At 46.1% G+C, this 71,504-nt stretch overlaps 1 protein-coding gene and 2 long non-coding RNA genes across 6 annotated transcripts in view; all 3 read left to right on the top strand.

Moving 5' to 3' along the window:
- LOC125627797 (syntaxin-binding protein 2-like) overlaps positions 1 to 6,829 on the top strand; it is an 18,411-nt gene extending 11,582 nt beyond the window's left edge. Inside the window, exons 9-15 of the mRNA XM_075123778.1 lie at positions 2,422 to 2,552; positions 2,696 to 2,742; positions 3,693 to 3,790; positions 4,299 to 4,364; positions 4,898 to 4,978; positions 5,315 to 5,453; positions 6,786 to 6,829. Of these exons, the coding sequence (XP_074979879.1) occupies positions 2,422 to 2,552; positions 2,696 to 2,742; positions 3,693 to 3,790; positions 4,299 to 4,364; positions 4,898 to 4,978; positions 5,315 to 5,453; positions 6,786 to 6,829 (606 nt within the window). The remainder of the gene's footprint in view (positions 1 to 2,421; positions 2,553 to 2,695; positions 2,743 to 3,692; positions 3,791 to 4,298; positions 4,365 to 4,897; positions 4,979 to 5,314; positions 5,454 to 6,785) is intronic.
- Positions 6,830 to 7,327: 498 nt separating this feature from the next.
- On the top strand, positions 7,328 to 22,803 carry LOC142070309 (uncharacterized). Of its 2 annotated transcripts, none has more exons than XR_012666276.1 (4): positions 7,328 to 7,690; positions 15,254 to 15,329; positions 15,914 to 15,949; positions 22,105 to 22,803. It is a non-coding gene; the product is annotated as an uncharacterized LOC142070309 (long non-coding RNA). The 2 variants fall into 2 exon arrangements; XR_012666277.1 differs by lacking the exon at positions 22,105 to 22,803 and adding an exon at positions 17,122 to 17,686.
- An 8,932-nt stretch (positions 22,804 to 31,735) lies between these two features.
- Positions 31,736 to 54,200, top strand: LOC142070378 (uncharacterized). 3 transcript variants are annotated; one of them, XR_012666340.1, is made up of 4 exons: positions 31,736 to 31,825; positions 35,951 to 36,042; positions 53,591 to 53,651; positions 53,860 to 54,200. It is a non-coding gene; the product is annotated as an uncharacterized LOC142070378 (long non-coding RNA). The 3 variants fall into 3 exon arrangements; XR_012666338.1 differs by lacking the exon at positions 31,736 to 31,825 and having other exon boundaries at positions 35,849 to 36,042; XR_012666339.1 differs by lacking the exons at positions 31,736 to 31,825; positions 35,951 to 36,042 and adding an exon at positions 41,246 to 41,533.
- The last annotated feature ends 17,304 nt before the right edge of the window (positions 54,201 to 71,504 follow it).

Raw genomic sequence — 71,504 nt, 5'->3', positions numbered from 1 at the left:
AGTAACAGGGTTCCCCTGGGGATTGCAGCGAGCAGTCCAAGGGGCGGAGGAGTCCGCAGCTCGACCCTGGCAAAGAGGTGGTGACCTCGAGAAGGGCTGGCACACTAGGGGTTCTCCCTGGAAACCGTGGGGAGCTGAGAACACACGGGCCTGTGAGTCCACAACAACTTGGGAGGAGCGGAGTGATGGCCTGTCACCGTCTCCTTAAGAAGGACATTGTAACCCTGTGCAAAAAGAGAGGGTTGAGCGTTGGAAAGTTCACCAAAGCAGAGTTAATCGTGCAGCTGGAGGAGGATGACCGCTCTAAGGAACAGATTCCTGACCCCAACTGGGGCTATAGCAGTATCTGGTAGCAGCTGGAGTGGTAGCCAGGCATTGCCAAGACTCCTGTCCCCGACCAGATGAGGGTCTTCACGATCGGGTTCCGCATCAGGGGATCGAGACGGACGGGATTGGAGCTGAGTCCGAGAGAGCAAGAGGACCCTGGGAGACAGCGAGAGCCCGAGAAAGAGCTGCAGAAGCAGCAGCAGGATGAACTGGCGGTGGGGGAGCGGAGAGGCCTAGGGGACCTCCCCGGGGTGAGTGGGGATAGATCCCGGGGGGCCAGTTCCGCAGGGAACCTCGAGACTAAATTGCTGCCCCTGGTTAAGGAGGGGGTGTGTGTGGATGCCCACCTCACTGCCTTTGAACAGGCTGGCGATTTGAACCAAGGGGACCCTGCGGAAAAGCCCCGGTGTCTAGCTCCCTTGCTGGGTCCCAAGGCCATAGACTCCGTCAGCCAGATGGTTGGGGATGTGGACAGGCTCCCACTCCTGACCCCAACCTATATGTCTGTGTGGAGTTTCCTGGGGCCAGGCCCCTCGGACCTCCAGTGGGAGTAGAAGGTGATGGTCAATGGGGAGACATTCTTGGGGTGGCCAAAGGGCATGGGCTGCATAAACCTTCCCACATGCGGCCTGCGAGTGCTATCGACCACCCCTGACCTAAGGGAGGGCGTGAAACTGGAAGGGCCTGGTGTAACTCCTACCAAGGAATGGGAGAGATGCTGGGGCATCCATGGGAACGTTGGTGGCTTCGAACTTCCCCAGGTCACCGGCTAAAGTGACCCCGCTCAGTTCGATCTCGAAGGGGGGAGAGATGTGACGAAGTGGGACTGTTCTTAATGTTTCCTCTGAATAGTGGGGGGGTGCCTCAGTTTCCCCTAGGCAGTTCTTAAGTATCTAGGGGGTGGAGTAAGGGTGTATGATCATTGCAGAGCCCTAGAGGGCATGTGTGTGCAGGAGTCTGGACACAGAGAATGGCCAACACCCTGCTTCCTGGCAACTGATGGCCTGGGCCCTTTCCCCCCTGCAAGGTGAGAGCTGAAGGGTTGGAGAACAAAGGAATCAGGTGACCACCTGGCCCGGGAAAGGAACAAAGCCCAGAGGAGGAGGGGCTGGAGGGGGTTTTCAGTTTGGGGCTGGCTGGGACATGGAGTGAAGTGCAGACGTGGTTGTCTGGCTCACTGCCCCCCAAAATGGACCCAGCTGAGGGGTCCCGTTCTCTGCACCTGCAAGCTCTGTTTTAGACCATGTTCCTGTCGTCTAATAAACCTTCTGTTTTACTGGCTGGCTGAGAGTCACGTCTGACTGCGAAGTTGGGGTGCAGGACCCTCTGGCTTCCCCAGGAGCCCCGCCTGAGCGGACTCGCTGTGGGAAGCGCACGGAGGGGCAGAGGATGCTGAATGCTCCGAGGTCAGACCCAGGAAGGTGGAAGCTGTGTGAGCTGCGTGTCCTGAAGACAGGCTGCTCACAGAAAGGCGACTACCCCAGAGTCCTGACTGGCTTCATGGGGAGCAGTTCCAGAGCATCGCCCAGGGACTCCGTGACAATGGGGGGCCACACAGGCTGGGACTGGGGAGCTAGAGCTTCATATGGGGTCCCAGCTCAGATGCAAGGTGGGGCTTAGGGATAATGTCCTGTCGTCCCCCTCTGGGACCTTGTATCAAAGAGTCTCTGGGCCTGGTGTTGGTTCATGATAGACTAGCCAGGCCCTTCTGGTGTAGTTCCCCCCGTCCCCACACAGCATATGGAGCAGGGGGCAGTCAGGGAGCTGCCTTGTAAGGGGCATGCTCCCGTTGGTGGAGAGGCACGAGCAGAGAGCATGCTTGGGGGAGGGGGGCATTGCTATTTGCATGAGGGGCAGGTAGCCCGTCCCTGCAGGGGGCGTTGCAGTGCAGCTGGTCAGGGCAGGACCCCAGGGCACGTCCCAGCTAGCTTGGGGGTGTCTCTTGGCTTCCCCCTGGGGTTGGGGGCTGGGCCACAGAGAGGGTGGGTAGTGAAGTTTCAGGCCACCAGGGCCCATTGGATTGTGCCGTGTAAGCCAGGCCAGGAACCCTCTGCCAGAGCAGGAGGTGACGGGTTTCTCTCTCCTTTGCCCCAGGGCCCCGACAAAGCCCGTTCTCAGCTGCTGATCGTGGACTGGAGCTTCGACCTGGTGTCCCCACTGCTGCACGAGCTCACCTACCAGGCCATGGCCTACGACCTGCTCAGCATCGAGAAAGACACCTACAAGTAGGGCCTGGCTGCCAGCAGGGGGCGCCCCGCACCCCTCCTCAGGCGGGCTGGGGGGGATGTGGCCCAGGCACCTGCACTGCTCCGCAGCCCCCACGCTTGGGCGAGGGGTGCCGCAGCCTGACCCCATCTCCCCCCTGCAGGTACGAGACGATGGGCATCAGCGACTCGCTGACGTCTCCAAGTGAGCGCGCTCGGCCCTGCCCCCTGACGCACCCCTCCATGCCCCGCCCATCCACTGGACATACCCCCCCGTGCCCCACCCAGGGCCAGGACCCATCCCCCCCCCGGACACACCACTCCGTGCCCCACCCAATGCCAGGACACCCCTGGACACACCCCTCTGTGCCCTGCCTAGTGCCGGGTCTTGCTACTCCCCCCCACCTTCGGCACACCTCTCCCCTCCCCACCCAATGCTGGGACCCCCTACCCCCACTTTGGCACAGCCCTCCCCTCCCCGCCCGCTGCCAGGACTCCCCCTTGGACACACCTCTCCCACCCAGTGCCAGGACAGCCCACCCCGTTGACACACCCCTCCCCCTCTTTTCCAGTGCCGGGACTTCCCCCATCCTCCCCTTCAGACACACCCCTCCCCTTTCCTTCCCACCCAGTGCTGGAACCCCACTACCCCTTGGATACACTCCTCTCCCACCCAGTGCAGGGACACCCACCCCCCGCAACACACCCCTCTCCTGCGCAGTGCCAGGGCCCCCCTCCCCCTCCCACCCAGTGCTGGAGCTTGTCCCTCAGACATACTCCTCTCTGAGTGCTGAGACCCCCTGGACCCAGCCCCTCTCCCCAAAGGACCCCTGAGCGCTCCCTTCCAGAGCCACTGTCCACATCTCCTCTTGGGGATCCCCCTGGACACTGTCTTCCCCCGATTCCAGGGTCTCCCCATGCACCTTACAGCTCCCTTGAGTGAGTCCCTCACCGACCTCCTGCTGGGCCTGCCGCTGCCCCCAGGCCCCCCCCAGCAGGGCGCCAGGAGCCCCCAGAGGTGCACTGAACTCTGCCTTGGGGTAACTTAGGAAGAGGGCCTCCCTCAGCCTGTCTGAGGCTCTTGAGGCAGAGAACCCTGGTGCCTGTGGGGCGGGGGCTCCATCCCCTGTAGCATAGGACAGGGTACCCCCTACCTCCAAGGCAGTGCCTGGCTCCGTCCTGACCCCTCTCCCTGCTGCAGGAAGGTGACGGAGCTGCTGCGCACCTTCTATGAGAGCAAGAGGCTGACCACGGACAAGGTGCGGCAGGGGTTGGGGGGAGCGATTGGGGAGTTCAGGCCGGAGGGACAGGGGGACCCATCCCACTGCCACTGATGGGGAGGGGAGGCTTCCCTGCTGCCCCAGGAGGGGTTGGCGGGGGTGGGGGGGCTGTCCCATTGCTCCCAGGGTTTGCCTGTAAAGGGCTTAGAGGTGTATGTGGAGTCCCCTGCCCCCCAGCCAGAGCTCTGGAGCTCCCCACAGTGGGGGAGGGCAGAGGCCCATGGGGCGGGGTCAGACAGCAGGATCGGGACCGTGCAGGGAGAGCTGCAGGGAGCCAACGCTGGCATCTCCCTGGCCCGCTGCTGCTTTACACCTTGAGGGGCGCTCGGGTTGCGGGGCTCCCGTCTCGTTCCAGCTGGCCTGGAAAGGGCAGGTCTAACCTAAGCCGCAGCCACGCATGGCCTGAGCGACCCGCCCTGCTGCCTCTGCCCTGCAGGGGGCTCCAAGCGCTGGGAGCAGCCGGGATATCACCACCGCCTCCCTCCAGGCCAACATCGAGGACCTGTCCCAGATCCTGAAGAAGATGCCCCAGTATCAGAAGGAGCTGAACAGGGTAACGGGGCTGGGCTTTTAGTGGGCAGGGGGCAGGCCATTCAGTGGGGCTGATGGGAGGGGCAGGGTGCTCTGTGGGGCTGGTGAGGGCCAGTAGGGACTCTCCTGGGGGGCAGGGCACTCTGTGGCACTCCGCTTTACTGCCTGATGAGAGCTGCTGACCTGTCCCGTTGGGCAGAGCCATTTTCCCCCCAGGTGCTGTGTGGCACCATGGGCAGCAGCCTGCCTGTCAGTGCCCAGAGCTGCCACGTTAGCCCCACCAAGGGCAGCCCTTGGGTAAAGCCCGTGCCTTGCTGCTGCAGCTCTCGGGAGAGGGCCTTGGTGGGCTTCCAAACCAGCCTATTGGAGCCACTCCTGGTGCCACTGAGCCATGTGCCAACAGAAAGCTCCTGGCCACTGGCACAGATACCCCGACACCTGCTGATCTCCAAGCCCCCAACCTCGTGGTGACTAACAGAGAAGCCGTGGGTGCAGGTGCTCTGGACCAGCCAGTGATACGGTAAACTCCCCCTGTGCCCCGGTCTCTCCCCGCAGTACTCCACGCATCTGAACCTGGCCGAGCACTGCATGCAGCACTTCAAAGGAAGAGTGGAGAAGCTGTGCAGCTTGGAGCAGGTGGGTCTGTGGGCAGAGCCTGGCTTGGGGCAGAGTCTGGCTCATGGACTCAGCCCGGAGAGAGGGGTCTCAGAGCCGCAGGCTCGCTGGAGCCAGGGTCAGCCCCTCCATGCAGCACCAGGGGTGCAGAAGGAGGACATGGGGCTCGGGTTACTCCCTGGGGGCCAGTTGCTCACCCCAGAGGGAGCTGACCCCAGGGAGGAGGGGGCCCTGGCACGGGGTAGGCGAGCTGTGGGTCAGGGGGCCGTCACATCTCCCATCCTGCTGCGTGGGCGGGAGGAAGCAGAGTGGCCTGACCTGGGCCTTGTGTGTGCGCCCCCTTCCCCCTGCCCCCAGGACCTGGCTATGGGGACGGACGTGGACGGGAAGAAGATCAAGGACCCCATGAAGATCATCTTGCCTGTCCTGCTGGACCCCAGCGTGCAGGCCTACGACAAGATCCGCATCATCCTGATCTACATCTTCCTGAAGAATGGTAATGCCACAGGCCTGCAGGGGGAGCACTGCGGGGCCTGCTGCTGCAGGGGGGTGCTCCTGGAGGTGGGGCCCAGACCTGTGGGGCTGGTGGGGAATAGCACTGCTCAGACTGGCAAGCCCTCCTGCTATGCAGGGCGCCCCCCGGCCAGCCGCTTCCCAGGGCCTGTGTCCAGCCCGGCTTTACAGCCCTGTCTTCCCTCTGCCCACCTCTCGGTGCCTGCAAGCCTGCCAGTGCGCCACGCCCATGCTCCGATCTGGGGTCAGATCTGGGGTCAGATCTGGTGGCCTTTGCTCCCTGCTACTGCCTTCCGAGCAGTGTCCGCCCTCCATGCTCCCCCAAGCCCGTTCTCTGCAGGGAGGGGGGATGGAGAGACACACACCTGGAGCAGTCCCCCGGCCCATTCTCTGCAGGGAGGGGGGACTTCCCTCCCTTCCTGCAGGCTGTTCAGATACCATGTTGTGTCTCTGAGCCTCCTGCAACCAGTCCCCTGCCCACCCCTTGTGTCATCCCTGCAGCAGCTCCCTGCTTCTTGCTGCATCCAGCCCCTTCCCCAAACTCACCATGGCCTGGGGAACCTCCCTGACCCTGACACTTGGCACAGTCCCTCTTCCCCCATCGGTTCCTATCCCATGCTGGCTCGGTGGGGCAGGGCCCTGCTCCGGGGCCCTTCCTGTAGCCCTGCTCAGGCACTGCCCCTGTGCCCATTGCTCAGGCCAGGGTGCCCTCATGGGGCTCCTCTGGCTGCCTGGCTGCCCAGTTTCCTGGCCAGGGGGTGCTGTGGAGTTGCCAGGCCTCCCCGTCTGCACTAAGCAGCAGTAAATGGTTTGGGGGGGCAGGGGTGGGGCACGTTGCCCTCCCTCCAGCTCAAGGCCTCACAGCCTTTAAGAGCCAGGCCTCGGCTCTGACTCTGCAACTGACTGGCCGCAGAAGGGGGAGCCCAGATCAGGGGGATGGGGGCTCCCATTGCACTGCCAGGGGGAACTAGAGAGACCCCTGACCCCAGCGCCCGAGAGAACCTGTTGAGGGAGGAGCAGCAAGAACCTAAATTCGATCATTAACTGTGTGGGGTCCAGTGGGTTAGAGCGGATGGTGCTGGGAGCCAGGACTCCTGGGTTCTATCCTCAGCTCTGGGAGGGCAGTGGGGTCTAGTGGGTTAGAGGGGGGCTGAGAGCCAGGACTCCTGGGTTTACTCCCAGCTCTGAGAGGGGTGGGAAGAGCAGGATCTCAGGATTTGATCGGGGAACTAGGACTCCTGGGGCCACGGACTCGTGTGCCTGGGCTGTGGGTGCGTCCCGGGGTGCTAGCACTGACCTGTCTCTCCCCGTGAAGGTGTGGACAAGGAGAACTACTGGTGCTTATTACAAGTGAATTAACAGATTTCTTTGTATAAACACAACTGATTTCTCTCTCTTTCAGGAACTGGAGTTAGTGCTTGCTTTCAATTCAGTTGGCTTTTGCTGCAGTTATTTAAGAGCCCTTTTTATTATTTCAAGAGGCCCTTTGATTTCCTTAATTTCTATTTCAGCAGCTGGCTTCCTTTAGTCTGTGGCTCTGGCTTTGATAGCTTGATATTATTTCTGGATGTCTTTGCCTTTCCTCTGATGAAGAAAGTCTATGGCAAGATCTCACAGTCTCTTTGGAGAAATAGGCAAAAATGCCCATGGAAGGCTGTTCAGAGGGACAAAAGCCATTTCAGTGACATGCCAGTGATTTTGTTCAGAGGCTGGTTAATGCACATGTCCTCCAGCTGCGAATCAGAAACAAAAGGGAAGATTTTGTGGAGGTATAGGTTTTTTATTGAATGATTTTTCGCTCAGTTGATTTGTAGAACCCTGATTACACATCTCTATTTTTTCAGAATCCAGGTCTTAGCAACAGCTCATCGTGGCACCATGCTATGTCAGAGCTGCTGCTGACTTGAAAGGCTTTTCAATGCATTTTATTATGTGCTTAACATGAACAGACACGTTTCCTCTCCCATCTGCAAGAAAGAGGCCGCTACTTCAAAACCTTTCTTGGCTAATACACCGGAGCAGCCCGGTGGACTAGATGTTCTGAACTAGTGTAACTCACCGAGGAGCAAGAATCATCACCACAGGGGTATAACAGTCTCACCAGGCTGCAGTATCTCCATTTATTTTTAGACTTCTGCACCACAGCTGGAGATGACTACTCCAGGAACAGTAGTTCTGCCTGTGGAAAGAGAGCTGTGTTCGCAACTTATCCTCAGAAAGGTATTAATAATGAAAAATAGAGCAATGTATAAAATAGATTATTTAAGAATAGTTTTAAAGATGGCCTGTGTAGCAATAGTTAACATGCAGTGGAGTAAAAACTATGACAAATTCCACTAATCAGATGTTAGGTATTCAGGTTGTCACACAAGCCATCTCTAAGTTACTACTTGTAAAGGTGACCTAAACAAAAGGAAAACAAAGTGTAGACACACCCTTTTTATTTCTTTCTACTGCATTGAGTAGCTCGATATACTTTATATTTATTTATTTATTTACAGGTTTTATTCTACAGACTTTTTACATTTTAAATATTAGGTTGTCACTTGCATGTGCTGGAAGACAGGCAAACTAGTGGGACATACTGAAGGACTAAAACTTGAGCAAGTATGATTGCTTTTGTAACTAAATATTTAACTCTAACATCTGAAAAACATTTGGGAGAAAAGCTTTCTCTGTGTAATAAAGAGCTGAGTAACCTATCACTTATCTAGTTCTCCAAAGAATTCTTAAATAAAAACAGGAAAGACATAACTGAGATTGGTGGGGGGGGGGGGGGAGCCACAAACAGAATTGTATTTTATGTGGGAAAGAAATTCAGGGTTTTTTTATATATCACAAAGAAGAAAAATAGGGTGCAAACATTATCGTTTTTTCCTTTGTGGTTCTCATTTAAAATTTACCTTGGTTTGAAAGGGAGTAGCCAGATTTGTATTCATACAATTTTAAAGCATGTTTCTAGGATATTATGAGACCAAATTTGAATTCTACCACAATAAGTACTCTGAAACTCAGCTTTGACTAACACAGTACCCAAATGGGGTAGTTTCAGTGTGCTAATCTGGATTAAAGTATTTCCTTTTAAATTGCAGTAAAACAATACTGAAAAACATACTTTAGCATTATTGTGATGTGAAAAAACATATACTCCCAAGTCTGCAGTCTATACATACTAGGACAGATTCTCCCCTATATTTTACCAGTTTTTTGATGGTGTAAGGCCATTGATTTCAGTAGAATTATACTAGCACAAAAGTGGTGTAACAGATTGGAAAATTAGAGCTACTGACTTCAACATTTCTGGATGGTGAGAAATGAAGATTTAGTATCCTGGAGCTGCCAAAACTCACTTGGGTATAGTGGTCAAAGAGTAAAACAACAAACATAGCAGAGAAGAGACTTTAAAATTTTGTTTCTTCCTCTGATAACATATGTGCACTGTTACTAAAATAATCTTAAATGCCATTAGAAAATTAGGCTTTCATTCACCGATGAATGTATCTGTGAACACATACTGCAAGGAACAATCTTCCAGGATTTGTAATGCAATATTAAAGAAAATGTAAAACACTTAATATATTCCCAAATGCACATGAATCTAGTTAAAGGTGGGTAATTTATTTGTTTGCTTTAAAAAAAAAAACAACCCAAACCTTCAGCCACTGATAATTTGAAAAGGAAGTTTGCCTGGGGGTTGGGGGGAAGGTGGGGCGGGATATTGTCAGAAAAGAGAGAGTCTGTTAAAGCAAATGCATATGTTTATCTCAAGAGAAATATACATATAATTACGGCTAAAGGTGGAAAATATTTTTTGTTTTCATGCATTTGGAATAACTTAAAAGAGTCCACAGCTGACTCTGACTTGTACTCTGTACTGAACCAAAATCATGATAAAAGATATTTCCCTTTTCAGTATGGCGTATTCTCTCTCTGATCAAAAATGTTTCCAGCTCTTTTTTATTTAGGTTCTTATACCATGCCCATCACCATGTTTGAGTATTTTTCAGATTTAAAAATCATACAACTTACCATCAGTAAAGTTTCCTCTTCAAACTCCCCCCTCCCCACCCCCAGGGTGAATAAGTTGTGTTAGATTTTTGTGAGTGTCCCAGAAATGCTAATAGATTTGGAGTTTCTGTGTGGGGAGGCAAGGTCAAAGACAGTGGGATTTGCATTTGGACCTGAGGGTGGTGAGGTTGGTGATTATTTTTAGTTGCTACAGGAGTGAATTCCAAAACCTCCGTCAGCTATACACAGGAGCTTCACCCTTGAAGGTAGATAGAATTTGTATGTGCACAAAAGGCAAATGAGAAAAATAATTATTCACAATACAGAGATATCTAGAAAATAAATCATGTCAAAAGAGCAAGCTACTGAGATGCTCAAGTGAAACAAGACACAATGGATCAAATGTCAGCCCTAGTGAGGAGAATTTGGCCCTCTTCTAGTGTTCACTAGCTTATGTGTATTTGGGATATGGTATAAAATAGGGTTATTCTGCATTCCTCCTAACACAGAATGAATGAGGAATAGTGTGGAGAACCTATTGAGAAAAGCCTTTAGTATAGATGACTTGAGTTTTGAAATGTGTTCATTTCTTAGAATCTAGGAAAGTTTTGAATACTGTGTGTGTGAGGCACCTCTGCCAGTTACACAACTATGGATCAAAGACTCGCTGTGCAAAGCAGGGAAATGTTTCTGTCTACTCTTTATAGTGTATCCTGTCTGTAACCCTGTGCTCTGGGCAGGGGGTTGGACTAGATGACCTCCAGAGGTCCCTTCCAACTCTGATATTCTGTGATTCTATGATAATTCCTCATCCCTTCCCCTAGAGATCTTGCTGTCTTTTCCTTTTTCATTATCCATGGGTCTTGGGTTGACAAAGCGTATATTTCACTCAAGTATGCGTGCAACTATACTGTTGACATAACATTATATAATTACTGTAGAGTTGGTGGTTGACTATATTGTTGAAGTGGAAGGTGGAAAGAGGGAGTTCGGAATTTTAATAGAAGAAGCAAGACTCTACCGAGCATATAATTTCCTTTCCTTTCCTAACCAAGTTATGATCTGGATTCTCTCTTGCTTAGCTATGGCAGTTTATTTTTATTTTCATGGCCTACTGATTTACCTCGATAGGTAGAGTTTGAATCGTTATAAGAAAGGATAGGCACATATGCTCTGGGATTTTCGAACAAAGAAACAAAGGAACATTACAGTTTTTTAAAATCTGTCTTAGAACATCTCTTCTCTTCCTTTCTCACTTATCATTCCAGATGTTTGCTAACAAAGGATTACTCTGAGTTCAATTATTTGCAAGATACAAACATAAGTGTTAACATTCTGTAATGGATGATTCATGTAAAATTATCTCACTAGACATTAGACTATGACCATCCCTGTAAAATGAGAGTTCTTATCTAAAAAGAAACTAAAGGATGATTTTCCCCTCTTTCAAGAATCTCCTTTCATCAAACACTGAGCATGAAAATTTGAAGTGTGGAGGGGTATTTCTACTCTTCATAGTATGTTAAGAGCCAGGGTGGTGAGAAGTTTTTGTGTGTGCATAAATATGTTCCATTCATCTGACTGCAACAATACTATGAGAGGAGGGTAGGATTGCACTGGTTGTTGGAGAAACTGGGAATAAAATTTATACGCTATCTCTAGTCTGATTATTTTTAATTACATATTCAAGATTTGCATACACGTGGAACATTGGGAATAGGGAGTGGTAGGACTCATTGTCACTACTAGAGTTATAGAGTTTAAGGTCAAAAGGGACCACCAGATCATCTAGTCTGACCTCCTGTATATCACAGACCACTAAACACCCCCCAGCCACCACCACACCAAACCCAACAACCAGAATTAGACCAAAGTATTACAGCCCCCAGGATACTAATCTCTTATGTGCCACAGGCAGAGAACAGGAGGGACTGCGATGACCAATGCCTGAGGACCTGCAATAGCATGGAATTGATTATATGATCTATACCCAGATGAACCTAGCTAGTGGCCCACACCCCATGTCATAAAGGATTATGAAAACCCTAGGGTCCCTGCCAATCTGCCTTGGGGGAAAAAATTCCTTCCTCATCCTGAATATAATGATCAGTGACTGGCTGAGGCTGTGAACAAGATAGCATGGTCTACTGCAAGACACACTGCTCTGTAACTCAGCAGATGGGGGTTTTCTTTCCAGCTTTGCCACTGTGCTGCTAAGTGGGCTTCAAGAAAGTCAGTTTTCCTTTTGTTTCCCTTCCCTCCAATGGGTGGTTTTATCCAATTAGATGGTTAGCTCTTCAAAGTAGGAACTGCCTCTTACTCAAGGGCAGACAAGATTTCCCACAATACATCACCAATAAATTCCTAGACTGGCTCAAGGTAGTCAGGTGCTAAGAACCTGGGGATATACCCCCATAAATCCTAGCGCTAAACTTGGGTAACTGCAGCGTGGACATTGGTATGAGTTGTATGTGACTCTGCAGTGTGGACATTTACAGGTGGGCTTGGCAAGCCAGAGTACCTGTATCCTGGTACCCTCTGCTGTGAAGCCATACCATATCTGTTTGTAGAATACCTGGCACAATGGGGCCCTGCTCTAGGTGTCACTGTTATATATATACTTTCTAAAATTGCTCAGGTCCCACTAACTCTCTCAACTTGAAAGTGAAAAAATTAGAAAAACTTTTAGGAGACAAAAACATGTAAGATGCCATCTGCAGCCTCTGAAAGGAGATTGCACTTTTTTCACTGAGACACCAATCATATTTGAGATTAGATTACTCTTTTCTTGATATTCATCTGGTTGCCAGAGAAATTGTTTGTCAGATTTGGCTCAATTAGCATTTCAGGACTATGCTCCGCTGGTACTAATGTTAATAGTAAAGGAACCTAAAGGGTGGATGGCACTGGTCAATAGATAAACTTGAAATGTAGTGTAATGATGCCCCAGATAACTATCTAGCTAACCGCTACACCCCTGAGATTTCCTGTCTCTGGCTGTGGTGGGGACCAGCAAGTGAGAAGGGGCAGGGCTATCTCAATATGTCAGGAAGGAAGCAGTGTCAGGAGTTGCACATCAAAAATTTCTTCCAGTATGAGAGATATTGCTGGTGATACTTGCACCCCGATAGAATCTTGCAAACTTGGAAAAACTTTTGAAGTGTGACTGCTTTGGTAAACCAACAACTTCTGGCTCTTCAGGATCAGTTAAACCCAATTGGAAAAATTACAGAATAGTGCTTTAGTAGCACTTTGAAATAAATGAGCAAGACTATTAGAGAAATAAATGTAATTGATATTATCTGAATGGTGTATGCAATTAGAGCGCCTAAAAGATTTTGTTCTGAGAAAGCCAACAAATCTGACAAACCTCTACCTTGGCTTTTTCAAGGAAATCACTTTAAATGTATTGGAATCTTGGAAACCTTACCTGGCTGTGAAATACATTTTTTAGCAATTTTTTTTTTCAATTCTAGCACTTTGCCTGTAACCCCATCAATGAGAGAGTGATCAACAGACTGCCAAATGAAATGGAAAACAGAGTCCTTGGTTCTGGCCACTGTCAGAGCCAGGATTCTGAACTAACTGGCTCACTGGTCTCACGCAGTATGGTGGCTCCTAATTCCCTGCATTCCCTGCTGTGTGTAAAGTGGTTATAGCTGGAACATATTCTACCCCCCAACACACTATTTTTAACATTAAGGCCTTGTCTACAGTGGTGGCGGCATGCAGCTACATGTTGCAGTGGAGTAGGGTGCATCCACACAGTGGTGTGTAGCTACACATGGCAATGAAAGGCTCTGGCACAGGGGAGGCAGGAGAAAAGGCTCTGGCAGTGGGGAGCTGTCAGAGATTTTTCCCACTGCTTCCCCCTGCCAGACCCTTTTCCTGTTGCTGGAGCCTTTCCCTTTGGTGGGGAAACACTCCTGCAATGGAGAGGCAGCAGGATGCTACACTGCTAAAAATAGCAGCATAGCCATGGAAGCCACTGCTTTTGTGCGTAGAGAGCCATGTAGGGTACATACCCTAAGATTCTGATGTGTCTACTCACCTAAGCAGTGCCTCACCTTCTACACTGCTAGTTATAGCTGTGTTCCGGGGGGCATGCCATGTATGTACTCTGCACACTGTCCTAAGTGTAGGCATAGCCTAAGTTAAACTATATTTAAATATGAGATGCAGACACGAGGAGGCAGTTTATCTAGACAGGCAAATAAATCATCTGAGCTGTTGGCTTAAGTGTGCCGTATCCCAGTCAAATAGAATGAGAATAGTAACTGTAATGTATTTAACCTCTTCCAGATTAAATGCAATAAATGACAGTTATTCTTCCGAGTGGCAGAAGAGCTGTGATTTACTGGTGGCTGTGCCCTCAAATAATTTCTCTTCGGGATGTGTGTGTGTGCGCGCGTGTGTGTGAAATTAACAGATACTTAAAATAAGAAAGGTTGACCTCCCTTTAGAACCTGCCAATTACTTACAGAGTTTATTGCCAAGCACACCAGAGGTAAGATTACATACGGGACTGCCTGGAAACGAGAATTCAATTTCACAAAAACATTTGATATGGGAGAGATCCCTGGGATAGCCAGATGGTTAGGGTACACTGCTGGGATGTGGGAGACCCAGGCTCAAGTCAGTAGTCTGAATCTAGCAGACTGAACACCGGGTCTCCTACATGAATCCCCCAACTGCTTGGCTATTCTGGGCTGGATCTCTCTCTCTGTGTTACAGGAAATTTCCTCCTGGACCTGAAAAACAATCTGGACAAAAGTTTTTTCATAACCAATATGTTTCCATCAAAAGTTCTGGTTTCTACAAATTGAAAATTTTTTAGCCGAAAAGTTCCTGACCAAATTACATAGAGAATTATACTTCCAACTTCAGACTAAGGCCCAAATGCCCTCATCCCTAAAGTTTCTGAATGGGTCTAATGATCAGAAGGTCTAGTGTGGTACTGTAAATACATCCATTATTCTGAAAATAACCTAATAATCAGAGAACGTGTGTAGCAACTCAATTCCCTTCTTCTTTGAGGAGCATCTCTGTTGGGTGCTCCACTTTAGGTGTCTGTACACCTTACACCTGAAACAGAGATTTGTGGTAGCAGTGCCTAGTTGGGTCACACATGCGCCATCACTGTCTTGCACCACTCCAGGTGGTTACATAGTGCTGCACAACCAACCGCCCCCCAGTTCCTTCTCTACCGCAGAGAATCTGTATGAAACTCTGAAGTAGAGGGGAGGTGGGAGAGTAGTGGAGCACCCACAGTGACAGCCAATTCAAAACACCTTAGTTACTGCACAAGGTGAGTAACCTCCTCCTCCTTCTTCTTCTTCTTCTTCTTGGAGTGTCCCTGTGCGTGCTCCACTTTAGGTCACTGTTGAGCAGTGCTCCTCAGTGGAAGGGAGGGGCTTCGGAGTTGTGTTGTAAATGTTGGATAACACCGTGAGTCTAAAACAAGCATCTGATGTTGATTGTTGTTCTATAGCATAGTGTTCTGTCAATGTGGGGGCTGATGCCCAGGTTGCTGCTCTGCAAATGTTGGTAATGGGGACATTGTTGAGAAAGGCCACCGAAGCTGCCTGTGCTCTGGTAAAGTGTGCGGACTCCCACTGGGGCTTGTAGGTTGCTCTTTTGGAAGCAAAGATGGATGGATCCTGATATCCATTTGGATAGTCTCTCTATTTTGAGATGGTTTGTCCTATTGAGTATTCTGTTATGGAGACCGAAAGTCTCTGTGATTTTCTTAATTTTTTTGATCTTTCAATGTAGAAAGCTAATGCTCTGTAAATATCTGTGTGGAGTGATGCCTCCCTTCCATCTGCATGTGGTTTTGGAAAAAACACAGGTAAGTAAATGGGTTGTTTCAAATGAAGTGTGTGGGCGGGGGGAGCGACTTTGGGTAGGAACTTGGGGTGTGGTCTTAAATTAACTTTATCTTTAAAGAACGTTGTGTAAGGAGGATGTACCATTAGGGCACCTTGCTCTCCCACTCGTCTGGAGGATGTGATGATGATGAGGAAGGCCACCTTCATAGATAAATGTAGTAATGAGCCAATTGCAAGGGGTTCAAACAGCTTTCCCATAAGACTGCATAAGATGAAGTTGGGTGGCAGTTTCCTTATTGTGGGAGTAGGTGTTCTCAATGCTTTAAGAAAGCGGTTAGTCATTGGGTGGGCAAATATAGTGATTCCATCCACCTTCTCTTGGAAAGCTGTGATAGCCACCAAGTGTACCTTGATGGAGCTTGTGAAGAGTCCCGGTTTTTAAAGTTCTAATATGTAGTCCAGGACCCTTGTTAGAAGGGAAGATGTTGGTAAGATCTGTTTATCTTGGCACCAAGCGCTGAATTGTTTCCACTTATGGATATATGTCTTTCTTGTATTCATTCTATGACTGTTCAGTAATCTGTCTTTTATTTCCTCCGAACAGGCTGTCTCGGCAACCATCTCGAAGAACCTGCACAATGTAAGTAACCTTCTCTTCCTCAGTCAAGTTGGGCTAAACAATCCCCTATATCAAAACCTAAATTCTATTAACATTTTGATTACATTTGAGACATTAATAACTCAAAGCAGGTTATTAGCTATCAGGATTTTGAATTGTGGGCATGGGCCAATTTATTATTATCTTTGTGAGATTTTCAAAGGCCCAAATGGCAGTTAGGAACCCAACTTCCACTAAAAGACAATAGAATTAGATGCTTCAACTGCCCTTTGTGTCTTTGAAAATCTCCCCCTAAATTTGTATATATGGTCACAGTAGTCCCTTCTGGGCTTATAATTTATGAATCTGAAACCTTCCCACCATGGAGTTAAACTCATTTTAGGCTCATAGATTGGTTATGCTGAGATCCACTTCATTTACTTACTGATGGGATTTATTTTCCTTGTTTCATGCTGAAAGAAAAGTTAAAACATGCTGTGCTAGTTCATGGGTTTGACTAGTTTGGTTTTTTGGTGTTTGTATTTTGGATATATTAGGTATGACAACTCACATCGTCTGAGAGGTCAAATTATTGTGATATTATTTTAAAAGCAAAGACAACATCTTTGCTTTTAAAGGACTTTGAAGAGAAAGCTCTGTCAGACTTTTCCCTGTAGAGTGTCACATCCATGTGGAACACAGTGAGAGGTCATTATAGATCTGTATGCAATCTGTATATCCCAGAAGGGTTGCAGAATGATCTTTTTCCTACGCTGTTCAAACTCCTCATGAAATAACAAGCAGAGACAAAAGTGCATAGTGCTTCCAGAGTACTGCAAATGACTCCAAAATCTCTTTCTTGAAGGGTAACCGTTAATTTAGACCCCATTCTTTTGTATGTATAGTTGGGATTATGTTTGCATTACTTTACACTTAACATTGAATTTCATCTATCATTTTGTTGCCAAGTCACCCAGTTTTGTGAGGTCCCTTTGTAACTCTTTGCAGTCAGCTTTGGACTTAACTATCATGAGTAATTTTGTATCATCTGTAAATTTGCCACCTCACTATTTTACCCCTTTTCCCAGATCATTGATGAGTATGTTGAACAGCGCTGGTCCCAGTACAGACCTCTGGGGAACACCACTATTTAACTCCCTCTATTCTGAAAACTGACAATTTATTCCTACCCTTTGTTTCTTATCTTTTAACAGGAGTGCTGGCAATGCTTTCAGGATCATCTAAGGATCCTTAATTTAATTTAATGACAAGCCTTTTGTTATCTTAATCACCCTGCCTCTGTTTATAAACAAACTCCCTGCCCCAAGGGCAGAAGCTGTTAGCAGTACAGAATTTGGTGATTTTGCAACAGAAAAGAAGCTTCAAAAACAGGCTCCAATGAGAAACTGCTAAGCTTGAATTAATATGCAAACTAGATACCATTAACTTGGGTTTGAATAGAGACTGGGAGTGGCTGGGTCATTACACATATTTAATCTATTTCCCCATGTTAAGTATCCTCACACCTTCTTGTCAACTGTCTAAATGGGCCATCTTGATTATCACTACAAAAGTTCTTTTCTCCTGCTGAAAATGGCTCATCTTAATTAATTAGCCACTTACAGTGGTATGGCTACTTCCACCTTTTCACATTCTCTGTATGTATATATCTATCTTCTTACCATATGTTCCATTCTATGCATCCGATGAAGTGGGCTGTAGCCCACAAAACTTATGCTCAAATAAATTTTCAAAAAGAAAAGGAGGACTTGTGGCACCTTAGAGACTAACAAATTTATTTGAGCATGAGCTTTCGTGAGCTACAGCTCACTTCATCGAATGCTCACGAAAGCTCATGCTCAAATAAATTTGTTAGTCTCTAAGGTGCCACAAGTCCTCCTTTTCTTTTTGTAAACTTATCATATTCCACACTCAAGCTCTGTGTGGGCCTAGGGCAGGCCCAGTGATCAGACCTCAGTTACAAAACTTGAGGGGGAGAGTGACAGGAACCACTATAGCTCATGTGTGCTGAGCACCCCCTATTTTTTTTTCTGTGGGTGCTTGAGCCCTGGAGCACCCACAGAGTCAGTGCCTATTGTGCATACGTGACCTATTTATTCCAAGTGGGTTTTGATTGTAAACTCCTTAGGGCAGAGACTGTCTTTTTGTTACCTGTTTGTACAATGCCTAGCACAACGGGGCCCTGGCCTATGACTGGGGTCTCCAAACACTTCTGCAGTACAAGTGATCAATAATAAGACAACCAGAACCTAGCATGCTGTGGTGTCTCTATTAAAGCTCAGTTCTCTTCATGAGTTAAATATTCTGGCCAGACTGAATATTTAGAAGTTGTTTGAAATATTTCCAGCCCAGACCTTTCAGGAAGGAAGGAATTCTTTACAGTGAGGAATAAGAGTCAACTCTGGAGGGTGGTACATGATAGCCCAGGAAAGCTCTGGTACCTTCTCCTAAAAGAAGAGAGAGAAAAAGAAGGATCAGGGATACAAAATATCATACCGCTGTCTCTCTTATGGAAAGTTGCTGTAGCATTTAGAATGAATGGTGACCTCTCTATAAAAAGTTGAATCCTACCTATACAGATCAATAGAAGGGATACAATTATCCAATTACAATCTACTAGACAGTACAAAATTCCATAGGAAGGCTATAATCTTCTATTAAATTATGGTTTTAGAATCTTTTCTATTGTTTCATCCCTGTTGAAATCCATAGGGCTATTCCATTAGATTCCTACAACTTTCCAAAAAAGGAAGGGGGGAAAATCCTGATTATTCATGCAAATTGTAACCTGGAATGCTAAATGAAAAGTTTCTAGAAAATAAATAACTAGAGTGAAAGATGACTTTTGGTTTTACATGAATGCATGTATAGTCAGACCAGATCTTTAAATTTGTTTGGAAAAACTGGATATTGGCAGAATCTCAGAGAAATCAAGAAATAGAACCACAATGACTTTGTTGTGATGGACCAAATGGGGAAAGACTGTGGCAACATAAGGAGAAACTGATGGAAGTGAGGGACTAATCTCTCTGTTCACTCTGTATAGAGATTTTATAACAGTTGACTTTGCATTTCTGGCTGAAGGCATTTGTACATGTGATAGACTGACTGTACTATTGAAATCAACTGTGTTGCTTTATGATATAAAACAAAAAAGACTGGAGTGTTCTCATTGTTTTATATTAATGGAAAGTTAAGTTTCAGGTCTGTTCTAGAAGAAAGTAGACGAAGCAGAATTAATTAGGAGAATATAGTAAGATAAAATGAGCATGCTCAGAGCCAGTTAAATACCATTTAAAAGCATGTAGTTGCTATGTCAGAGTCAGAGAAGGTGGTTAGGTAAGCCCAGGCACTGTTGCAAGTAGGTTGATCAAACACATTCCTATATACAGAGAAAAAAAATCCATCTAGAACCAAAACTGAGCGCAGCTAGGTTCTCTACTTTCATATCCTGCCTCAAGACCTGCCTTTGCCACAATCCTGCTAAGCTAACTAAAGAGGGCTAGGCTGAGAGACAGACAGGATACTAAATAACTTAAAATATTTACTTATTATAAAGTGCACTCCACAACTGAATGCAGTAGGTCTTTGTCTGGGCAGCAAGAAGAAAGGAATTGTGGACCCCATAAGGGTTCCTGCTTCCTTGAGTTATGAGGGAAAGGCAAAAGAGGTGAGCAGAGTAATAGGGACCCAGAAGTCCAGCTCAGGTGTGGGCACTGACCTGTCAGGCATGCAGTCAGGGCAGGATATTTATACCCTCCAGATGTAATCCTCTTTGATCATGTGGGTAAAGGAAATGGCAAAACTTCCGCTAACTTCCATGGGGCCATGTCTTAAGTTATATTTGTGCAGCATTTAACACAACATCCCAGCTGAGGCCTTTGAGTGCTTCTGCAATATGGCCTCATCCAACTGCCAAGGAAGTCATTAGAAGTCATTCCATTGACTTTAATGGGAGCTGGATCAGGGCCTATACATATTTAATAAGAAGAAAATAACTTTCTTATTAAATAACCAGGGCCTAACCTTGTGATAATTAAAAAAAAAACACATTTTCTGGGGTTTATTAAAACTCTTGCATCCTAAGGGATGTGCAATAAACACAATTAGTTTGATTTTTTTGAAAATAAACTGAACCAAGTATTATAGTGAACAATTTGTATTGGCTTGGGATTGCCTGGATCACACAGATGTTTTCTACTTTTGTGATTTTTAGGGTTGTTGTGGAAACTGTGGGGTTGTGGGTTTTTTTTTTTTTTTTTTTAAATCTAGGCATGATTTAAAGAGGCATGTCTTTTTGACAGTATAAAAACTAATCAGTCACAGCTTGAATTATTTATAAAAGCTTCTTAATCAGAGGTACAGTGAAGAGTGATTGTCCATGAAATTATTGTCTTTCTGAACTGGACAAGTTTTGTACACTGACAGTTCATGGTAAAAGAAAATTACATTAGTATGTCACAATTAATTTGTCTGCAGTGTAACAGGAACTTCAGAATGGTCATCAGTGGTACAAAGTGACATCTGTTAAAATCTGCGCTAGCATGCTTCAAGAGTGTTCTAGCCTTAAGGCTAAGATTTGTCATCATTTCTCATGGAATTAATGATTCCCAGTTACTAAAAACTGGTATGATACTAATGTAAATTCCGATACTCTGGAAGGAAAGGTCGCACCAATCCTGTTTGCTGCGTTCTGAAAGCAAAATCACACAAGTGGCAGACAAGAGTTGCCAGCTATCAGTAAATTACTTTTAAAAATGTGTATACTATAGACTAATAAAAATAGCATACTAATCTGGAAATTATTTTTGGCATAATATTCTGTATTTTCAGCAGAGAATAGAAAAAGAGTAACAGCAGAAATAATCTGCCAACTTCCTTCTCAGAGAAGCCGACTCATTGTGGAAAATGTTTCAGGAAAATAACTAAAGAAATGGTGGATGAATTTTGTAAATATTGATCCAGATTGCATTACCATGAATAGAAGTTGGGCAGAAGAAAAAATTCTGAGAAATATTTTTTCCAAAGTACATCAGGATCTTATTATTAATCATGTTGGTTTATTATTTTTTAAATAAGTAAATGAAACTTTGACAGTATTATTAGTATTTTTCCCATCTGGGCTGTGAACAGAAATAGCAACTTGTTAAGCAACACTTTAGCCTTCTCCTATGGTCACTCTACTTCTTTCGTTTGTTTCAAACACATATTTAACTGTGAAATTAACTTTTTTCAAATTTTAAAGAAAGTTAGTACAGGCTTTAAAAATTATATTAAATATGCCCAGTATTTAGAGATGAAAAGTACCCGTTAGATACTTGAATTCATCCCTCTGCTTGGCAGAATACATTTCTTTATGTAGCAATCCCACAAGGAATGTTCATGTATTACATTGATACTACCCTGGGCACAAACACTAAGCGACCATTAGAAGTTATTCTGGAGACAGGAGGAGTCAATTATTGTAAGCAGTTGAGTCTCATCAGTCGCAGAAACAACATGCTAATATGGTATGTGCCCTCCAGATTCTCTTGACTACATCATGTCCTATCTGAAGAAACTCAATATCTGTCATAACTCAAAATCTTTTCAATCAATCCTCCCCAATTTGCTTGCCATTTATTCAGTCTGTCATCTCTTTCCCACTTCTTTCACTCTGCTGCACCATGGTATCAATTGTATCCTCATGTGCTTGAAACTGCCTTCATATTGGCTACTTGGGCCTCCAGGCAGAATGAAATGTTTCATAATTAATGTGGGATACTTCAGTCATCCAGCCAAAGCACAGTGTAAATATTAGCAGCATTTGTGATCTGGTGGGGATGCGACAGGGATCACAGAGTTGGGGGTTATTGAAGAAGGGAGTGGGATGGAAGGAAAGAAGTCAGAATGGAAAGAAAACTTTTACAATTTTTTTTGTATGATAGCTCTGAACAGCATTAGCAAGGACAGCAGTTGGTGAGTGTAAGTAACTCGTGAGTATGGGCTATAGGGACACTTCTCTATGTCAAAATCCACATATAAGAATTTGCTGCTCAGGATACTCCCAGTTCAATCTCCAATATGTCAACCAAGAGGACAGCTATCACGGTAGCACTTGAAAGTATATACATGCCTCACTTGTAAGAACCATATAATGTGGCTCTTCCTGTTTCCTATTTGGTTATTGCTTGAAGAGACCATGAAGTGGATTGGCAAACTACAGCTTATTTGAATGTTTAAGAACTTTGGGAATCAGGAGAACTGAGTTACAGTCCTGACTGCCAGTTTATCACTTTGAGCAAGTCTCTCTCAGGTCAGTGTCCTTTTCTGTTAAATGGAGCTAATGATGTTTTCCCACCTTTGTAAAGTGTTCATAGATCCTTGAGACAAGATTATTAATATTAATATTTATGCAATTTATTTTATCATTGTTAAAGCCTGACAAAATGTTAGGTTACACTTTCACACCAGTTGGCAATATTGTTCATTACTCTCTTTTCCCGAACACATGTTTTGCCTGTCATTGTCAGAAGCATCTCTGCTAGCGCAGTGGGCAGGTCACTCCCAATGCTGTTATACACTGTTTGTATAATCAGTGATATCCCTATGCAGTTAGAAACATGGTGCAGAGGCAGTTGCCATGTGCAGATGCTGTCATTTGTGTCAGGAACACAGAAGAAGCCATATCTGACTGCTTTAGTATGGGTTTATTGTAGTACTTTATCCAGACAGAGTTATGCATGCTATATAGGTTTCATACTTCCAGTATATTAGACAACTTGTTTGTCAACTGTAATAAGTTTCATGGTGATGGAGGAGTAACAAGACAAAGTGCCAAACTATATGAAAATCAAAGTGCCATACCTTTCAAAGGGGGCCTGTACACCATGACTGCTCAAGGTCCTTTCATTAACTTAATCCAGCTGCCCTTAATCTGTAGAATTTGAACGCCAGAGTCTCTATTCAGGGTGAATGAACATGTCTGGGCTTTATTTCCATTAACACATGGAACTTCTTTTAAATAACAATAAGGTTGTGACAGATGCTTCCACACTCCTTTTTTAAAAAGACAACTATCAAGGTATTTTTCATAATTCTTAAAGCAGTTTTTTTAATTTCTTCATTCCTTATAAAAGCCCGTTGGGTATTTGAAATTCTTTTTCTTTGGAAAAGAAAACTGCAGTGCAATAAAAGTGATTCTAACTCCTGCAAATGACTCGTGTATTTTTTAAAATATTTTAAATATAATCAAGAATAATTAACCACCAGACATGAAGATGCTGTCTGGACAATCTGATGACCTAGTTTTAGACACTGTTAATGCAACTCAGCATTTAAATACAAGTGGACAGCAGAAACTTTCTAAATTGTTGCAAGGTGAATTCTGTTATCTTTGTCAACTTGGAGTATTATATAATGTTTTAACAAGTCTGTGTATGTTGTGTTTGTTAGCATGCTGGGACCATGGCTGCTCAGATCTTCACATTGACAGCAGGACTCTACATTCCTAGGATCCTGTGATTTTGGATCTATCCCTGAATTAATTGTGAGATCAGAGTGGTTGTGGTCTGTGGTATTGCGACAACCATCTTGTCCTAGGCAAACATTTGGTACAATATTATTTTATATATGCCCTTTGGGATATAAAATAGTATTGTTTTCAAAATCATGCACAGTAAAAACCCTCCATTTACCCACCACCGTCAGTGTGGTCTAGTGGGATTCCTTGGTAGCTATGATGTCAGTATATGATAGGGGTCAGTGTATGATCATACAGTCCTAGGGATTGCGTGGACGTACAGAGTGTATCCAGGCTGTTAGTCTGGATTTCAAGGGACATGTGCTGAATACAAGCAAGGTAAGTTAAATAATTTATGTGCAGAGTGTTCACATTACCCTTGCTATTTGGGACATTCAGTATATAAAACCACATTTAGTTGTTTAAAAATAAAGTGCAGGTCACCTTTGTTTCACTTGTAAGAAATGAGCTGATTTTTCTCATTTTGACATGGTTAGTATCAAGAAACAAAGACAGATATCTATATGGGTTTACTCATAGCCCCTAGAACAGACAGAATAATAATAATATAACATATGTCATATAAAATGAATACGGGGCTTCTAATTGCAGCTCTATATCAAAAGGACAAAAAATCCGATGACTTGTTCTCCTTGGAATAATGTCTCTAAGTACTTCTTGTGCTCTCTACATCTGTTACATGACAGGTTGTTAATGATGTGTGTGTTCATTTGATGTAAAGCACCTCCTGTGTGTTGTACTTTTCAAATCTGCCTTCTGAAATCCCTACTGATGTGGTATATTTCTCCAGACTGGGTCCACTCAAGGTCCAAATACTGATTAGTTGCTGTATTTCTCTGAATCAGCTTTCTGCCATTGGAGACCTTTATCCATTTCTCCGGGAGTCATGTAAGAATTTTCTTTCTACTATTTGATCCCTTGTGTTATCTATGCCAGTGATGGTCAGACCTGATATAGGTTATTAAATGTTGCCAAATGCCACTTTTCTTAGTCAGGGATATCAGTCTACTAGAGTTGCCCTACCAAAATGGTCCTTACGCACGTGAAATATTTAAGTATACATTTGTATTTGTAGCTCAGCTCAATCTCTGTCCATTTTTATGGGAGCCTGATTCAACTGCAATGGGATGAATTTGCATCTTCTTTGAAAACTAATTGTATGTAAAATCCTAGTGTGCTATCTACACTTGTGCTTCAACTCTGTCATCCTTTACAATCTAGCTCCAGCCCTTTCTAATTCATTGAAATAGCACTCTCCAGAGCCATAGGTGATCTATTCTTAGCTAAAATCAAGGGAGCGCTTCAATTATTTAATTCTTTTTGATTTGCCTGCTGCCTTTGACCATCATGATCATGATTATTTCTACCTCGTGGCTGGACTCTATTAGTTTTCCTTATGACTTGCTGTCCACTTCTTCAAAGTCTGCCATGGCAGTTGCTTATTATCTCCTCTCCCACTATCCTGCAACTACCCAGTGATTCTGCAATTATTGTTTCATAAATTTAACTTCTGTCCCTAGTAAAACAGTGGAACAAATATTGAGAGGAAAAAAGTAGCTAAACATCTCTAGGATAGGGAGTAATAAGCAACACTGGTTTGCAAAGAATGTGTTTTGCTAGAAAATGAAGGATTTTGACAGAATTACAAAATGTAGATGTCATATAACTGAATTTGAATAAACCATAGAATAAAAGATATCATGAAATCATACTTGAAACATTAATTCAGATCAATAGGAATAGCCTGCTATAGGCTGAAAACTGGCTGAAAGATTGTAAACTAATGGTAATAATGACAAACAGCAATGTATCAAGATGGGGGAAGGTATCTAGGTATCTGTGTTATTTCAGGCATAGTTAAAAACTTCATCAAGAGTTCACAGAAGAACTACAGGGATTGATTTTATGATGCAAGTTTACAAGAGCAAGATACATTTGCTTGACTAAGCAAAAACAAAGGGGTATATAATAACTGCTGCTAGTAAAGACCAATGGTGAAATCTTGACATTTTGTCATTGACTTCATTTGGGCCGGGATTTCACCCAAGGAGAGAGACGAGGTTTTTGCAGTAGCATAAGGGATTTAACTAAGACAAGTAAAAGGGAACATTTAGGCTAAATATTAAGAAAAGTTCCAGTTGGGTTATACAGTAGCCTCCCTAGGGAAATAGTCATAAACCTGTCACCTGAAACATTAAAATGTAGCCTGGACAGAAGACTAGAAAATGTATGTTTTGGGACGGTCCTGCACTGGGAGATCAGGAGGCTGATTAGAGATCTAATAGGTTTAGTCCTTCTCTAACAGCAGTGATTCAATAGGATCTCTGTGTCCAAATGTCAGGCTTTTGGTGTGTCACAGGCCCTTGAAAATCCAGCCACTCCAGCATGTTTATTATTGTGTTACAAGTTGTACCATCTATAGTATACAACAAGAAACAAGTGATACATTTCTACTTGCTTAAGTAAAAGGACAAATAAACTTCTCACTCTCATAAGAAATTAATGACTACCACCAGGTTGCTTAAAAGGAATCGCTGAAATGTTGTTTGGCCTGTTGTGGTACTGTCACTGTTCATGAAATGTCATAGACTAAAGCAGGCAGTGAGCAAGGCTTACCCGAGAGTTGGCTACAAACTGTTGTTTGGCCTGCTGAACTGGAAGCCTAGGTTTCCCTGATAGAATCATAGAATCATAGAATCATAGAATATAAGGGTTGGAAGGGACCCCAGAAGGTCATCTAGTCCAACCCCCTGCTCAAAGCAGGACCAATTCCCAGTTAAATCATCCCAGCCAGGGCTTTGTCAAGCCTGACCTTAAAAACCTCTAAGGAAGGAGATTCTACCACCTCCCTAGGTAATGCATTCCAGTGTTTCACCACCCTCATAGTGAAAAAGTTTTTCCTAATATCCAATCTAAACCTCCCCCACTGCAGCTTGAGACCATTACTCCTCGTTCTGTCATCTGATACCATTGAGAACAGTCTAGAGCCATCCTCTTTGGAACCCCCTTTCAGGTAGTTGAAAACAGCTATCAAATCCCCCCTCATTCTTCTCTTCTGCAGGCTAAACAATCCCAGCTCCCTCAGCCTCTCCTCATAACTCATGTGTTCCAGACCCCTAATCATTTTTGTTGCCCTTCGCTGGACTCTCTCCAATTTATCCACATCCTTCTTGAAGTGTGGGGCCCAAAACTGGACACAGTACTCCAGATGAGGCCTCACCAATGTCGAATAGAGGGGAACGATCACGTCCCTCGATCTGCTCGCTATGCCCCTACTTATACATCCCAAAATGCCATTGGCCTTCTTGGCAACAAGGGCACACTGCTGACTCATATCCAGCTTCTCGTCCACTGTCACCCCTAGGTCCTTTTCCGCAGAACTGCTGCCTAGCCATTCGGTCCCTAGTCTGTAGCTGTGCATTGGGTTCTTCCGTCCTAAGTGCAGGACCCTGCACTTATCCTTATTGAACCTCATCAGATTTCTTTTGGCCCAATCCTCCAATTTGTCTAGGTCCTTCTGTATCCTATCCCTCCCCTCCAGCGTATCTACCACTCCTCCCAGTTTAGTATCATCCGCAAATTTGCTGAGAGTGCAATCCACACCATCCTCCAGATCATTTATGAAGATATTGAACAAAACCGGCCCCAGGACCGACCCTTGGGGCACTCCACTTGATACCGGCTGCCAACTAGACATGGAGCCATTGATAACTACCCGTTGAGCCCGACAATCTAGCCAGCTTTCTACCCACCTTGTAGTGCATTCATCCAGCCCATACTTCCTTAACTTGCTGACAAGAATACTGTGGGAGACCGTGTCAAAAGCTTTGCTAAAGTCAAGAAACAATACATCCACTGCTTTCCCTTCATCCACAGAACCAGTAATCTCATCATAGAAGGCGATTAGATTAGTCAGGCATGACCTTCCCTTGGTGAATCCATGCTGGCTGTTCCTGATCACTTTCCTCTCATGCAAGTGCTTCAGGATTGATTCTTTGAGGACCTGCTCCATGATTTTTCCAGGGACTGAAGTGAGGCTGACTGGCCTGTAGTTCCCAGGATCCTCCTTCTTCCCTTTTTTAAAGATTGGCACTACATTAGCCTTTTTCCAGTCATCCGGGACTTCCCCGGTTCGCCACGAGTTTTCAAAGATAATGGCCAATGGCTCTGCAATCACAGCCGCCAGTTCCTTCAGCACTCTCGGATGCAACTCGTCCGGCCCCATGGACTTGTGCACGTCCAGCTTTTCTAAAAAGTCCCTAACCACCTCTATCTCCACAGAGGGCTGGCCATCTCTTCCCCATTTTGTGATGCCCAGCGTAGCAGTCTGGGAGCTGACCTTATTAGTGAAGACAGAGGCAAAAAAAGCATTGAGTACATTAGCTTTTTCCACATCCTCTGTCACTAGTTTGCCTCCCTCATTCAGTAAGGGGCCCACACATTCCTTGGCTTTCTTCTTGTTGCCAACATACCTGAAGAATCCTGCTGGCTCTCTTGCCTCCTTTATGTCTCACAATAAAGAGTAATGCAGAGGAGGAAATTACATGCTTTGGCTGCCTGTTGGTCCTTAGGAGGAGGTCACAAGGGACAATCTATCTAAGTGGAGCAAACTGGAGAGACAGGTAGGAGACTGGATCTTTGGATGGGAGAGGACAAGTGGAAATTGGTGGTGGTGGAGGAGACAGAAAGGACCAGGTGGTGGACAAGACAGACAATGGAACTGGAGAAAGCTAGATGGGAAAGAGGGCAGGACTGAGAAAGGAAAAAAGAAAACAATGTTGGTTAAAATAAGGGAAGAATGGCCTTGTTGCTAATGCATGGCTCAGGAGTTGGGAGACCTGCATTCTGTTCTCAGCCAACAGATTTGCTATGTAACTTTAGGCAATGGAGAAGGTAGTCAAGGACATTGAAGTCAATGGTAAATGGGACAAAATACAGCACGGTTTTACAAAAGGTAGATCATGCCAAACCAACCTGATCTCCTTCTTTGAGAAAGTAACAGATTTTTTAGACAAAGGAAACGCAGTGGATCTAATTTACCTAGATTTTAGTAAGGCGTTTGATACCATGCCACATGGGGAATTATTAGTTAAATTGGATAAGATGGGGATCAATAGGAAAATTGAAAGGTGGATAAGGAATTGGTTAAAGGGGAGACTACAACAGGTCCTACTGAAAGGTGAACTGTCAGGCTGGCGGGAGGTTACCAGTGGAGTTCCTCAAGGATCAGTTTTGGGACCAATCTTATTTAATCTTTTTATTACTGACCTTGGCACAAAAAGTGGGAGTGTGCTAATAAAGTTTGCGGATGATACAAAGCTGGGAGGTATTGCCAATTTAGAGAAGGACAGGGATATCCTACAGGAGAATCTGGATGACCTTGTAAACTGGAGTAATAGTAATAGGATGAAATTTAATAGTGAGAAGTGTAAGGTCATGCATTTAGGGATTAATAACAAGAATTTTAGTTATAAGCTAGGGACACAACAATTAGAAGTAACGGAGGAGGAAAAGGACCTTGGAGTATTGGTTGATGATAGGATGACTATGAGCCGCCAATGTGATATGGCCGTGAAAAAAGCTAATGCGGTCTTGGGATGCATCAGGAAAGGTATTTCCAGTAGGGACAAGGAAGTTTTAGTACCATTATACAAGGCACTGGTGAGACCTCACCTGGAATACTGTGTGCAGTTCTGGTCTCCCATGTTTAAGAAGGATGAATTCAAACTGGAACAGGTACAGAGAAGGGCTACTAGGATGATCTGAGGAATGGAAAACTTGTCTTATGAAAGGAGACTCAAGGAGCTTGGCTTGTTAGGCTAACTAAAAGAAGGTTGAGGGGAGATATGATTGCTCTCTATAAATATATCAAAGGGATAAATACCGGAGAGGGAGGGGAATTATTTAAGCTCAGTACCAAAGTGGACACAAGAACAAATGGCTATAAACTGGCCACCAGGAAATTTAGACTAGAAATTACACGAAGGTTTCTAACCATCAGAGGAGTGAAGTTTTGGAATAGCCTTCCAAGGGAAGCAGTGGGGGCAAAAGATCTATCTGGCTTTAAGATTAAATTCGATAAGTTTATGGAGGAGATGGTATGATGGGATAACATAGTTTTGGTAATTAAATATTCATGGTAAATAGGCCCAATGGCCTGTGATGGGATATTAGATGGGGTGGGATCCGAGTTACCCAGGAAAGAATTTTCTGTAGTATCTGGCTGGTGAATCTTGCCCATATGCTCAGGGTTTTGCTGATCACCATATTGGGGTTGGGAAGGAATTTTCCTCCAGGGCAGATTGGAAGAGGCCCTGGAGATTTTTCGCCTTCCTCTGTAGCATGGTGCATGGGTCACTTGCTGGAGAATTCTCTGCTCCTTGAAGTCTTTAAACTATGATTTGAGGACTTCAATAGCACAGATATAGGTGTGAGGTTTTTTGCAGGAGTGGTGGGTGAAATTCTGTGGCCTGCGTTGTGCAGGAGGTCAGACTAGATGATCATAATGGTCCCTTCTGACCTAAATATCTATGAAAGTCACATAATCTTTTTCTGCATTGATTTCCATATGAAAATAGGGATTTTAAATTTTACCTGTCTCACAAGTAAGTGAAAGTCCCTTAGTACTTTGGGAGAAAGGTGTTTGTGATGCTTCTTGGGACACCTAGGGCTGGGGGTCACCTTGTTACTACATGAGGGAGACTTGCATGTGTTTAACTGGGTGTTCGCTCGTGAGCACAACTAGCCTGTCAGACACTCAAGAACTCTTCTTTGGGACTGTTTTTGCTGTGCAGATTGACAATAGTGGCACCTCTGCCCATGAGTTTTTTCAAAGAATTCCCCTGTGGTATCCAGCCCCTGATCACTCCCTACACAGAGAAATTCCAGATCCTCTGTTCTCAAAGGAAAAGAGTATCACAGTTTACCAGCTCTACCTTAGATCACCACTCCTCTGTTACACACAGCACTTGAGTTCAATTACAAACAAAAGGAAATGTATTTAAGAAAGAATAAAAATCTTCAAATAAAAAGCAGTGTAAGAGATGGGAACAAATGATTACATCTAAAACAAAATCATAACATGCATTCTAGAGCCTAAACATAACTAACATATAATCCTCTTGCCCAAATAAGTTTATCGCATCCAAAGTTCTTTCCAGCATTTTCAACCAAGCCCGGCTGAAATTTCTTTTTCATGAAGCCAATGTGCTATCAGTTTACTTCCTAGGGGAAGGCTGAAGGTGTACTTCTGTACCCCTTATTATACCCCCCACATTTCATTGTCCTTACATGTAAACAGGGCATTTCCCTGCTGGGTCACTTCTTCCTGTAAATTTTCTCTCTTTGAAGATTTCACAATCCTTTTTTAACATTTGGCTCAGACTGTACATGGATGCCCATTGTGAACCATTTACATATAAACAGACAAATGGATAATTATTTCTTGCATGAAAGAAAACCTGCTTTTCACCTTTCTGATGACCAGTCTCTGATCACAGACCTTAAGAACATATTTTTCAATGTATACATGTAACTCTTTACACAATGTCTGTACATACATTTTGAAATCATTATGATGACCAGTGTGAGACAGGCTTTCATTAGAGACCTTACATGACATCCTTTGGGTGAACCCAGGGGATCCTTATACTCCTTTGCCCTCTGCTAGTTGGCATCCAGAGAATCTTTGGTCACAGTGCTATGTAACTCCAAAGTATTATAACTAACTAATTAATGATTATTAGATAGGGGAGAAATACTGAACTAGAGGGTGCTTGCTCTCGCGATTCAATTCTGCATAAAATATCACTTAAGAAGCTGCCTATGTACCTAGTTAAATAGATATATAACATGCACAGATGACAAGGTCTAGGTAAGTCCTACACCACTGAAGTCAATGGGAGTATTGCAGGATTGGACCCTGCATCTTCAGAGATCCGCTTTAGGAAGAAAGAGAATATATTTAATATTAGTCCAATGGACTGTTCTGTAGGCTAAGAAAAGGGTTGAAAAGAGTTTCCACATAAAAATCAAATACTTCTGTAAAATGAGTAGCAAGAAAATAAAAGTTAAAGTGAGGCAAAGCAAAACCTCCTTTTTCTTTTCTTTGCTGAAGCCAAATAATACCATCTTGGGAATAACTATTATTCCATGCAAATTTTTGTGAGAATTTTAAAAAAAAAGAAAAGTGGTATCATTATAGGCAAAACCTGTAATAAATAACTGGATCTTGCTAGAACATTCATTTCAATAACATTTGTTCTGTCTCCCCATGAAAGGCATAATGATTTCCAATGAGCTAATTCTTCTGAAACTTTCTTCAGAGGTGGACTATAATTCAGAGAGAGGTTTCAGAGTAACAGCCTTGTTAATCTGTAAGTCTGCATGGTTTTTTGATATTTTAACCCCTATGTAACTAAGTGTACTAGATGTCTGCTTGAAATCAAAGCTAGCTCTAAGAGAATTCCAGGGAGAGCATAGGGAACAGTGCTTCTGCTTTTTCAAACTTGGTTTTGAACCCAGAAATTCCTTACACATTTTGAAAATATTATTGAATTAGAAACAATTAATACATATTGTCATCATATTGTGCAACCAATTCTTAAACTTATGACAGCCTTACTCGCTGTACTAAATTGTGTTAAAGGTTCCATTCATATAGTATATTGCTCAGTGCTAAAGAGCAACTAGTTTACCTCAAAAAAAAAAAAAAAAAAGATTCCTGGATGTTAAACTAATATTGGCTTTGGGAGATGCATTCCTAGCTTCAATATATTTCACATAATTATGGCCAAAGACCATTCTTTAAGCATGGACAAACAAAAATAACCACTCCACTTCTTCAGATGCTTTTTCTTAATCAAGAAACCAAAAAAGTAAGGAGGACTCGTTTAACCCAGCAGGAGGGAGAATATTAACATACTTGAGTAAATTATCAGCCATTACATTTTTTTTCTTAATAAGATTTATTTAGACCATATAATTAATTTTTTATGTCTGATACCAAGCATATAAGCAGGTATATATGAATTTAGGAGAACCCACAAAGTTCCTCATATATATATTTTTTGAGAATAAGCAAGATTGTTTCATTCATATATCAGGCAATTTCCAATTGACTAATTAAAGATTTTAGTCAAGAAGAGCTTTAACTGAGGTAAATAATTTTATAGCATTATGTTACTTATGAAGATTGTTTTGATTATCCAGGATCAGAGAATGATAGGAGAGAGTTGCAGAATTTTTTAAATATTCATGTCACTTAAGCAAATTTGAAATATACAACTCTGATAAAAAGAGGAGTGAAGCAGTAGACATGATTAAGGCTACAATTTAGTTGCGGAGGTCGTGGAAGTCATGGAATCCATGACTTCCAGCAATCTCTGTGACTTCAGCTTGCGGTGGTCGGGAGCTGCAGGGTCCTCCGCTGTCTGCAGGGGCAGGGAGCTGCCAGGTACTCTAGCCTCTGGCGGCTCCCAGAGCTCCAAGCTGCCATGGGCAGTGGGGCACCTCGCAGCTCCTGGGCAGCAGGGTACCCTTGAGCTCCCAGCTGCCATGGGCAGTGGGGGCCTCCCAGAGCTGCCAATGGCAGGGGAATCACCACAGCTTCCGGCTGCCGCGGGTGGTGGGGAACCCCTAAGCTTGTGGGCGGTGGTGGCAGGGGAACCCCCAGGCTCCCAGCTGCTGCAGGCCCCCAAAACTATGGGTGGCAGGGGTATCCTGCAGCTCCCGGACCCTGCGGGCCTCAGGGGAACCCCCGAGCTCCTGGCCACCACGGGCCCCTGGAGCTGCAGGTGGCGGGGGTACCCACATCCTTCAGCTGCTGTAGGTGGCTCCTAGCAGCCACCCAGCTGCCCCACTTTAGGCAGTGTGGGGACCTGAAGATCCAGATCCCCATTTTGTCACGGATAGTTTTAGTAAAAGTCTGGGACAGGTCATGGCTTCTGTGAATTTTTTTTTTTGCCTGTGACCTGTCCATGACTTTTACAAGAAATATCCATGACAAAGTCTTAGCCTTAGACATGATTTATCTTTTGAGCTTTTGACTCAGTCCCATTTGACATTCTCATAAGCAAACTAACAAAATGTGCTCCCGATGAAATTATTATAAAATAGATGCATAACTGGTTGAAAAACCATACTCAAAATATAGTTACAAATGGTTTATTGTCAAACTGGGATGATGTATTTAGTGAGGGTTCTTCAGGAGTCTATCCTGAGTCCATTACTATTCAATATTTTCATTAACAACTTGGATAGTGGAGTGGAGAGTATGTTTATATAATTTGCAGATGATGCTAAACTGAGATGGTCAGGATTAGAATTTAGAATGACCTTGACAAATTGGCAAATAGGTCTGAAATCAACAAGATGAAATTCAATAAAGACATATGCAAAGTACTACACTTAGGAAGGAAAAATCAAATTCAGAACTACAAAATGGGGTGTAACTGACTAGGCACAAATACTGCAGAAAAGGATCTGGGATTATAGTGGATCACAAACTGAATATGTGCCAACAATGTGATGCAGTTGTAGAAAAGGCTAATATCATTCTGACGTGTATAAGCAGGAGTGTTGTATGCAAGACATAGGAAGTAATTGTCCCGCTCTACTTGGCATTAGTGATGCTTCAAATGTGTCCAAATTCAGGCATCACTCTTTAAGAAAGATGTGGACAAATTGGAGAGCGTACAGAGGACAGCAAAAAAATGATGAAAGATTTAGAAAATCTGACGTATAAGGAAGGATTTTAAACAGAGTATGTTTAGTTTTGAGAAAAGCAGACTGAGGGGGAACCTGATACTAGTTTTAAAATATTTTAAGGGCTGTTACAAAGAGGATGGTGCTCAATTGTTCTCCATGTTCACTGAACGTAGGACAAGAAATAATCAGCTTAATATACAGCAAGAGAGATTTAGGTTAGATAGTAAGAAAAACTTTCTCACTATAAGTATCATTAAGTACTAGAATAGCCTACCAAAGGAGGTCTTGGAATCCCCATAATTGAAGGTTTAGAGGAGCAGGTTAGACAAATGCCTGTCAGGGATGGTCTAGGTATACTTGGTTCTGCCTCAGCATGGGGAAATGGCCTTGATTACCTCTGGAGGTCCCTTCCAGCCCTACATTTCCATGGTTCTATGAAAATTGATTCTATAAAAAACTATTCTATTGACTTTATACTCTCTGGCTTGTTTTACATTCTGACAAACAAGGCGCTTGTCAACCTTTTTTCTCTTTACATAGCATCTTTCTTTAATTCCGTTTACCCTCTCCCTTCAGCCCCCACCCAGTTTGATCACCATAGGAAGACCATTACATTTTCTTCTGGCTGTAGCTAACTTTTTGAATAAGCAGTTAGATGCAGTCCTTTTTGTGAATATTTTTTCCAATGTGTTTGTTTAAATATAAGATTTTGTTCTTTGCAGTTCACATCTTTTCAACATAGCTGTCCATTTAATTTCATATAGATTTCTAGTGTGTCATCTCATGACAAGTAGTATTCAGTTTCTTTTGCAATATTATTGGATCATAGGGCTGTTGTACTGCATTTAGTGTTATATTTTCATCTTGTTTGCTGAAACAAGCCAGAAAAAGATCATCATTACAGTATTAGACTGTATAACTTAAGTTGGAAGAGATTCTTATCTCAGGAAAATTTTTGGTGGCTATATAATAAAATAATCTGGCATTACCAAATAAATCTTTCTATACATCCACTAAAACAAGATGTCCCATTACTTTGTTTACATTAAAGTAATCAATTAAATTTTATTGTAGATACTGACATTATGTATATTTCGTCCTCTATGGCCATACTTTTCAATATCTAAAATTAGAGCACATTAAAGGGTACTGTGAGTGCTTAGCACCACGGAAAATCATACCACTAACTGAGGTGCCCAAATACGGAACTTAAGGTATTTCCTTTGAAAATTTTGGCCATGTTGCTTTTGGCAGAACTTAAAAAAAAACAACAACCAAATTGCCCTTGTACAAAACAGCAAATCCGGCAACACATGTTCACCAACATTAACCAGCCAAAAGAATAAATTTAACAAAGAAATAATTCACCCTCTCCAACAATACCATCTCCTCCCTGTGCTGATTTCGAGAATCTGTCTATGTATGATTAAGCATTCTGTTTGATGTTGGGGACTCTTGATATGTATTTATGTCAGACTGCAGACTCCACTCTGAATGTGGGGTTTGCTGTCTTCTCTGTTGTTCCCTTACTTTCATGCTGTTCTGCAATTCCGAGGGGTAGTGGCATCGGACTAACAATAGTGGGTGATTAAATCTGGATGGTCCTCTATTGAAAGAGAAATACCCTGTAAAAATGGCTCTCTTTTCCCAGGGGAGAGGTTGCCTGGCAATTAAGTCACATGGGTCTGCTCATCCTTTTGAGGCTGATTGGGAGGTCATATGACAGGAGACTGGGAGGTTATAATTTAAGGGCAGGAACTGCTCTCCTCAGAGTCTTTGGCTATTTTCATCAGTTCAAGCCAATGGAAGCTGTTGCAGGAGCCTGATGTTGGGGGAACCCTGCCTACCTGAACACAGAGAGACCTTAAGAACTCCCAAGGGAAAGGTCAGCTGCATTCTGGATTATTTGTTGTTTTCTAAATATCTGTGTTTGCTTGTGCCTTATCTCCTATGTACACAGTAATAGTGTAAGAAACCTTTTGCTAAGCCTGTGTCCTACCATGTGTCTCTGAAGAGGTAAACTGTAAACCAAAAGGCCCAGTCCTTCAGTGGGATACTGGGGAATGTGCAACAGCTGATGGGGAGGTTTACACTAATTTCAGGACGTAGGGAATTGGGCCATGGTGCCCATATTTCCAAAAGGGGCATGAGACACAGCATCTGGAGTGCATGCCGACAGACAAGGGATTGGCAATGTTTGGCATGTGGCCCATCAGGGAAATCTGCTGGTGGGCCAGGCAGGTTTGTTTAACTGCAGTGTCCACAGGTTCAGGCAATCACAGCTCCCACTGGCTGTGGTTTGCTGTTCCAGGCCAATGGGGGCTGTGGGAAGCAGTGTGGGCCGAGGGATGTACTGGCCGCCACTTTCTGCCACCCCCATTAGCCTGGAATGGCAAACCATGGCCAGTGGGAGCTGTGATTGGCCAAACCTGTGGACCCTGCAGGTAAACAAACAGTCCCGGCCCTCCAGCAGATTTCCCTGATGGGCCGTGTGCCAAAGGTTGCCGATCCCTGCTATAGACCCAAAGACCTACAGACCTAAAATCTGCCCAGCCCCCATAAGCTAAGGGCTTATGGGATTCATTGTTTGATTCACCTCACAGCAGTCTGGCAAGTGTTCAGCATGGGGAACTTGGCTTCCTCAAATTCTGAGCAAAGAAAGCATTATTACTACAACCTGAATATCAGCAGATTAAGGTTATTTAGGACCAAGGTTGAGAATGAGTTCCAAAGTTTGGGGGATCTCATACAAAACACACTGTCAGGAGTGCCCTTCCTTTTACACCAAAGAATTTACAGCTTAAGCTCCTTTTTTGATTTCAGCTATGGCAGAATTATGCAGGGAGAACGATGCAATTCTTGTAGGCCACACCTCAGCCATTTAGAATGGCATTTAAAAAATGCCTACATAACATAGGAGCACAAATCCCATTGCCTTTCAATGGCACTTATGCTTCTAAGTCACTTCTGAAAATCCCACCTGATCAAAATTGGCACATTAAATTCCATTCAGAATCAAAAGGTAGCTAATGCAGATCATGAAGTGCAGGTGTGATGTGCTAGCTGATCCGGAATAAGTAATGTACAGTGTAGTATGTTAATGTTTTATTGTCATTTGGCCTTCATAAAAAGATTTTTTAAAAATAAAATAACAAGTGAGCTGAGCACGAGAATTCATTTTTTACTGGATTTAAAGTATCACCACATGTAAAATTCCACTGCAGTCATCTAAAGTGGAGCTGACAGAGGGATGGATCATGGTAGCTGATTGGTCCTGTTTCATTAATATTTATTGGCTTAGTTTCCCCCTCCCTCTCACCTTGTGTAGTCTTTCACACTTGTGCAAAGTGAGTGAAAATGGGAGTTAACTCATGCCAAATTGGAATGGTAGCGTTTTTCACACACTTGGCACTCAGTTTGGAGAGGTGTAAATTACTTCACAAAATGAAAGGCAGTGGAGACTTAGGGCCTATGTCTTTAAACTAAAACTTGCATTCAGGAGGAAGAATAGGGTGAGGAGTGTCTGCCTGCAATAGGATTTCAGTGGGAGTACTGTGGAGGCAGACGCTGGTACAGAAGTCTTTCCCCAATAAAACAAGTATAAAAGCAGGTGAGAGGGCATAGCCAGGTATACGGTGTTGGTTTGAGGCATTGGGGACTTTTTCCCCCCATAATGACAGGTTTCAGAGGAACAGCCGTGTTAGTCTGTATTCGCAAAAAGAAAAGGAGTACTTGTGGCACCTTAGAGACTAACCAATTTATTTGAGCATGAGCTTTCGTGAGCTACAGCTCACTTCATCAGATCCGATGAAGTGAGCTTTAGCTCACGAAAGCTCATGCTCAAATAAATTGGTTAGTCTCTAAGGTGCCACAAGTACTCCTTTTCTTTTTCCCCCCATAGTAGTTCATGGATGCACGGGCTTGGTGCTCTGGAACCATTGAATGAAGTTCAGGGCTTGTCTACGCTTCCGCTTAAGTTGATGTAACTTATGTCAGTCACGGATATGAAAAAGCCACCCCCCCGAGCTGTCCGCACCGGCGCTAAGTCAGTGGGACACACTCTCATTCTGTCATAGCTTCCACCTTTCGCTGAGGTGGAGTAATTATGCTGACAGGAAAGCGCTCTCTGGTCTTCATAGTGCGTTTACACTACTGCCCTACATTAGCGCAGCTGCAGTGAGTCTGGTGAAGACTAGCCCCCGGACCAGGACCCTCTTGCAGTGTGACTACCCCTCGGGGCACACTCTCACTAGGACAAGCCTCCTGGGCTTCAGCTTCTCCTTGGTCTGACCTCGGAGCATTCAGCATCCCTGTCTCACGCCATAAGCTCCCTGCAGTGAGCCACCTGAATAGGACACCTGGGGAAACCTTACACGCCCTCCAAAGGGGCCATGCACCCCCGACTTCAGCAGTCAGGAGTGACTCTCAGCCAGCGGTGTAAAACAGAAGGGTTTATTAGTCGTCTGGAACACAGCATAGAGCAGAATCTTGTTAGCACAGAAAGCAGGAAGTTACAGCAAAGTTCATCTTGAGGAGACCCAGAGCCATGGGCTGTCCTCCTGAGTCCCAAACCAGGAGTCTGACCAGCCTCCAGCAGCCCACCTTCAGTCACACCCAGTTGCCCCTCCTCCGTCCTGTATGCTGTTCCCCAGGCAAACTGGTCACCTGGCCTCCACCTCCCTTTGTTCTCCAATTCCTCCAGCTGGCTCTTGCAGAGGATGCAGCCCGGCAATCAGTTGCCAAGATACATCTATTGTCTGGGCCCAGGGAGCTAGAAGGCACTTGCACCTTCCCTCTCGGGGTATCTGCAAAGGTCACACACCCTTATCCCACCACCTAGATACTTGTGCAACATATAGGGAAAACTGAGGCGTGCACAGTATTCATACAAACACTAAGACACTTTCCACTTCATCACAAGTAGCCATTTGTCCTAAGTACCTGTGTCAGTCTTTCTCAATGGCCTGTCCCTCAGATCTCCCTGACACTGTTTAGAAAGGCTGCAAGCTTTGGATTCACCAAGGGCAAGTCATGCCCGACCAACCTGATTGCCTTCCAGGATGAGAGAACTGGCTCTGTGGATATGGGGAAAGCAGTGCATGTGATATATCTTGACTTTAGCAAAGCATTTGATACGGTCTCCCACAGTATTCTTGCCAGCAAGTTAAAGCAGTATGGATTGGATGAATGGACGATAAGGTGGATAGAAAGCTGGCTAGATTGTTGGGCTCAACGGGTAGTGATCAATGGCTCCAAGTCTAGTTGGCAGCTGGTATCAAGAAGAGTGCCTCAGGGGTCAGTTCTGGGGCCGGTTTTGTTCAATACCTTTATTAATGATCTGGATGATTGGATTAATTGCACCCCCAGCAAGTTTGCAGATGACACTAAACTGGGGGGAGAAGTAGATACACTGGAGGATAGGGAAGGGTACAGAGTGACCTAGACAAATTGGAGGATTGGGCCAAGAGAAATCTGATGAGGTTCAACAAGGACAAGTGCAGAGTTCTGCACTTAGGAAGGAAGAAAGGAAGGAAGGAAGGAAGGAAATCCCATGCACTGCTACAGACAGGGGACCGACTGGCTAAGCAGCAGTTCTGCAGAAAAGGACCTGGGGATTACAGTGGATGAGAAGCTGGATAGGAGTCAGCAGTGTGCCCTTGTTGCCAAGAAGGCCAATGGTATATTGGGCTGTATTAGTAGGAGCATTGCCAGCAGATTGAGGGAAGTGGTTATTCCCCTCCATTTGGCACTGGTGAGGCCACACCTGGAGTGTTGCGTCCAGTTTTGGTCCCCCACTAGAGAAAGGATGTGGACAAATTGGAGGGAGTCCAGCGGAGGGCAACGGAAATTATTAAGGAGCTGGGGCACATGACTTATGAGGAGAGGCTGAGGGAACTGGGGTTATTTAGTCTGCAGAAGAGAAGAGTGAGGGGGAATTTGATAGCAGCCTTTAACTACCTGAAAGGGGGTTCCAAAGAGGATGGAGCTAGGCTGTTCAAAGTGGTGGCAGATGACAGAACAAGAAGCAATGCTCTCAAGTTGCAGTGGGGGAGGTCTAGGTTGGATATTAGGAAACACTATTTCACTAGGAGGGTGGTGAAACACTGGAATGGGTTACCTAGGGAGATGGTGGAAACTCCATCCTCAGAGGTTTTTAAGGCCCGGCTTGACAAAGCCTTGGCTTGGATGATTTAGTTGGTGTTGGTCTTGCGCTGAGCAGGGGGTTGGACTAGATGACCTCCTGAGGTCCCTTCCAACCCTGATATTCTATGATTCTAAGCTGGTCCCTGGTATCAAAAAGGTTGAAAAATACTGATTTATGTAATCAATCTGGCCCATCCTCCTTACTTCCAGCTATCTAGAAAACCTCCCACAGTCCGTTTCCCATGTTCCTTCTGTGCATGCCCTCTGTACATTGATACAAACGCGGATAAATAGCATGGAAGGTGTGAGGGGAGACACATTTGTGATGGCAAGAAAGCTTCTGCATGGACACAAACTGAATCCTGAAGAAGAGGTCTATGTATGCTTGAAAGCTTGTGTGTCCCACTATCAGAAGTTGGTCCTCCCCTACCTTGTCCCTTCTGTGTAACTGTTAAGTGATTAAGGTGATTCGTGCCTGTCTCTGGGTCATAGTATGGACTAGGAGGGAACATTTTCAAAAAGTGCCTGTGACTTAGCCCCTCACTATGTTCAGTGAGTGTTGGGCTCTTAAGCACCTGCCAACCTCTGCACTTTACAGGGCCAAGTGCACTGTAGTGCAAATTGCATTCCTTAACTCCAGACATGTTTGTTTGAGTTTGATTTTTTTCTTAATCCAGCAGAGATGGCCTTGGAGTATGAAGGTAAATGCAAAAGGATTTACTTCAGAATGCCGTGCTTCTGCCAATCCTTAGCATGTCACTGCTGTACAACTCGCTAATTTGGTAGCTTCAAGGGTTTTTATAGTAATGTTTATTTCCAGCTCACTGTTCTGCATAAGTATAGTCATTAATATGTACTGGCCACTCTGCCCTACTGATTGCGCTTTCCTCATTTTTAATTGAACATTCCACTCACCCAAAATCTGAAGTGAATTTGGTTGGGTACACACAGTGAGTGCCAGCTTAGCAGTTTAGCATTTTTGTCTCGGCTATTAAAAATTGATGGCTTAACCCCGTTAGAGGGCAGCTCCAGTAGCTAGTATGTTTCCACTCTTGTTAATTGTGTTGATGATGAACTTAGATCTTGTTTTACAGAATGTTTTCTTTTGTCTTTTTATTCCTTCTCTTCCGGTTGATGCTTTGGATCCAGAGAGGTTAATACAATGTCCCTATGATAACTATCATCAAATCAGGGCCTGTCGGTTTCCCTATCATCTTATAAAGTGCAGGAAGGTAGGATGGGATATTAAGGTCTCTAATGCACTTGGGAAATCATATTTTTGTAAATGCTAATGCATGGTGAGCTCAGTACGCTGTGCTGCCTTTTGCTAGAAGGATGCATTCACTTGCTATTAGGCTGGAAGAAGCCGTCTTTATTTCATATTGATATCGCCCATCCATTTACCACTTCGTAAAAGCATCCAGTTCATATTTAGTAATGCCCTTCAGATCAGTGCATTTACCCTGAAGAAAGGCGAAACAGGTTCTTCAGAATACCTAGCTCAGTGATGGGATCCTATTCTCTTCCAACAGTTCACTCATGGGACTAGGGTATTTACTTCCCACTTCAGGCCATGGAGCAAATGCAGCCAGTGTTAGATGGATGCCTTCTGGCTGGCCAAAGCAGAAGCGATCTGATGTTGCAGTTAATTCTTTACTTTGCAATCAGAGCAGGAGAGCTGCTAAGCCATCTTTTTTTTATATTGCTAATAACTCTATTCAGTGTACATCTGTCTGCAAGTCCCTCTTCTCAGTCTTCTATCCTGGGCGAGAATGCTGTATATTTAAGAGGAGAATCTGCTCCTTTCTTTTGTCCTCTCAGTCTAGTATCTTATTTTAAGCTCTCCAGTGCTAGTGTATATTAGTTGTACAGGTATAAGCACACTTATACCGGTATAACTGCATCCACGTGTTAAGATGATGTCCTGGTATGATTGTATTGGTTAGGAATCACACCCCTAGCCAACATCGCTATAGTGATAGAAAAGCCATGCAGAGCAAGCCTAAGCAGTGGGTTCGTCCTCTTTGTATTCTTGCTCTTTTCTAAGGGTAAAGGCTCTTCATTCAGTGGGGGACAGTCGTGCTCTTCTATGTCCACACTAGTTTACCTGTACTGGCAAAATGCTCCCAATATAGACGTGGCCTCAGCTGGAACATTGAGTAACTTCCCTCCTGTTTCAGAAGGGTTAAATTAACTGCAAAGACTTAAGCTCTAGCACAGGCAGAGACTTATCATAGAATATCGGGGTTGGAAGGGACCTCAGGAGGTGTCTAGTCCAACCCCCTGCTCAAAGCAGGACCAATCCCCAACTAAATCATCCCAGCCAGGGCTTTGTCAAGCCTGACCTTAAAAACCTCTAAGGAAGGAGATTCCACCACCTCCCTAGGTAACCCATTCCAGTGCTTCACCACCCTCCTAGTGAAAAAGTTTTTCTTAATATCCAACCTAAACCTCCCCCACTGCAACTTGAGACCATTACTCCTCGTTCTGTCATCAGCTACCACTGAGAACAGTCTAGAGCCATCCTCTTTAGAACCCCCTTTCAGGTAGTTGAAAGCAGCTATCAAATCCCCCCTCATTCTTCTCTTCCGCAGACTAAACAATCCCAGTTCCCTCAGCCTCTCCTCATAACTCATGTGTTCCAGACCCCTAATCATTCTTGTTGCCCTCAGCTGGACATTTTCCAATTTTTTCACATCCTTCTTGTAGTGTGGGGCCCAAAACTGGACACAGTACTCCAGATGAGGCCTCACCAATGTCGAGTAGAGGGGAACGATCATGTCCCTCGATCTGCTGGCAATGCCCCTACTTATACATCCCAAAATGCCATTGGCCTTCTTGGCAACAAGGGCACACTGCTGACTCATATCCAGCTTCTCGTCCACTGTAACCCATAAGTCCTTTTCTGCAGAACTGCTGCCGAGCCTTTCTGTCCCTAGTCCGCAGCGGTGCATGGGATTCTTCCCTCCGAAGTGCAGGACTCTGCACTTGTCCTTGTTGAACCTCTTCAGATTTCTTTTGGCACAATCCTCCAACTTGTCTAGGTCCCTCTGTATCCTATCCCTACCCTCCAGCCTATCTACTTCTCCTCCCAGTTTAGTGTCATCTGCAAACTTGCAAACACTAATCCACGCCATCCTCCAGATCATTAATGAAGATACTGAAGAAAACCGGCCCCAGGACCGACCCTTGGGGCACTCCACTTGATACTGGCTGCCAACTAGACATGGAGCCATTGATCACTACCCACTGAGCCCAACAATCTAGCCAGCTTTCTATCCACCTTATAGTCCGTTCATCCAGCCCATACTTCTTTAACTTGCTGGCAAGAATACTGTGGGAGACCGTGTCAAAAGCTTTGCTAAAGTCAAGGAATAACACATCCGCTGCTTTCCCCTCATCCACAGAGCCAGTTATCTCATCATAGAAGGCAATTAGTTTAGTCAGGCATGACTTGCCCTTGGTGAATCCATGCTGACTGTTCCTGATCACTTTCCTCTTGAAAGCAGAATCGGGATGAGCTCCACCCTGACATCTGGTGGTGAGGTGTGGCAAGTCGTGGAAAAGAACTTCAGGGGCCGATCTCATTTGCATAGGCACACCCAGCCCGCCTAGAATGAGGCCATAGCTGCCCAAATGGTCACTTTGGCTGCTGTGGGATCCCCATTGTCTCTGTTATTGGGGCAGGAAGAATAAATTGTTATTACCCTGATTATGGGAATCAAGGACAATGGAACCGTACTTGGCCTTTTGTTATGATGGAGGGACTCTCCATCAACTAAGTTTCACTCGCTAGGCAAGGAACATGGGTCCCAAAACTCTGTGAAGGGAGAGAGGCTGGGGACAGGTATTAATACTTGGTGGTATGCCCCCCTCCCCCCCTTTCGTGAGGGCCTTACGTGCTAATTGCACTTCTTCCTCTTTCCACTATAATTTTGATTCCATTAGGAGTCTAGTCACAGGCTGCTGAGCTGAATTCGCTTTGGGCTAATGGTGCACCCACACTGAGGCTCCCCTACTACAAGCTGAAATCATGAAAGAGCTAAACTTACTCAGAGCTGAAATCACTGAGTGTTGTGTTAAGTAGTGGGGGAGGCTGAAGATATATGGTGGAGCAGTTGCGGGATGGCGAGCAGAGTGGCTCGGGGAGCAGAGCAGTTTGTTGGATGCCTAGAGCAACTCATGGGGTGGCTGGCAAAGCAGAGCCCCATGGAGAGGTGGGGCCATCAGCTTTGGACCATGTAAGGTGCCCCTTAACCCCAGTCTCCACCCAGGTTGGGAGGTAAAACTCTGCAGATAAACTTTTGAACTCTGGGGCTGCCCTGACCAGGGACAGAGACTTTTGGGTCGTTGGACTTTCGGGACTTTGGGTGATTTTGAGTTGCTGAACTCAAGAACCAAAGGGAAAGGACATGCCCCAATTTGCTTGGGGTGGGTTTTTTGCTCATGGGTTGTGTTATGAATCCTGTTGGTGGTGTTTCCCCAACATAATGCCACATTGTTTCTCTCTGTTATTAAAAGGCTTTTTGCTACACTCAGACTCTGTGCTTGGGAGAGGGGAAATATTGCCTCATGGAGGCGCCCAGCGGGGGTGGTATATATTTGTCCCAGGTCACTGGGTGGGGGCTCGAGCCGGTTTTCCATTGTGTTATTGGAATGGATCCCCTAGATACTGAACCCGGCCCTTGTTGCTGCCAACTCTGACAGGCAGAAAGGTTACACTTATGTTCTTAAGATACAAAGGCTGACTTTAGAGAACTGGCCTGGCGAGCAGGCCCCCGCTGCCCCAGCAGCAGAGCCCTTGCCCCACCCGCAGAGTTCATTCTCCACATCACAGCGTAGAGACCCACCTTGTGGGACTCAAACAGCTGCACCGATTTGGCTCAGACATTAGAAGAAAACCACTCGCCACCTTCAGGCGAACGCCAGGTGGCGAAGCTCCAGGCCCAAGGTGACAGCATGAAGCAGAGTTCAAATCAGAGTCCTGGTGTTACCGTAACACCGGCATGGCAGTCGGTGGCAGGTTGCCAAAGCTCAGGCTCCAGGCCCCGCCCTGCCCTCACCCTCGAGCCCCCTTATCGGCCAGGAAGAGGCTACAGATAACGAGGGTGAGGGATCAATGAACAGCAGCCGCCCTCTATCCCACACAGGCTCACAGACGAGCCCGTGATGATGTTAACAGCCACCCAAGGGACAAAGGGTGTTGGATCAATGGGACCCAGATTCGTGCCAGGGCAGCCATCTCCTCTCACCCCAGATTCCTGCCAGGGCAGCCATCTCCTCTCACCCCAAAGCTCTGGCACAGAAGGAAAGGCTGCCTGGGAGAACCCCTTGGCAGGGAGCTTTGCTCAGGACGCAAGGGTCCCTCTGCCGGCTCTCATGCAGGAAGCCCACTGAGTCATGGAGCAGAAGCAGTCAGGTTAATCCAGCTCTTGATTGCCTTTGCACTGCAGCAACAGCCTCTGAAGACTGATCAGCAAGCGAGGCCACGCCCTGATAACGGGGCTGGACAGACAGATGCTGTGTGGAAAGGCCAAGCAAAGTGCCCGTGGCCTTCCCCACCCCACCAGCCCAGCCTTCCCTGCCAGGCATCTGCCAATCCCAGCCTAGCCTTTGCGCCTCCTAGCCCACCGCCCATGCCCCCCATGTCTCAGCCCCCCAATTTTTCCCACCCAGCACCTGCTTCCCCCAACCCAGCCTCCCGCAACCAACACCCCCTCAACTTCCCACCCAGTGCCCGCCACCCTCCTTCCAGCACCTGCTGCTGCCACCGCCCCACCCCCTTCCCCACAAGCCTTCCCTGACACCCTCAGCCAGCCTTCCCTCCGCCGCCCAATCAGTCTTCCCCACTTGCCACCTCACTCTCTCCAGCCTGCCCTGCCCCACCCAGCATCCCACCCCACAACCCACCCTTTCCCACCCAGTGGCTCAGCTAAGCCTTGCAGCTCCCCTCATTAACACTGTCAGCTACTTCAGAGGACATCTCTGTGCTGGTTGTTGCTAGCGTACTTTGGAGCTAATAGGCACATAGAGCCCACCATCTATGCAGCGTCACCAGCTTCAGAGCTCAGAAGTGAGGCCCCCAAAATCATGGGATTACAAAACTGATCAGTTTGGATTCTTTATTCATCCCTCCATGGAGCTGCTGGACTGTGCTCCCCAGCCATGAGCGCTGGACACTGACTTCATTAGCTAAGGAAAAACTGGAATTCTCACAAATTCACATGACTGCAGGAGCTGGGACTTTAAGAAAGCCACCAGTTCTCCTGAGAGTCAGTGACCTTGGCTGTGCTCAGGGGAGGCTCAGCTCTGTTCCCAGGTGCCCAGCTGTGCCCTGCTTAGGAGCACTGTGTCACAAGTGTGATATTGGGGAGAAAGGAGCACACAAGGGGCATGGCCCATGCCTGAGAGACAGTTGGACACATTTCCATGTGCAGCATCAGGTTTAAAACCTACCAGAGCATAATAAAGTGGGAATTTTCTGTAATATTTTTAATTAATTCTATGCATGCCTCAGTTTCCCGCTGCACTTCACACTGTTACCCAATGGGTCCAGAGGGTTAAAATGCCCACGGGGCAAAGCAGGAGACATGAGGTTCCTAGACTTTCAGAAAGCCTTTGACAAAGAGCCTTTGGTGGGGGTCCTAAGCAAAGTAAGCAGTCACGGGATAAGAGGGAAAGTCCTCTCATGGATCAGTAACTTAAAAGACAGGAAGCAAAGGATAGGAATAAATGGTCAATATTCAGAATGGAGAGAGGTAAACAGTGGTGTCCCCCAGGGATCTGTACGGGGACTACTGATGTTTAACATATTCATAAATGATCTAGAAAAGGGGGTAAATGGTGATGTGGCAAAAAGTGCAAATGATAGAAACTTACTCAAGACAGATAAGTCCAAAGCAGACCGTGAAGAATTACAAAGGCATCTCAGACAACTGGGTGACTGGGCAACAAAATGGCAGATGAAATTCCATGTTGGTAAGTGCAAAGTAATGCTCATTGGAAAACATAATCCCCACAATACATATAAAATGAGAGGGGTTTATCATATCAATGATGAGCTGTTACCACTCAAGAAAGATCCTGGGCTCACTGTGGATAGTTCTCTGAAAGCATCTGCTCAGTGTGCAGCAGCAGTCAAAAAAGCGAACAGAATGTTAGCAACCATTAGGAAAGGGATAGATAATGAGACAGAAGATGCCATAATGTCTCTATATAAATCCATGGCATGCCCACAAGTTGTATACTATGCACAGATGATTGACCCATCTCAAAAAAGGTATCTTAGAGTTGGAAAGGGTACCGAGAAGGGCAAGATAAATGATGAAGGGGGTAGAACAGCTTCCCGTAGGAGGGGAAATTAAAAAGACTGGGACTTTTCACAAGCTTGGAGAAATTGACAACAACGGGAGGTCTATAAAATCACGAGTGGTGTGAAAAGAATGAAGAAGGAAATGTTCGTTCTCTCTTCACATGTCAGAAGAACCAGGGGGTCACCGAATGAAATTTATCGGCAGTGGGTTAAAACTACCATAAGGAAGTACTTCTTCATAGTGCACAGACAAGCTGTTGAACTCATTGGCAGGGGATGTTGTGAAGGCCAGAAATACAGCTGGGTTCAAAAAGAATGAGAGAAGTTCCTGGAGGACAGGTCCATCCGTGACTATTAGCCAAGATGGTCAGGGATGCAACCCCATGCTCTGGGTGTCCCTAAACCACCGAACACCAGAACCTGGGACTGGATGATGGGGATGGATCACTCGAAATTGCCTTCTTCTGGTCATTCTCTCTGAAGCGTCTGGCACTGGCCACTGCTGTAGGGGCATAGGCACCATTTTTATAGTGGAGGTGCTCAAAGCCACTGAGCAAAACTAAATGCACTATATGAGGGAAACCACTTCAAGCAAGAGGGTTCTGCCACACCCCCAGCACTCCTAGTTCCAGCACCTTGGCACTGCTGGAAGACAGGATATGGGCTGGATGGACCTTTGGTCTGACCCTGTATGGCCGTTCTTAAGAGGTGTTGGGTCACGCTGTCTGAAGTTGAATGAATGGGTCATTAAGGACTGGTTGAAACTGACCCGTGGTCAGTGGAGGATCTGAAAAGACAAGGGGAGGCCCAAAAGCCAGGGCAGTCACACCTAGCAACCGAGGAGGAGATTTCCCCCACCTCTCTGCAGGGAAGCAGAGCACAGGTCCCCCAGCCAGCAGTTTTATAGCCCCTCAGCCCAAGTCAGCTGACCCAGGCCAGCTGTGGGGTTCACTGCAGTGTAGACATAGCCCCCCCCACCCCCCCCCACCCACTCTCCCCGCCCACTCCCAGAGCTCAGTGCAGAGTCTAACAAGTGCAGAACACCCACTCTCCTGAACCTGCTGCTGTCTAGGACCACAGGAACTGCCAGGTGGAATCAAAGCCAGGGTCCCTCTTGCCCAGCAGCTGGTGCGAGCCCCATGCTGATGGCATCTCTTCAATCGTGGCCTGGCCTGGAGCTGCAGGGTCCAGGTCTTTGTTCACATTAGGGGCTGTGTCCACACACAACACATTAGCTGAGAAGGGCAATGCGAAAAAGAGACTCCAAGTGGGGAGCAGCGACGTGTGAGGAGAACTGCTCAGGGAGTGACCTCACCCCTGCACAGGATGGCAATGCCCGGTGGGAGGCAGCGAGGTGTCAACTTGCTCCTGTGCACGAGGTTTGTGCCTTCGGCTGCAAGCTAGATGCAAAGGAGGATGCTCCAGAAGGCCAACAGCCTTAGTGAGAGCTGGTGCCGGGCAAAGGAGGGAACTCAACGCCCCAATAAAGCAGCCCCCACGCTGGGCAGATCAGCCACAAGACAACTGTGAGATGGCCGCTGACTGCATCCCCAGAGGGGCTGACAGCATTGCATGCCGCTGTTCAGACAGAAGGGGGAGTTGGCCACAGACAGGCTTCTGAAGGCAGGAGATCTGCCACCCTCCTTAGCTGGAGTTGGGGCCCAGGCTGGCATTCCCAGAAGCACTGGTATCCGGCTTGGCATTCATTCTGCCATTTTCTCTTTTCAATTCGTTGCCAAGTACACTTTGCCCTGGTGACTGGCCCCAGCAGAACGGGCACTGCCGGATGCTCCCCATCAGGAACCAGCATCCGCCCTTCCAGCAGCAGCAGGAAATGCAGCTGCAGCAGGGTGTAAAGGCCGGGCTCCTGCTGAGAGCTGCGCAGGGCGTCTGGGTGGGAAGTGCCAGGCATGTCTCTCGCATAGCAAAGGAGGCAGCGTGTCCACACCAGCTGTGAGCAGCAGCCCGAATACCCAGGCTCTGCTCTCGCCTGGCCGTCAGTGCGTCCGCATTGCTGCCCATGCACTAGGACACAGGGGGCCTGGCACAGCCAAGCTGGGCTCCTCACACACAGCCGCCCCTAGGTTAGCTCCGCGGGCTGCACGAGTGCCCGTTCCCGAGCACGTTTCCTGGCCCTGGACCCACAGCCTGGCACTCAGGCAGCTCGCCGGTATGGTGGGCACCTGTTATTAAGACTCGGCCTTTCATCGGAGACGCCGCGGCCACCGCAAACCCGCTACTGGGTGCAGCTCTGCCAGACCTGGCCCAAAGCAACACGCTCAAGGGGGAGAGTTAGCAGTGGACACAGGGGAGCAGCCTCTCGACTCTCACCTCTCAGGCTCTGGCCTTCAATCCCCTTCTGCCCCACCATTACTCAGGGTAACAGATTCCCTCCCAGGCTCAGGGAATCCTGGCCTTTCATGCACATTGCCCCTACAAAGGCAGGTGAACAGCCAGGCCTTCTCTGGAACCATGTAGGTCAAACCAGATAAGACACGGGGGGTTGTGGAGCACCATCTCCCCTGGTGGGCAGGGGACCAGGACTCCAGGTTGTCATGCTCAGCTCTGCCACCAACTCCCTCTGTGACTTTGGGAGAGTCATTTGGCCTCTCTGTGCCTCAGTTTCACAACCTACAAAACACGCCTAATACAAATCCGGGGAAGCGTGCTTTAAGGGTCAGGTCCCAGGCAGGAGAGGGGAGAGCCGCATTGAGAAGGCCGGAGGTTGTCGTTCTCTGCAGCAGAATCACAGGGCACAGCAGGGGCTTAGCACTCTCTAGGCCTACAGGACTCAGACCGGGGATCATGCTGGCGTGTCTGAGAGCTGACGATGATCAGGAGCCACATGGCTCAGAGAAGCACAGAGATCTCATGGACCAGTTTCCAACTGGCCAGGCTGCGCCTTCACTCTCAGAGCCATGAGCCAGGCCCACTGTGTCACTAAGGCAGGGGTGGGCAAACTTTTTGGCCCGAGGGCCACATGGGGTTGAAAAATGGTATGGAGGGCCGGGTAGGGAAGGCTGGGCCTCCCCAAATAGCATGGCCCCCACCCTTATCCACCCCCTCCCACTTCCCGCCCCCTGACTGCCCCTCTCAGAATCCCCGAACCATCCAACCCCCTGCTCCCTGTCCCCTGACCGCCCCCTCCGGAGACCCCCGCACCCTAACTGCCCCCGGGACCCCAACCCCCCCCACTCCCTGTCCCCTATCCACACCCCGGGGGAGGGGAGGCAGCGGGGGAGGGGCCGGGGATTGGACAGGACGGTCCTGCGGGCCAGACGTCGTTTGCCCACGTCCTGTCCGGCCGCCTGAGCTCCCGGCTGGGGAGCGAACCCCGGTCCCTCCCCCGCAGCCGCTCGCCCTCTGCCCGCTGCTCCTGCCATGGAGCGTTGCAGCGGCGGGACCGGCTCCGGCGAGCGGGGGGCGGGATTGGATGAGGGGCAGGGGTTTGCGGAGAGAGTCAGGGAGCCGGGGGCGTTGGATGGGGGGAGGGCGGTCGGGGGAGGGGCCGGGGCTCGCCTCCTTGGCCGGGAGCTCAGGCGGGCCGGACAGGCCGGTCCCGCGGGCCCTAATTTGCGCGTGTTGGTCGCAGGCCGGGACTCAGAAGTGAGGGTTCCGGGTGCAGGGGGAATGGGACTGTGCAGGGGGTCCAGATGAAGGTGGTTGGGGGTCAGCAGGGGAGGCTGGGTGCTGAGGACTCAGCATGGGGGTCCAGGTGCTGGGGGGTTCAGTGGGATGGGGGGCTCATTTGGGATGGTCCAGGTGCAGGGGGCTAGTCAGAGCATGGGTCTGGATGCAGGGAGGGGGCGCTCAGCACAGATCCAGATGCAGGGGGGACTCTGTGGGGGTAGGTCTGGATGCAGGGGGTCTCCATCCCTGCTGAAGGCAGCAGAGAAGTGAGGGTGTCAATCCTGCAATGCCCCAAGAGCAGCCTTGCAACACTCCCCCATCCCCTTTTGGGTTGGGGCCCCCACTATTACAACAGCCTGAAATTTCAGGGGTAAACTTCCAAAAACGTGAAATTGTCTTATTTTCAAATCCTATGGCCATGAAATTGACCAGAATGGACTGTGAATTTGGTAGGGCCCTAGTAATAACAGAAAGTTTATCGCTGCTGTTCTCAGTCTCATAGTGTGCTCCATCGCAAACGTGACAAAACCCAATACAAGAATACCCCACCAATTATGGGTTTTGCTCACAAGAGTGAAACAAGCCTAATCGAGGAAAGCATACACTCATGCCCACACAGCCGTCTCAAATAGATAGATTACTCTGCGCTTCACCCCACATGTAGTGAAGGTTGCCAGACATGTTCCATCCAAGGCCTGGCTGCAATTCAGCAAAGGATAAAATAATACCATGTGTAAAGCACTGAAATCCTTCTGGATAAAAGGCACCAGATGATCATAAAGTGTTATCAAGAGTCACAACCACACATCTAATAACCAGAGGACTAAACCTACTAACCAGAGTTTGCTTCAAATGATTCCTTTCCTACTCAGTGGAGTCCAAGGGCTGTGCTGTGGTGGGGACGCCAAATCCCACCCCTTTTACTTCACTACTGGTGGAGGAGAAGGGCTTCCTGCTCAGGTGTTCTCCCTGAATGTTATTTGAGACTCACACATTTTTCTGTTAGACTTGGCTACAAAGTGCCTCTTTAATTTGATGGTTTCCCAGTCTGCTGTGAAGAATGGAAACCGTCTTCTCTCCAAGACACAAACCCATCCCTGCTGTCTAGTTAGAGGGAACCAATACCATTCTCTGCATCCGTCCATCCCCATTCTCTCCCATCCCTATCAGCTGCTTCTTCCCTTCTCTCTGAGTTTTCTTTTTCAGGCTATAGATACATTACAGCTCAGTGCAGATGGGCAGAGTCCCTGCGTGTTTCTGGAGAGGCTCAGCCCTGGCACTGTGTCAGGGTCGGGTGCAGCCTCACCTCTGAGTCCATGTCTCAGGGGAGGCGGGGGGCTTCAGGGTGATCTCCCACCTCCATACAGCCAGTGCGCGACTCTTGCCCCTGTTGCTGCACCCGCCCTGCAAAGGTGTGGGGATGACACAAACAGCTGTGGGGAAGCCGTGGGAGCCTTGGCCAGGACTGCCATTTAGGGAGGGTGGAGGGGCACCCCCATCTCGAGTTCCATACCAGAGGCCTGTTCGTGGCACATAGTCGGAGCTCTTACCTGCTGCGCCATGCAGGTGCCCTCCTCCAGCTCCTGTGGTCTATTTCCTCCACTGCACTAGGGTGTCTGGGGGTGGGCAGGCAAGGAAGAGGTCAGTCGAGGGGTGGGGGTGGGGAAGCACAGGGGCCCTGGGGATGGGGGAGGGAGAGAAGCAGAGAGTCCCCAGTGGTGGGACAGCTTCAGAAAAATCTAGAGAAATTCTGCTCCTAGGTTTGATATTGTTTTATCATCTATTTAGTATGAACATTTAATTGCATGGCATGGCTTGGGCTTTTTGGCAAGCAGCATATGGAATGCTTAAACCTTGATTATGTAGCTTAGATTATCCTTACAATTGGATGTCTCTGAAGACCTTAGATTGAACTGCTACTGTACATAAGAGAGCCATGATAAGTGCATCTTTTGCTCCACTTTCCACATTTTAAAATGTGTCTAGATTAGGAAAAATTGTCAGGGTTAGGTAAACCTCATGTAGATGCAAGGGTGTAGTTTGTGGGGTGGGAGGGTTGCCCCTCCTCCCCAAACTGCAGGCCTCGACAGTTGTGGAATTTGCGCATCCCCCTCCCCCCATGCAGAGTCCTGTTGGCCTGACTGAAGCTGGCCCCCCAAATGTAGAAGTCAAACTATGCCTATGTGTAGACCTTTTACCTCCAGTGAGCTGGTTGCGGTTGATTGCCAGGTACTCCTAGAATTAACCCACTAAAAATTCTACCAACGTTACCAGCAAATGAAAAGGATATCAGTTCAATCCCATGGTATTCTTATATTCTAGCATTGATTAAATCCTTTTGTTTCAGATCAGCCCAAATGAAATTGAAAGATTTTCAGATTTCCCATTGTCAAACAAAACACTGAAAGGTAAGTACACCAACAGTTCTTCGGAAAGTATTGGAATAAAAGACCAATTTTCATCAGTCTTCTTCATTGGCTGTTTCAGGAGTTTTTGTTTTTAAATATCAGAGTTCCAAGATAATGTTGCCACCTGCAGTATTTTTCCTTATGGGAAAATGTATCATTATCCAAGGCAAAAAGTAAGAATCTTTTTTTTTTCTCTCCCAAATACTAGGTTTGCAAGAAGCACAGTATCGCATGGTTACTGAGATACAGAGGCAGACCATAGGCTTATCGTTGCAAGGTAAAGATGTACTTGGAGCTGCAAAGACTGGATCAGGCAAAACCTTGGCATTTATTATCCCAGCAAGTAATTGACCTTCTCATTGGAAGCTTGAGCTTACGTAAAGTGAAGGTATTGGACAGTAAACAGCATATTTTGGTTCACCTGGGCCAGGAGGAGACGTATAATTTGACTGTAATATTTGTTCACGTAAAGCTAGGAGAGACTGACGTACGTATTGCTGTCTGAGGTTTTGTAAGATGGCCTGGGTATATTTTTGTCTCTAGAAATGTTTTGACACTTTGATAACTTGTTCTGACATTTTTATTAAGACTGATTTTTTTTCAAACAAGTTTTTTCTTGATAGTCCTTTACCCATATAGTTGTCTGCTAAAATTATTTAAAACTGAATGTCTGTATGGAATAAGTGTAAAATTGATCAAGGAACCTCTTTACAATTAATCTTCACTAAATATGTAAAAAGAAAAGGAGTACTTGTGGCACCTTAGAGACTAACCAATTTATTTGAGCATGAGCTTTCGTGAGCTACAGCTCACTACATCTGATGAAGTGAGCTGTAGCTCACGAAAGCTCATGCTCAAATAAATTGGTTAGTCTCTAAGGTGCCACAAGTACTCCTTTTCTTTTTGCGAATACAGACTAACACGGCTGTTCCTCTGAAACTAAATATGTAATACATTGCTCATTGTAGGTTAGGCTAGAGTTCATGAAAATGGTTTGCAAAATAGACTGAAAATTGGCTCACAACCAATATTCCTTATAGGATAAAAGTTCCTAGTGGTTCAGCTGGAAAGTTAGGCTTTGCATTTATTTTCTTTAGTATTCTAGAAAGGGATTTTTCAAGTTGGCATCTAAATTGTTTCCTCAATCAATGGTGATCAGGTTGGGAGGGCTTAATTTGGTTTTAAATAATGAGATTAGTGATGAGCATTCAATGTAGATTATTAGTTTAGGGCCCAATCCACTTGCATTAAAGTCAATGACAAAAGAGTGGGAACAGAAATGGGTATTTAGGCAAGCTCTCAGAAACCGGAATGTGCTTTATGCTAGATCTCATTCATGCTGATTCGGAAATAAATGTCTAAGTTTTGGAAGGGGGTGGGGGGAAACAATCTTCTGCATACTGTAGAAAGGAAAATGAGGTTGCTTAATTTATATCAGTAATTGAGAACTAGAGCTCTTGAAACAATTGTATGCATTTTGAGGTCCACGCATTTAAAGGGATTTGTAGAGAAGGGGCCTAGTGATAACTGGGACTTAGTGTCATATAGAAGGAGGTTAGAAAACAAGTTTTGTTCTCCTGTGTGGCTGTGGAAATCACCATGAGTAGGGGTATCACGTCAGCTCTGGTGAAATCCTTTTGTTGTACAGCTGAACACAACAATTTGACAGCGTGTGAATCTGTAATAGCAGAAGTGGACCTGCATCATGGCTGCTGTACCTTTAGTTGGAGTGCTCTGTTTCAGCCATGGTACTGCCTTGTAGGTGTGCGCCCAGTACTGCTAAGGGCATTCTACACCCAAAAATGAAAAATTCTGTGCACAATATTTTAAAATTCTGCAAATTTTATTTGTTAATTAAATGTGGAGGCTCCAGCATGGCATTGGAGAGCACAAGCCACTGGCTGCACAGAGGTGGGAGATCATTGTGCAGCCGCCTCCTCCCCCCCCCCCCCGCCCCCAGGGGACACGGACTCACCGGTGAGGCTGTACCCAACCCTGACACAATGCAAGGATCGGGTCTGCCCCAGAAACACCCCAGAGTCCTGCCCCACCATGCCAGGTGCACCAGGTGTGGACAGGGAGGCTCACAAGGCGGGATCCGAGTTGGAAGGAATCCAACTGTGGGGTGAGGGAGTTCTGTGTGGGGCAATCTGGGAGCTGGCGGCTCAGTGGGTGATCTGGATGCCCAGGAGCTTGTTGGGGGTTCTGGCTGCAAAGGTAATGGGATTCTGCATTAGGGGTCCAGGTGAAGGTAGTTGGGGCTCAGTGGGGGGAGGGGGTTGAGTTGCGGGGAGATTGAGCTCAGCAGGGGGGTCGGACTGTGAGGGGATGTCCAGATGCTGGAGGAGTGGGGATCAGTGAGTTAGATACAATTGTTGTTATTGGGTCTCTGCATGAGAATAAAATATATGCATAGACTGTAACCCAGTTCTTCCTCTCCTTGAATTTGAGCCTGCTATGGTGTCATTATCCTGGGTTGGTGGCATCACACGATTGTCATGGAAAAGCAAATGGAGTAAATTCAGCATTATTGCGTAACGGCAGCTTCTAGCAGGACTCCTGAGAGTTTTCTCAGTATTAAGTGACTTGCCTGAAATGGGTCAGGCTGTGTGTGCCCACCTTTTCCCCCACGAGTACGACGGGATGACTTGTCTCACACCGGTGCTCTTGGGAATGCTTCTAAAGCACTCTGGAGACTGAAGCAGCTGTACTAGTGTTCCTAAAAAGGGTCAAGGAAATGGGATTTAATTCTGATCCTGCTGAGATCACTTTCCGGTGCACAAAGGGGGCCTTGTCAGAGAGCCGCTTTTCAATGAGATGTTTTCTGCGGTCGGCTAGTGGTAGAGGTACCGTGAATAGAGCTTAGCGGAATACTGGGGATAGAAGGCCTGTTTCTTGGCTGAGAAACTGTACCCTCTGCTCTACGACTGACTACCCCTTGACTTCACCACACCTTTGTCGGGATCTCCTTTCAGATGAATTCTCCCAGGGCCTGGGTGTATTTAAGGCTTTGCTGAAGTTTCAAGGGAAGGCTGATAAGAACCAGTCTTCAGCTATTTTTGCTGGCAGAGTGGTGATTTGAAGAGAGCACTTTCCTTCTGTAGGAAAAGCTTTACAGGCAGTGGCGTAGCTAGGACAGGGAAACTGGGCGGGCAATGACGGGGCGGTTGGGGATAGGGAGACCTGCCTCCCCCACCATCTCCAGCCGTCCTTCACTGCTCAGCAAGCACCTGACCATGAGGCTGCCTGGGGGAGGGCGGGGGTGTACCTTGCAGGGGCAGGGCTGGAGACCAGGGCAGCAGCACGTGGCGCTGGCAGGAGCGGGACGCGGATGGACACCGACCCGGTGTTGGGAGTCCCAGCCTGTGGATTCGGGGGGCTCCAGCCCCGATCTGGGTGGGCCTGGATGCTAAGTGGGTGGGCCGCAGCCCACTCAGACCCACCCATGGCTACAGCCCTGTCAGGTGCTTGCTGACTCCTAATCTAACGCACAGATTAACGGTAATACTGCCCTGCATTAGGGTTTCATTGTGGGGGAATTTGCCAAGTTCTTCGAGTGCTTGCTCATGTCGATTCCAAGTAGGTGTGCGTATGCCGCGTGCACAGTCGTCGGAAGGTTTTTCCCCAAGCAGTACCCGTCGGGTCAGCTGTGGAGCCCCCGGAGCTGCGCCTTCATGGCGGTGTATATAGGTCCCTGCCGACCCGCCACCTCTTCAATTCGTTCTTCCTGCCTGTGACGGTCGTTGGAGCTGTGTGTCTCTCTTGCCTCCGCAAGCAGTTTCCCCAGTGATGGGACTTTCTGTTCACCTGTAAATAGTTAATTAGTTAGGGTTAGTTTTCAGTAATTAGTTCGATAGAAGTGGGGGGTTCCCCCAAGCCCAATTCCCTCCCCTCTTGGGGTTCGGCACATGCCTCCATCCCAAGAGTTTAAGCCGTGCGGGACCTGCTATAAGCTCATGTCAATGGGCGACCCCCACGACTCCTGCCTAAAGTGTCTGGGGGAAGCACATCAAACAGGTCGCTTCAAGAGCTGCAAAGTTCTCCGCCCGAGAACAAAGAAAGAAAGGGACTTCAGGCTCAAAGAACTCCTTATGGAGGCAGCCCTCCGTCCCCTGCCGGCTCTGGGCGCGCAGAACTTGGCATTAAGCACCTCTGTGCACAGCGCTCTGGCCTCTGTTAGAGAAACTACGGCTCGCACTCACCGGTGCCACCTAAGCAGCACAAGAAGATGACTAGAGGGCGCTCACCCATGGTCAGAGCACTGGGTCTGACAGCATAAGCGGTCTGCGTCCTGCGCAGGGATCAGCACTGTCGACTTTGGGCCTGCAGAGGGATCCGTCAAGTCTGGTGCCACTGGACCCTCCTGCTAGAGAGTGCCAGGTGGAGGAGCAGGAGCTCCCTTCCACCCTAGACATGTTTGAGGTGGCCAGGGACTTGATTGCTGGGGGGAGGGATAGCTCAGTGGTTTGAGCATTGGCCTGCTAAACCCAGGGTTGTGAGTTCAATCCCTGAGGGGGCCATTTAGGGATCTGGGGCACAAATTGGGGATTGGTCCTGCTTTGAGCAGGGGGTTGGACTGGATACCTCCTGCGGTCCCTTCCAACCCTGATATTCTATGATTCTATGATGGCACCGCAGTTTCCCACCAGGCAAGATAGACCTCCGGCCCCACAAGGCACGGCGCCGTCCAGAAGCAAGCCCATGATGATGAAGCTCTGCTCGCCTTCCCCACGGCACCATCCTCCGACACTATCCTGCTTGGACCACCCTGCCAGATTGGCTGAAGAAGTTAGCTGCCTGGTTCTTAAACTCAGCAGCAGCAGTCGCTCGCTGGGTGCTCAGTGATTCTCTGCCTCCCTGGGCTCAGCTCTTGCCAAGCCCTGCTTTTGCTCTGCTCCTCCACAGCTTCAGCCCAGATCCTGTCCTACACCCAGCCTTGCTCCTTCCTCAGAACAAGCCCTGCTCCCTTCTTCCCTGGCCCCGGTGATCCGGTTCTGACCCTTGGCTCTGATTCCTGACTCCGACTCTCTCTTGATTCTAGAGTGACCAGATATCCCAATTTGATAGGAACAGTCCTGATCTGGGGGTCTTTTTCTTATATAGGTTCCTATTACCCCCCACCCCCATCCCGATTTTTCACATTTGCTGTCTGGTCACCCTACTTGATTCTTGGCTCTGGCATTTGGATTCTGACTCTAGTTCTAATCTTTGGACCTGCTTCTTGGTTTTGGCCCTGTCTCAATCCCTGCTTTTGGCATTTGGACACTCACCACTAGGTATGACTCCCACTCTGACCACTAGGCCTGACCGCCTACAACCCGGTCTCCTGGCATGTGTTCAGTCTGGTTTGTGGTTTAACCATCTGGTGAGTTCCATGTAACCTTGTGCATGTCTTTGTGAGGAAACCAAGTATCACCAATAATCAGTGCATGTTACTGCACAGCGGTTCTCAAACTGTGGGTCGGGATCCCTTTTTAATAGGGTCGCCAGGGCTGGAGTTAGACTTGCCTGGGCCCAGGGCTGAAGCCCAAGCCTGAGCCCTGGGCAGCAGGGCTGAGACTTGGGCTTCAGCCCTGGGATCAGGTTACAGCTCCCCCCGCCCCCTGCCTGGGCCTGAAGCCCGTGGGTTTTGACTTTGGCCCCTTCTGGCCCGGGGGAGCTAGGGCTTGGGCGGGCTCAGGGTTTGGTTCTCCCTCCTGGGGTCGCGAAGTAATTTTTGTTGTCAGAAGGGGGTCGTGGTGCAATGAAGTTGGAGAACCCCTGTTATAGCAAGTTCTTATCTTTCTCTATTATCGTTTGCCATCCTAATGCCATGTGGGAAGTAGTTTTGTTTTGCTGTATGGGGTGGCTTGCTGCATCAGGGCCTCTAGTGGGTGGAGCACGTACGGGCTCTGGCTGGGAGTTCAGATGTGGGAGTTCAGTGGGGACACTGGGGCATGGCCACTAGGTAACTCGAGGGGATGGAAGACCACGAGTGTCGATGAGGCCCCCTCGCACTAGGTCCAGGTGTCCTTCCCCCCCCCCCCCCGCCCGCCTGGAAGCACTCGCAGCAGCTCTGCATACTAGGCCCAAGTGTCCTTGGCCCCCGCGCCTGGAGGCACTCGCAGCAGTTATGCTGAGGATCTGCAACAATATGTTGCAGAGTCAGACTGCCTGAAACTAAACAAGGCCAAACAGGGCAGATATGGAAGAACAATGCTGAATAAAGCAGCTTTATGTATAGTTTAACAAATGATACAGAGAACAAGGGCACTAGCTGGGAACTGGATTGGCTGGCTATATGGATACTTAGGGCAGCTTGCTATTGGATAGGTATGCTGGGAAAAAGGATGTATAAAAGCCTGTGTAACTTCCTGCTCTGGGTGCAGGATTGGAGATTCTATTCTCCCTGTACCTTTTTGCAGCTGCAAATAAACTTTTCTGCTTCTCCACCCCGTTGTGATTATTGGGTGTAGCACAGCGGGTAGCGAACCAACCTCAGCTGTTGATTAGCCTCTCGGCACTGGGTGCCGGCAACAATAACAATTATCAAAAAGTGTCATGTTTTCTCTAGTGACGTGCTAACATATTTTGCCACCAGGATAAATATGGACTCATTCTAATGAATTACCACAGATTTACATTGGTGTAACTGAAATTGTGCATTCAATATCCTGTTTCAGGTTAGTAAAAATAAAAGAATGCTGTGGGTTTTGCGGACATGTACAAGATACAGATTTATAAAAACAACATGAAAACAGGTAGTTATGCTGGGGAAAGGGGAAGCCTTATTGAAGCTGGTGGGCATACCAGTTGTCCTTTATTCAGGATCAATGTAAAAACAATCAAGCTCTTTTGTGGAACAGATGGCTGACTTAATAGAAGTCACCATCAAGTAAAGTTGGACTAGGAGTTGAGCCATACAGTGGAAGGGGCTTTCACTAGGGTCTGAATGCAAATGCAGGGAGATGGGGTTCGGGCGGGGGGGAGGAAGAGAGGGAGTATGACACCGCAGAAGCACAAAGGAGCCCCAGAGAAGTATTTGTAGTGTGATCTCAGAAAAAGTTGAGAGAGAGAGAGAGAGAGAGAGAGAGAGAGAGAGAGCACGCGCGCTTTAGGGTAGACTGCTGGATAGAAAGAGGCTTGGAATTGTGAGCCAAGAAACTATTCCTGCTGTCGTTAGGGAAATAGAACTTTGGGTACATTCTTTGTAAATAGCAGGATTGTGTCAAAAAAATACCTGACTCCATCACCCATTTCTCCCCCAATGGAAACAACTCACAAGACCCAAAATATTCACTAATTACTCATGTCAAAAGGGATAACAATATTGTGAATTCTTTTCTTTTCCTGTTCTTTGATAAAGAATAGACCTGCTTCAGTAAAGACCCATAAACACTGAAAATACTGTTTTGTTCTCTCAGAGCTAGCTCTCAGTAGATCTAGAAAATAAGAGTGTTTGTTGTTACACAATCCTTAGAATTCAATTATTTGCACAAATCATTTTAATTTTCCTCTGATTAGGATTTAAAAATAAGCAATTAGATATTCTGTATCGTGTTTAGGAAATTTGTAGGATTAAGATCAGCATGTATTCTGTATACATGGCTTTACCATATATGCAACCTCACATCTACACTTGTAAGAGGACCACATTTCCTGAAGCAGTTTCACACCACTTCAAGCTAGGACAGTTTTAAGCTACTTTATGTTTCAAATGTGAATGGTGTCCGCTGTGTCAATTAATTTTTTAAAATTATGACCATGATCTAAGATGCACATTTTCAGAATTTTCTTACATCATTCATATGCTGGGATGAATAAGGCTGTTTTCCTGAACTGCGGTCCATATTTGGAACTGTCTTTATAGTTTAGACTCAACCACCCTTCTTATACAGTTTGGAAGTTGTTCGATACTCCCTTGGGACCAGATTTACTCTTCTTTACACAGATTTGGGCCCTAGTCGGGGAGCGACATACTCATGTAACCGAGGAGCAGAATTTGGCCCTCATATGGGTTCAGTCTCTCAGTTAGGCCTGTCTTTTTATCTTATCTATTGATATAGCATCCATCCCGAGAGTAGAAGAGCAGCTGTCCCATTTCAGACGAGATACATCAATACCTATATTGATTATTCACAATGTTTTTATCTTTGTTGTACTGTTCCTTTTGAGAAATAAGAAAATAGAGTAAAAGTAAAATGTAGTTTTTCTCCCAAATCTATGTGCCATTCCTGATCTTGATTGAACAGGGGAGAGCGTCTTTCCTCTGGATTAAGAATCCAGCTGAGACAACTACCCCAGCCCCACACATTCTACAAGGGAATCCAAAGTCAGAGCAGTGGCGTTCAGTGAAGGGTAGCTGCTCTCTTTGAACATCCTGATAGATGAAATAAAGGAGTGGGGGTCATCATTAAAAGTATCTTAAATGGGAGCTCAATCCCCAAAGCTATGATTGCCGAATCAGGAAAAAACAAGAAAGTATGTCGTCTCAGGGATTGGCATATTCAAGTTTACAAGAGAGACGATAAAGACTGGCCATGACGTAGAAAAATCAAAATTCAAGTTTGCCAGTAAGAAAAGAGCCTGAGTAATAGTCAGCTAAAGAATGGAAGGGACCAGTTTACCCAGGAAGTTACAAGAGCCTTTATTAAAATGGAGAGCTACTTTTGTCCTTCTGTCTGCTTGCTTCTGGCAAAGGTTGACTCCGGAATAGAGGGGGAATCTCTTGGGGTCCAGCAGCTCTGCTGGCTTGGGAAAGTGTGCACTGCATCACCCACTCCTCCCTGTGTGAGACAATCTCTGTGCCTCTGTTTCGACAGTTCAAAACCCTTAAAAATATCTTTCTTTACAGCTCAATACAGAAATTGCCAGAACCTAGTCCTGTACTTTTTTCTTTAAAAACAAACAATGAAATGGGGATGTTTGCACGACAATGATATGAACCGATGTCTGTATTTTTATATCTTTAGACGCCCAACAAATACATAAAAATCTGCATGAAAATAACAATTAGTAAGTTTGCAAAACTGAGCAATGGAAAGTTCGGAAATGCCAGGATTCAGGGAGTCTGAGTACTGTGCACGTGCATTTTGACACAGTCTTTGAATTGCATAATGGTAGTATTTTTTTCCACAGGCCCCTTATTCAGTGACCATTGAAGTGTTGTTTGTTGTTTGCTTTCCGACACTGTGTACATACTTCTGCAACGTGAACACATCAAGTCAGGTTCCAGGTCGCAGTCCTTCTCTTCCAGGGGCTCAGTGGCCAGGGCCCAATATATCTAAAATATCAGGTAAATCCCTGGGATTAGGGGTGTGGCTGACAGGGCCTATTTCTCAGGCACCATGAAGTGTTCTACTAGAAGGATGAGGCTTGTCTGTGCAGTAGATAGAGCTTTCTCAGGGGACAGTCTGTGACAGGAGAACAAACTCCCATGTCATTCCGAGGCTATTAGAGAGACAAGGTGGGTGAGGGATAGGGTGACCAGATAGTGAGTATGAAAAATCGTGATGGGGGTGGGGTGGGATTGATAGGTGCCTAAACCCCGAATATCTGGACTGTCCCTATAAACTTAGGACATCTGGTCACCCTAGCTGAGGTAATATCTTCTGTTGGACCAACTTCTGTTGGTGAAAGGAATAACCTTTCAAGGACCTGAAGGAGAACTCTGTGCACTCCTTTCACCAACTGAAGTTAGTCCAATAAAAGATATTACCATGACAGATGTGAGTCATATTATTAATGTACTAGACGAAGCTGCTCAGATACTTCATTGAGGAGAACAGTGGAAAAACCTAGATAGAATAAAGTGAAGGAGAAAGAGAGAGCCTCTTTCTGAGATTATCCTTTTCCTTCTCCCTAATGATCCTATTTGCTAACAAAGAAATACATTCTTAGTGCTGTTGTGGCTTTGTGCAGAAGTGTGAATTGTCTCAGTAGATTCTGATGTATTTTATCTTTTAGGTAATGATATCGAAAACAGGGAATACAAACAACACATGTTATGCAAACCCGCACCACTAGGTGGAAGCAGATATTTTGAGTTGTCATTAATTGAGAAACCATTTCAAAAAGCGAAGTAATGTTCTTGGAATTCTGCTTTAAGCCACAAGGCACACAGCTAAGCAGAGTCATCTTTTGAGTGCTGGATCTTTAATTTTTTTTTCCATACAAGAACCTGCTTAAAATCCCATTAATAAACTGTGTTCTCTTCACTCTCCTATTTGTCTGTGCTGTGACGGAAAAATATAATTGTCTGTCAATAATGGCTTTTATTTGAAGCAGAGAGTTAGAAAACATGTGTGTAAAATGCTTTGAAGAAGAAAATCTCTCTAGAAATGCAAATTAGTATTATTGTTGTTATTGGGTCAAATTCTACAGTAGGTATTTAGGCTCCTAGCTTCCACTGATTTCAGACAGACAGACACAGACACAGACCCTTTGTTTTTTCTCCCTCCTCCCAGCTTTTGAAAGTATCTTGTCCCCTCATTGGTCATTTTGGTCAAGTGCCAACGAGAGGTTACCTTGAGCTTCTAAACCCTTTACAGGTGAGAGGATTTTTCCTCTGGCCGGGAGGGATTTTAAAGGGGTTTACCCTTCCCTTTATATTTATGACAAATGCATTTTCTGTATTTACCAGCTTTGTTTTCTTGCATCCTCAGTCATTTTGGGCCTTGTACATAATGTGTATAAATGGAATATTTATCATCCTCTCTGACTGTAATGTGTTTTAAGTGATGGTATATTGTCAAGCTGCATTCAGTATGGGTTAATCTGTTGATCCTCATTCGTGAGAGAAGTGTATGAATTACGAGCCCAAGCAGGATCCCGCTGCTCATTGCTGCAGCTCAACTTGCACTGCTGCAGAACACTATTTCCGTGTGTGCACAAGGCTTGTGTTGCGAAAACCTTGCCCCCTGTAAATACACTCAAAGTCAACCTCTGATCCAGCTCTTGTCAAATGCAGCCAGTTAACATCACAGTGACCACGGGTGTAAAGCTGTGTCCTCCTCCTTTTGAGGGTCTACTGTTGCCCAAGTTCTAAGTCAAGCTGAGGCAGTGTTGGGGTGATGATGGGCTAATTTATGAGCTCCTTGATGCCTCCACAGTGTTTGTCATGGCTTTGCCACACATACTCTTGTTCTGTTCTTGATCTTAATTTGTTCTGTGGCATGACATAGTTCATGGTGTTACTTGTCACATGCACGAACACTCTTCCCATCACTGGTCCATCCGTCGTGGACTTATATGTGGATGCCTTGCCCGGATGTTAACAGCTGCAATGAGCAAGCATTCTTACAATTACCTGTGCTCCTACCTGATGCTGCATTTTTGAAAGGCCCGACTTTATGGAGCCAGGTGTAGACAGTGAGGGGTGCAGAACACCAGCACAGAGACAGGCAAACTCTCTGTGCTGACCATGCCCTTAGCTTCTTGCAGAGCGGCCTGCTGTTTATGTACTAAAAATGGAGTAGGCCTCAACTGTGTGCCACTGGATACTTTCCATCTTGTGCAAATGTACGAGTCCCCAGTTTACACAATGGCATGGAACAGGGGCTGAGTCACATCAGACCCTGACTCAGGAAGAAAGTTCCCGAAATAGGTAGCACTATATTAGCTATCTGCTGGTACCTGGTCAAAGGGGGCTTTTTTGCTTGCTTTATTATCCTCTTGTCTGTTTGTTGTGCTGTTAAGATGTGTTAATTAATTAATGACAGTTAAGGACCATCTTGTTCTCTGTTTGTACAGGTCCTAGCGCAATGGGATCCTGCTCTGTGACTGGGACTGTGAGGCAGTACTGCAATACAAATAATCACATGCTGATCTCCAGAAATATTTTTATAGCGTGGCCATCCCCACTAGCTTAAGAGATTAGTCACGGTAAATGGAAGTATGTGAACCTGACATCTGCAGTTTAACTCAGTCCCCTTGTCTCCTGCACTGAGTGTTCTTTCTGCTCAATACACACTCAATGGTAGGCATGCCCACAGAATAGGGTTATGAAGATGGGTCTCTGGGAGGCTTTGACTTCCTCTACCATGGGATGCTATTGCAGGAAGGAGGTTTGCTGGGAAGAGATGGGGTCCGTCTGACCAAGAAGGAGAAGAACATCTTCATGCACTGACTCACCAACCTTAGGAGAAGAGCTTAAAACTAAGTTCAGAGGGGGCAGGTGAAAAAAGCCACCAGGTAAAAAAAGGTGGCCTTAATAGAGAACTAGCTGTGTGGGGAGAAGTAGATGTGGAAAATTGCAGTAGAATTACAGGAGAAACAAGAGGGAAATCCATGGGGGCATCCGCTTAACATCTTAGATGTCTGTACACACAAGCAAGGAGTAATAATAATGGGGAATAAGCAGTAAGAACTGGGAGTTTTAGTACATGAATCTTAACTGAGCTTAACTGCATCACAGATACTTGATGGGATAAATCTCATGACTGGACTACTGGTATAGAGGGCTATAGCTTGTTGAGGAAGAACAGGCAGGAAAAAAAAGAGAGGACATATTGAATTGTAAACCTGTTCTGAGGTCCAGAAGGAGGTGAGAAGCAGACCAGTTGAAAGTCTCTGAGTAAAGATAAAAGAGGGAATAAACAGGGGTGAGGTCCTGGTAGGGGGTCTATTACAGACCACCAAATCAGGAAGAGGAGGGAGACGAGGCATTTCTAGAACAAACAACAGCAATATGCAAAACACAAATCCTGATCGTAATGGGGGACTTTACCTACCCAGACATCTGCTGAAAAAGGAATATGGTAAAACCCAAAATTACCCAATAAGTTCCTGGAATGTACTGGGGACAATGCTTTGTTTCAGAAAATGGAGGAAGTAAGCGGGGGGACAGCCATTTTAGACTTGATTCTGACCAGCAGGGAGGAGCTGGTGGTGAATGTGAAGGTGGAAGGTGATTTGGGTGAAAGGGATCATGAAGGATAGATTTCATGATTCTAAGGAAAGGAAGGAGTGAGAATGACAGGAGAAGGACTGCCAAAAGCAGACTTTAACATCCTCAGAGAATTGGTAGGTAGCGACCCATGGGGAAAAAGTCTACGGCATAAAGGAGTTCAGGAAAGCTGGCAGTTTAACCTCCAGGAGACAATATTAAAGGCACAACTGCCAATGCAAAGGAAAGACAGGAAGAATAGTAAGAGGCCAATGGCTCCATCAGAAGTTTTGTAATGACCTGAAAATCAAAAAGAAATCCTACAAAATGGGGAAACATGGACGAATTACTAAGGAGGAGTACAAAAGAATAGCATGTCCATGTAAGGGCAAAATCAGAAAGGGTAAGGCACAAAATCACTTATACATAGCAAAGGACACATGTCATTGGAATTCTTTTTCCATATGGTTTACTGCAAAGAGTGTCATCACTCTGAATGCTTTGAAGGCTACATCATCTCCAAAATCAAGTGTGGCCTCTACATATGGCCATACATATGACACCACACTGTATTAAACACAACAAAAAATAATTTAGTTGATTTGTTTGGCGGGGCATGGAAATGAAGAATAAATTTCAATTCATTGTAAAACAATATAAAATCAATATTTGTAATACAGTCCAATAAGATTTCATCAAGCTTTTTTATCAACCGAATTAAAAAGCAAAGGAAACCAACCACCCACACTCAAGTGTCACTGTGCATTCCAACCAACCAACCACACTCAAGCGTCACTGTGCATTCTCCAAGGCAGTTTCTTCTCTTTCTTTGTTCGGTGCTTTTATTTTCTATCCATTCAACCAGGAGCAGATTTTCCAGTAAAACCAATATTGGAAAGTGTGGCAAACTGAGAGAGGGACGGAACCAAAATTCAAAATGATTTAGAGCGAATGAGAAATTCTACACTGGAGCAAATTTAGCCACCTATTGGACTGCGTACATGGATGGGCCCAGATATTGAAATGTATTTAGGTTCCTCACATCTATTGATTTCAGTGCGAGTTAGGAGCCTAAATACTTTTGAGGCTCTTGTCCATGTCATCACAGCACCCACCTGGTCAGCAGCAGTTTATGTGCTATGTCACAGTCACAGCGATGTCATAATAGTGCTTGCATAATCTGAACTGGCTATCCTGGACAGGACAGGACAGCCTGAGAGGCCAGCTGCCTATCAGTACTGGAGCTCTTTGGAGAAAGGACTGGAGGAAGTGTTGAGGAAAGATTAAAACATGAATAAATTTGTGAGTGAGCAGGAGGTAACTGACAGAGGTAAGGGTCAGCATTGTATTCTCTATATCCATTCTATATTCACACACACATGTAGAAAGCATAGGCATACAGATTAGCTGTAATGTTCTCCTTTTGTATGAGCAGAACCTCAGCTGCTGGAAACCAGTGTCCCTCTGTTGACTTCCTTGTAGCTGTGTTGATTTACACCAGTTGAGGAGTTGGCCTACAGCCTCTGGACCTGGAAACTTTCCTGAGAATCTGAGTTTCTAGGGAATGTTATGGGGGAGGTCTTCCTTCTTTTCTCCCAGTTGTTTTATGTTTGTTATGGGTCCTCATTTTGTGTCTTCTGCATCCATGGAGCCAACTCCATCAGAGAGAGGGGAAATTAGAACAAAAAATGCAGAAGGACTTCTCCTCTAGCTGTCTAAATGAAGCTCTGCTAATATCTTAAATGCAAGAGAACAAACCATGGGGGTCACATTTCTCAGCAACACTAGTGCTCCTCATCCCACACGGATGGGCAGTGTAGGTTACAGTTATGATTCCGTTTGCATCTGGGTGTTACAACTGAAGGATGCATTTTGCATAACGGATGGGCAATCACCTAACCTCAAGCAGTCTTTCCTGGGAAGGGGAAATCTTGTTAGTTCCTCCTTCATGCTTGGAATGCTGTTACAATGGAGACAGATAAATACGGCATTTCAGATTTCTTGTGAAATATTAAGTCTCCTGGAGAATTTCTGCCCAGAGCGAAGAGATACATGGGAGATCAAATCCTGGTTTCTTTCATACACCAGCTATTTCATTGTTTCCTAGAGTTTAAGGCCAGAAGGGACCATTAGATCATCTAGTCTGACTTCCTGTATTTCACAGGCCGCTACATTTCACCTAGCAACCCTACCTGAACCCCAAAACTTGTCTTGGACGAAAACATTTCAGTCTTTAGGAGACAAAACTGTTGTGTGCCACCGGCAGAGGACAGGAGAGACTGAGGTTCCACCAATGCCTGAGGCCCTTGCAATGGTCGAGAATTGATTAGGTCAGATATACGCAGATTATCCTAGCAGGTGATCAGTGCCCCATCCTCCCACTCAAAGGTCCCTGCCAATCCGACCAGGGGGAATTCCTTCCCACCCATAACTCTGGAGATCAGTTGGACCCTGAGCATGTGAACAGGACAGCTAAGGAAACAGATTCTCTGAACCATCTTAGAGCACTGGTCCACCCTACCAGGTGTCCCATCTCCTGGTATGTTCAATCCCTGATGCTTCAGATGAAGGTTGGAGGGACTCACCCCACCCCACCCCACTCACAGCGTACACCTCGCCAATTGTGCATGGGGGTGGGAGGGGGGGGCAGGGGAATTCCTTTATGACCTCTACAGGCAACTGTACAGGGGGGAGGGATAGCTCAGTGGTTTGAACATTGGCCTGCTAAACCCAGGGTTGTGAGTTCAATCCTTGAGGGGGCCATTTAGGGATCTGGGGCAAAAGTTGGGGATTGGTCCTGCTTTGAGCAAGGGGTCGGACTAGATGACCTCCTGAGGTCCCTTCCAACCCTGATATTCTATGAACTGGATGAACTCCGTTCCATGAGTCTTCTCTGCAAGTATTTAAACTACCATAAAAGAAGATTGAAGGCTTTCTTCAAAACAAGGGGCCTAAAGTTAGGCTTCTAAATTCATACTGAGCTCTCCAACAGTGGCCTGATTTTCAAGAGATACCGAGCCCCAAAAGTTCCCAGCATAGCCAATAGGTACATCTGGGTGCTCAGGATTTTTGAAAATGGGGCCCTGACTAAGCAAAACTCTTAAGCATGTGCTTAACTTTAGCTCTATTTCTTGGCTTAGAGTTAAATTATTACTCTGTATGCTATCATAACTCATCAATTGACAGTAAAGAGGGAAAGGAAGATTATTTTATGGGGGGATCTACTTGAAAGGAGCAAATTTGCTTCATTATGATTTCCCCCCAAGCACACTGGGTAGTTCGGCAAACAAACCTGGTCATGAGGAGGAAGGAAGAGGATTTCCAGGATTCCCAGGTCTACTTCTCACAGTGTTGGGGCTCCTGCAGAATCTTGACTGGATAGTGAATTAAAGAGGCCAGCACCAATTTCTGCTATCCTTTTATTTAATTTCAGGTGTTTATAATGAGGTTGTCTCCCTCCTGGCACATATGGATGATCAAGATAAGGGCAAAATTGCCCTCAGGATTGCCTTTATAGCCGAGACCAAGCTGGCTATCGTTCTGACAGTTCTGCTCGAGAAACTGCAAAAGGATGAGGTAGGGCAGTTTCATGAAATTACATCCGCTTTCCAGGTGTCCACACCAAATTCTGCCTGACTTCATGGGGGTACAGGGGACTGCACGGGGATAATTCAGTGTAGAACTTGGCCTGGCGCACCATCAGGAGAATCAGTATTCGCCCTTCTGTCCTCAGGCGTAAACTCATCATGCAAAATACTGTTCTTACAGATCAGGATGATATAATGCTCTATAAAGAGAGCATTGTCCTTTTACACACAGTGGAGTACATGGGCTGTAGACAGTAAAAGTACACCATCGGACTAGCAGGAATCTCTTCTAATAATACTTTGCCCTTCTTTCGCATCTTCATCCAAAAATCTCAAAGCACTTCCCTAATACTAATGAATTAAGACTCACAGCACCCTTGTGAGAATGGGAAGCATTATCCTCATTTACGGATGACTTGTGTCACAGGGAATTAAGTAACTTGCTCAACACCACTGAGCAAGTTAGTCAAAGAATGTGAATAAAACCCAAGTGAACTGACTCCCTGCTCTAAATCCTAGCCAACACTCCTTTATTATGATGACATATTTTTGAGATTATAGCATTGAAGGGACCCTTATCTATATATTTTCTACGGGGAGAATTCTGCAAGAAAAAAATAAAAATGATGCGTACAATATTTTAGAAGTTCTGCAAAATTCTGCATATTTTGTTTGTCAAAATAATACAATATAATTACACCCGTTAAAATTATTTTTGGTTATTTATTTCAAAATACCTGTCAGCAAGTATGTCTGTATGAATACAGACAGCAAAAAGGATTCAGGAAATGTTTTTTGACAAACTGATTCCTTACTATGCATGTTAATACAGAACTCAGAGTAATAATTCATTTAAACTCAATATAGAACCATATTTCTTGCACCCCTTAGGCGCAGTGCAAAGGCTTGGTAGAGTCAGGGGTAATGGAGGAGCTGAGGGAGAGGGAAGTAAAGTGCTGGGAAGGAGCCTGGGTGTGAACTTGGAGCGTTGCTGGGTATGGGTGGGAAAAATATGGAAGAGTTTTTTTGGGAGGGGCGGGAAGGAATTGTTAGGCAGCTCCCCCCATGCAGACCCTGTCTGACCCCTAACCTCTCCCATTCAGTAAGGCACATCTGCCCCTGTCTCCATGTGTTCCTGCACACCCGTGGGTCCTGGCACCCCCTGTCCACATGTGTCCCTCCACCCCCACTCAGAAACCCACTCCCGTGTAGATCTAAAGGCTGAGCTCATTGCCTCTGGGAGCGGTTGAGGACTTACTGCAGGAGTTGGGTATTTTATATTCCACATTTACAAATTCTGCCTGGAGTGGCTAGAGCAAGGGCAAGGTGCTCATTTTTATTGTTTGTTCTGAATAAATGAAACTAGAGAAGGGGGCAGTGAAGGGCGCTTCCTCTGGCTCT

Source organism: Caretta caretta, chromosome 28 (assembly GCF_965140235.1).
Source record: "Caretta caretta isolate rCarCar2 chromosome 28, rCarCar1.hap1, whole genome shotgun sequence".
NCBI lineage: Eukaryota > Metazoa > Chordata > Testudines > Cheloniidae > Caretta > Caretta caretta.
The sequence above is the reverse complement of the archived record's forward strand: the minus strand, read 5'-3'. Positions and strand labels throughout refer to the sequence as shown.